Source organism: Myxocyprinus asiaticus, chromosome 10 (genome assembly GCF_019703515.2).
Source record: "Myxocyprinus asiaticus isolate MX2 ecotype Aquarium Trade chromosome 10, UBuf_Myxa_2, whole genome shotgun sequence".
Taxonomy (NCBI): Eukaryota; Metazoa; Chordata; class Actinopteri; order Cypriniformes; family Catostomidae; genus Myxocyprinus; species Myxocyprinus asiaticus.
In genome coordinates, this window is record NC_059353.1 from 19,878,340 (window position 1) to 19,940,581 (window position 62,242).

General features: G+C 38.8%; 2 protein-coding genes across 3 annotated transcripts in view; both read left to right on the forward strand.

Moving 5' to 3' along the window:
* Window positions 1-398: 398 nt before the first annotated feature.
* parp4 (poly (ADP-ribose) polymerase family, member 4) lies at window positions 399-20,759 on the forward strand. Of its 2 annotated transcripts, XM_051707962.1 has the most exons (33): window positions 399-753; window positions 937-1,132; window positions 1,447-1,555; window positions 1,816-1,894; window positions 3,445-3,543; window positions 4,304-4,462; window positions 4,712-4,849; window positions 4,964-5,122; window positions 5,895-6,046; window positions 6,156-6,287; window positions 6,395-6,493; window positions 6,648-6,831; window positions 7,081-7,231; window positions 7,464-7,606; window positions 8,280-8,411; window positions 8,533-8,619; window positions 8,776-8,940; window positions 9,052-9,095; window positions 9,189-9,267; window positions 9,397-9,534; window positions 9,617-9,824; window positions 10,019-10,089; window positions 10,401-10,588; window positions 10,708-10,807; window positions 10,915-11,085; window positions 12,229-12,309; window positions 12,403-12,483; window positions 12,593-12,688; window positions 14,540-14,668; window positions 15,664-16,800; window positions 16,902-17,004; window positions 17,405-17,537; window positions 17,623-20,759. In XM_051707962.1, the coding sequence occupies exons 1-33, from the start codon at window positions 628-630 to the stop codon at window positions 17,822-17,824; spliced, it is 5,271 nt and encodes a 1,756-aa protein (XP_051563922.1). In that variant the 5' UTR covers window positions 399-627; the 3' UTR covers window positions 17,825-20,759. The 2 variants fall into 2 exon arrangements, with proteins under 2 accessions (XP_051563922.1, XP_051563923.1); XM_051707963.1 differs by lacking the exons at window positions 399-753; window positions 1,447-1,555; window positions 1,816-1,894 and having other exon boundaries at window positions 990-1,132.
* A 36,494-nt stretch (window positions 20,760-57,253) lies between these two features.
* Window positions 57,254-62,242, forward strand: part of LOC127446777 (V-set domain-containing T-cell activation inhibitor 1-like) — a 7,891-nt gene continuing 2,902 nt past the window's right edge. The window contains exons 1-5 of the mRNA XM_051707982.1: window positions 57,254-57,388; window positions 57,516-57,580; window positions 57,716-58,075; window positions 58,958-59,215; window positions 60,100-61,869. Of these exons, the coding sequence (XP_051563942.1) occupies window positions 57,357-57,388; window positions 57,516-57,580; window positions 57,716-58,075; window positions 58,958-59,215; window positions 60,100-60,209 (825 nt within the window). The 5' untranslated portion in view covers window positions 57,254-57,356 and the 3' untranslated portion in view covers window positions 60,210-61,869. The remainder of the gene's footprint in view (window positions 57,389-57,515; window positions 57,581-57,715; window positions 58,076-58,957; window positions 59,216-60,099; window positions 61,870-62,242) is intronic.

Here is a 62,242-nt window from a genome sequence, read left to right on the forward strand (position 1 = left end):
TACTCAAACCTTTGCTTCCTCTGTTTCCTGACACAGTCAAGAAAATCTTTTAACTCCCCTAACTATTATCCCTTAGAATTATTAAGCTGTCTTTCTCTCTCTCTCTCTCTGGAAGAAAAGTAAAGGGGCAACAACTGCAAGAATATTTTGCGTTCTATAGACTATAGTGCACTGTAAATGTAAATAGCAAGGCTAATTATGAGCCCATAGTTGTTGCATATAACAAACATTGCCTACATTTTTTTTTTTTTTTTTTTTTTTTTTGAAAAGCTCGTTTTATGGAGTGACCATGTTGGTTTTTAATTATTTTACAGTACATGTTCTTTTTATTGCTGTTTCGACCACTAGATGGAACCGGTGTTGTTACTGCAGTAAAGAATTTGTGGGTGTGTCCTTACTGGTCCTTACAGTAAAGTCAGGAAGTTGTTTTATTTACTGAACTTAACCCAGTCAGATTATAAACGTCTTCTTTATATATTTTTTATTCTAAATTTAGCACCCGACTCTAACTTTATCAAGGTTTGATATATTGAAATCACCTGTTTGATATTTAAGCTAGGATTTCATCGCAGGCTTATTTTTTTTTATTATTATTTGTCCTCCGTATCTTCCATTTCTAGTGGCATTATGGCAGTTTTTGAGAACTGTACTGTAGTATTAGATGTGAAGAATTTGCCTTTTAAAGAGAAGAATAAGTTGAGGTCAGCACTTCTGGATAATGGAGGCAACATCTCCTACGTCGTCAACAAAGAGGTACGTATTCTGTTTTTATTTTGATTCTCTACAACATTTTCTCTTATATCAGCGAAGTGAAATAAAACTACGAAGAGCAGCTACATTGAGACTAAGAAAAAAATATTGTTAGCACAAATGTAGATGAGATTTACTTATATATATATATATGTTGATATATTAACAGTCCTTTATGTTCTCCAGTGTTCATTTGTAGTCACAAGCAGTTTGGATGACCTGAGCAGTAACCGACAGCGCAGCATTCAGAAGCACAACATCCCAGTGGTTGATTTGCAGTATGTGTGGAGTTGTCTGGAGAAAGGACATCTTCTGCCTTTGACAGAGCATATTTTGGCCTCACAGCTGTCAAATCCCAGCTCTGAACCCCTCCCTAATCCAGGTATTAAACCCTCAGCTCAATAACCAGTAATGTCATTGGAATTAGAGAAGAAGGGATTTAGGAAGTTCTTTCTTTCTTTGGCTAGATCGGGAGTCTCAAGTGAGACTGTAACTCAGGTTTACTCCTGTGGAAGTTTATGACTGTATTATTGTTTGCTAACAGTTGGTGTGTATTGCTCTGTATGTGTATTAACACCATTGCCTTAAAATATATAGGCCTATTTGGCATTGTATATGGATTATAAAAGTATTAACTTAGATTAAACCATGCATTCTAGTAGTGATTTTGACATAAATTTGCTTTTCACCATAAAGAGATAAAAGTGTGGACCCAGCTATCAGGGAAGTTCAAAGGTCAGCCTCAACTCAGAAACACTGAGACTGAGATTCTTGAAAAGGGTGGACCCTGTCTTGGCAAGTTCAGGTGCGCTCTGGTTTTGTCACTGTCAGTGCTTGAATAGTAAAATCACTTTATTTCCTGTCGGTCTTTAATGTATGATTTAAATGTATGTAGTTGACTATGTTCTACTGTGACAAATGTGCTATGTGAGGCAGATACATGCTTTTATCACTGTAACCACTTTTGCAGTTTATTTATTGGTCTACTTGTTTAAAAAACAATTCTACAGTACCTGTCCTATTTAGAATATTCTAATTGCGTACTTTTTCATTTACCCAAAGCAGAGTTTACAAAGGAAGTTACCATGACCTGCCTGAATTTCCCTCTCATTTTCAAGTGGCCAAGTATTCCATTTTTGACAGTGTGAGTACTTTTATTCAACATACACTTTAACGGTGTCATATTATGAGGAATCAAATTTGCCAAAATAGTGTAACTGTCAGAACCCAAAGCATCCTACCCAGTCCTACATTTGATTTTCAGAAACTTGGCCTGCCAAGTCACAGTAAGGTAATACGGAGGAGGTTTTAATAGATAATAGCACAATTACACCTAACACTAATATGTGTAAAATCTGGGAAAATCTTTTGTTGTTCTGGGCTGTTCGTAGCCATGTGTGTGTGTGTGGGGGGGGATGTAGGTTTAAGTGGTTTACGAGGACTTTTTTTTAGGTTACAAATTGGTAATTACAGGGGTATTATGCTATGAATGTGGTTTATGAGGACATTTCCAGTGTCCCCATAATTCAAATCGCTTAAAAAACATACAAAATGATGTTTTTTTGAAAATGTAAAAATGCAGAAAGTTTTTTGTGAGGGTTAGGTTTAGGGGTAGGGTTAGGGTTAGGGGATAGACTCTATAGTTCGTACAGCATAAAAATCATTATGTCTATGGAGAGTCCTCATAAGGATAGCCGCACCAACGTGTGTGTGTGTGTGTGTGTGTGTGTGTGTGTGTGTACATGTTTATACTACACTGTGGGGACCAAATGTCCCCACAAGGATAGTAAAACCTGAGATCACCTACACTTTGGGGAAATTTTAGTCTACTTGCATCTAGTTACCTTAACTTAAATAGTTAAGTTCATTCTCTATGTACACCAATCTAAGTGAACTTAATTACAAATTTTTTAATTGAGGAAAGTCAACTTATTAGGGTTTTCAGTGCAATAGCAAAAAAAAAAAAGTTTATTTCCAAGGGTCGAGAAAGTATAGGAAATTTCAAAAACTAAACAATGACTAGCTATACATATATATATATATATATATACACACAACTGATCAGCCACAACATTAAAACCACCTGCCTAATATTGTGTAGGTCCCCCTTGTGCCACCAAAACAGCACCAACCCATATCTCAGACCAGCATTCTGAGATGATATTCTTCTCACCACAATTGTACAGAGAGGTTATCTGAGTTACTGTACACTTTGTCAGTTCAAACCAGACTGGTTTGAGTATTTCTGTAACTGCTGATCTCCTGGGATTTTCATGCACAACAGTCTTTAGAATTTACTCAGAATGGTGCCAAAAACAAAAAACCTCCAGTGAGGAGCAGTTTTGTGGACGGAAATACCTTGTTGATGAGAGGTCAACAGAGAATGACCAGACAGATTTGAACTGACAAAGTCTACAGTAACTCAGATAACCACACTGTACAATTGTGGTGAGAAGAATATCATCTCAGAATGCTATTCTGAGATGCAGGTTGGCGCTGTTTTGGCGGCATGAGGGGGGATAATGTATATATATTTATATATATGTTTTATATACATATAAAACTAAATATTTAATCTTGTAAGTTGGGGGAAATTTAAACAAAAATATATGATCCCTTTAACACATCCTTAAAAACATATTCTTGTAGTCTTCACCAGTGAGTTTGAAAGTGTGTTCTCATTGTGTATTGCAGGTCAAACCCAAGACTTTGTCAGTTTTGGAGCTACAGAGTGCCAAAGGAAGTGCAGGCCAGCAGTATCGTGTATTGTGTTCCATGTTGCGTGAAGCAGAGGTTTGGCCATTTTCAACTTTGTAAAAGATTATTATGTATCGATATTATAGTGATTACCACTATAGTAATTACATTGTAATTACCTTCCATTATTATAAAACATTGGTGAATCCTTTTGCCTTATAAAACCTTATTCATCCAACAGTAAATGAACAGAAGGAAGCATAAATTGTGATGGTGGTAATGAAACCATGGCAGTTGTGTGGTCATCAAATCAAATTTATTTATAAAGCACTTTAAAACTACAGAGTATACCAAAGTGCTGTACAGTTAAAAGAATAAGATTATTTGATAGAATCCATATACATAAAACACACATTAAAAACACAATTTGGTCTGTTACATATTTCCATTATAATGTAGCAAAAGCTGCAGAAAACAAGTGTGTCTTTAGACAAGTTTTAAACACATTGACAGAGGTAGATGATCTAACGGACAATGGTAACCCATTCCACAGCCTCGGGGCAGCAAGAGAGAAAGCCTGATCCCCTTTGCACTTTAAACGTGACCGGGGGATATCATGAAGCATATGGTTATTTGATCTAAGAGACCTCTGGGTACAGTGAATACTAATAAGTTCTGAAATGTAATCGGGTGCAAGCCCATGTAGAGCTTTAAAAACATATATCGACACCTTATATTCTGTTCTATGCTTAATAGGTAGCCACTGAAGAGAAGCTAGGATTTGGGTTATATGGTCCCTCTTCCTTGTATTGATTAACATTAATTGGTGATGGTGATTCCCTCTCTCTCACAACAGACAGCAGTGGTGCAGGATAAGATTGTGTATTGTGTGACCTCTGAGGATGCTGTGGAAGCCTATCAGATGCTGATGAAGGAGATGGAGGCTCAGGGATTCAAACAGATACACACACTTCCTCCTGAGGTTGAGCACTTGGCATCCTACAGCTTGCAGCAGGTGAGAACACGGTTTACATATATACAACAATATTGCCACCAAACTGTAGTCAGTGGTCAACAATGCATCAAATATTTGTTTATATAGAGTATATATGACACCAATTGCATCAAGATTGCCCATATTCAGAAAAATGAAATGAGAAGACTAGAGTTTAGTAACTAGTTTAGTTTAAGGTTTAGATTATCATCTTATCCTTTTTAATGGTGATTTGGTGTAAATTCATTGTTCACCCTTTTTGACTGACAGCTTCTGTTGGAGGAGAAGCTGAACTGCAGCACATTATCACAGGAAGTGGGCATCTTTGTGGAGCTGGTCTGGACTGAAGCTCTTGGTTCCCTTAGCAACATCCTGACGGTCCCCATCTCCAGCATCAGCCTTAATGATGTAAGAATGAGCTTAGATAATCATACACACAACCAATCAGGTAGCTCACAGGTACTTCATATGTTTATTTGTTCTCAGTTCATTTGTGTGTTTATTGGCTCTGTGATGTTGCAGGTGAGTCGGGTGGAGGGATTGCTGCTGCAGGCACAAAAAACTCAAAAAGAGGCTGAAGTCAAGGCCCTGCTAGAGGAAGTTGACACTCTTCTACCCCTCAGAATGATCGACCCTCCTTCCAAACAGAAGCTTGTGTCTCAGAAACTAGACCTTTGTCAGGTAACACATAAAGGCAGATTTTCTGTCACACTTAGTCTCTGTACAATGACTTGACACTCAGAGATTGTCAAGGAACCTTAGAGAAAGCATGGTAGTAGTAGTTCTCAGCATGGTTTAGACCTGTGCCAGTACAGCAGATCCATAATCTTGATGATAATCCTGACTGGGTGGTGTACTCTACTAATTACAATAGTGGTGTAGTATTACTCATGGCCCAGTAAACCAAAATTTGAAGCAGTTAGTGAAATCATCTGTTTTTCTCTGTAGGAACAGTTACATTTCTATGTGATTTAATTAGCCTACAGCTTTGTAAATAAAGGTGTGCCTGCCACATTGTACCAAATCCAGGTCAGATCATAAAATACCACTGGAAAGAACTCTCCGTTTATACTGTATCTGTGTTACATCAAAGTTATCTTGAAGTTTGATTTTGAATTCCATGGTGAATGCATAGAGCTTTTTTTTTATTAAACACATGTACAATCAGATTTGATTCCATGATCTGATCCTATGTCAATAATGAGGAACAAATTGGGATTTCAAAAGGCAAAACAAGGTGTAAAAATGTACTTATATGTACAGCAAGTAAAAAGTACACATATAAAAAAAATGTGTGCTCATTCAAGCAGTTTTGGAACATTTCTTTGGGTGTACAAACACTTATAAATCATTGTAGGAACATTTTGGTAACTATTGTACATTCACATTTAAGATAATTGTATGCACTTAATAAATGAGGCCCCTGATCTTTTCACTGTTTTGTACTTTCTAGCTGATCAGAGATATTGTGAATGTGAGTGAAGCCACTCTGAGAAGCCCCTCACCCTCCTCTCTGGGAAAGTATCGTGCTTTGAGATGCAGCATTGAAGTTGTTCCATCACAAAACCCTGAGTTTCACGTTGTTTCTCAACTACTTAAGGACAGGTATAATCACATAATATTACAAGATTGTGGCCTGAAGTTCAAACCTGGTGGTTGTTTATATTTCAGAATATGTTTTTAAATAACTCTTTTAATTCTGTATCCACTAAAGGCCTGTTCAGATTCAGCAGATATTGCGCGTAAACAGAGGAGTGGAGCTTCAAATGTTTAGGGAGGAGCTAGGCAACATTAAGCCCCTCCTCCACTCTTCTAGTCCCAGAAGTTTTGTTGGAATACTGTCACGGTAAGATCATTATTTTAAACATTATTATTCATAATAATATGTAAAAAAACAAAAAACAAACAATCAGACAAATTGAATGCATGTAATGCATGTTTACGTTTATCTAGAGGTCTGCTGCTGCCCAGAGTTGGAGTCGAACAGCATGGAATTGAGAGGACAGATATTGGGAATCTTGGAGGAGGCATCTACTTCAGTGACTCTCTATCGTCAGTGGTCGTTTTTCATCAACAGCCAAGACCTTATAAGATTTTTATAGTAGTAATGAATGTGGTTTTTATGAGTTTGCATTATACTGTCATTAATATCCCATGAACAGATTTAAAAATATGACAAATTAAGATTTTGTGTTCTGAATAACAGGACTAGTGTGAAGTACTCCAAGCCTAGTGTAACAGATGGCTCTCGGCTGCTATTGGTGTGTGAGGTGGCTTTGGGCCAGTGCAAGAACCTTCTAAAAAGAGACACCACTTTGACTTCTGCCCCTGAGGGGTACAGCAGTGTACATGGAGTCCGCCGCACCCCAAAAACTCCCTCTGAATTTGAGGTTCTTTTCTTAGTTATTCTTACCACACTTAAAGCTGAAATGACCACTAGTGTCACCAAATGGAATTGCTGAAATAATGATCAAAAAATATTTTCATAGTGCCACAATGTTTACACTTCACATTTTTAGAATGGATAAGAGAATGTATTTTAACATAGAAACAATTAAATACACTGGCTTTAAACATTGTGCTTGTGTGTGTGAAATGCAATGTGACCCTGCATTTGTGTGATGGTGTGTATTTTCCAGGATGATGAGTATGTAGTATATAACCCAGACCAGATTAAATTGAAGTATGTGGTACAGTACACTCTGGAGGAGGACCAGTTAAAAGTTTTCCAGCCTCATGTTGACACCTCTTTGGAGCTCACACAGCCCACTGACACAACCTCGGACTTCTGTGAGTTTATTACTCCTAAGTGATTAGGACATGCAGAGAAAGAATAATCACTGCATCTGCAGTTCATTTGAACACACAGTATGCTGGAATTTGCTTTATTACAATCATTTTATATGTTGTAGTATCTATTAAGAATGATGATTGTGTGCTTTGATATAAAGGATGGATATGGTATCATAAGTATGCCTCAATGGTATAAGTAGTAGTATTGTGTTGACGTGTGTTTCTTTAGTGTCCAGTGATGACAGTGGGAGTTTGGAATGTACTAAGAATCCTCTAGAGGAGATGACCGCAGGGTTGCTGGACAGCAGTGGTCAGAAACTTCCCCTACAGGCTGTTCATGTAAGATGCAAGCTCATGGACCTACTGTGTCAGGTTTGTATCCATTGGCAAAACTAGTGTTGAACTGTAGTCAAATAGACAGGACAAATGGGTCAGTAACTGCTGTTTACAATGTCTACTTTTGTCTGCGCAGCTGCATAAGCTACAATTAAGTATAATGAGCACAACAGCAATAGTAACAAATGGCTCATGGAGAGGATGCAGTGCTTTATTAATTACAGCGTAAGAAAATGTCAACACTCTAGCTAAACTAAGATCCAAAAATGTATGTGAAAGCAGAAATTCACCAAAAAAATACATATAACAAACAATGTTAGACAAGAACAAGAGGCGAACAACGGAGTATAAATACTCTTGAGCAGGAGTTCCTTTTTTTGTCGGCTGAGTACATATGGCCTAAATCATTGCTTATGACCTTTTTTGTCAGCTGAACGCCTGACAAATATTTTTAAATATTTAATGACCTAAAGTATTAGCCGAACTACCCCTTGAGATTTTAAGTAATGCTAACCTTTTAATAAATATGAATTTTGTAGTGTTTTCACTTTATTTGCAAATGATTAAATTATAGTTCATTTAATCATTTCAGAAGATCATTTAAGGGAAAAGAAACAAACAAAAAGATCCCCAAATCCCTTAGAGCTGTAAATGTAGACCAGAACATTGCATTATAATTTCAATCTGACTTTTTCTCCTCTTTCACCAGGTCGTCATTTTTCAGACTTACACAAATCAGAGTGCTGTTCCTATTGAAGCAAAGTATGTCTTTCCACTGGAGGAGACGGCAGCAGTCTGTGGATTTGAAGCCTTTATCAATGGAAAGCACATCATTGGAAAGGTGCTTGTCATCATGTTCAAATTTATCAGTGCAGAAAATGTACTTGTGTTTCTCATCCCTTCCTTCCTTCCTTCATTCATTCCTCCCTTTTCGTTTTCATTTTCCTCCATCACACACACAGGTAAAGGAGAAAGAGCAGGCTCGTAAGGAATACAAACAAGCAATAGAGAAAGGCCATGGAGCCTATTTAATGGACCAGGATGCACCTGTGAGTAGTTAATTACCATTTCTTCACAGATCCTTTTATTATAGCAGACATGCCAAAGTAAATGCCTTGCTTAAGATGTCCATCGGTACACATATTTGTTAAAAATGTTTCTTTAAAATCCAGTCTACCTTAAGTACATATATTTGTGTGAGACAGGATGTATTTACTATCAGTGTGGGGAACCTTCCTCCTGGAGCCACAGTTTTGATCAAGGTGACCTTCATCACTGAGCTGGTGGTGAGAGCAGGATCTATAATCTTCTCGCTGCCTGGTAGCGTTGCGCCCTGGCAACAGAGCAATGCCATTAATCAGAGAACTCAGGTACAACACTCTCACAGCACAACTTTAATTAACTAATATTTGGGCTGCTGTTAGTTATAATGTTTTTACTGATTGTGTTCCATAAAAGAAAGAAGTTGTGTTTTATTTCAGGGAACTGTTGAGAAGGTTTGTGTGACAGAGTTTCAGTCAGAAGGGTGAGAATCTCAAATCGCTCTAGAATTCATTGTTTTGATCAAAATGTTCGATATCCTTGAAATAACTCTCTGTCTCTCTTTATCTTTCTTTAGGGAGTTTTCTCTGTGTATGTCCATTGAAATGCCTTATGAGATCATTGATTTAAGGTCTTCACACCGCATCAAAACCAAGGTTTGTATTAGTTGTTTTAATTTTATAACTACTTCCTTTACTGTTCTGGCATTCTGTGAAAAAAAAAAAACATTCAAATGTATTTGGTTAAGAATTGTATTAAAAGTATTAGTCTTTTTTCCCACTCAGATGACAGACTGTAAGGCAGTGGTCAGTACTTTGCCAGGACAGACTCTTGGATCTGAAGGGTTGCAGGTGTTCTTCAGTCTCTCTAAGATCCACATGCCCAGGATGTGGGTGGAGAATCATCCAGAGAATGATAGTCAGGTAAAGAAATAAAGAAATGATCAATCATCATCTCTAAATCACACAAAGATACATCTTTCTCTGACACTCACTGTTCCTGCAGGCCTGCATGTTGGTGTTTTATCCAGATTTTAAGTCAAGTGGGGTGTCCAGCTCTGGAGATCCGTCCAGTGTGAGTGATGTGGTAATTTTACTGGACTCGTCTGAGTCTATGCGGGGAGACGCCATGATGAATGCTCGCAGGATTGCCCTTCAAGTCCTCAGCTCTCTCAACCGCTCACACAAGATCAACATCACCTCTTTTGGCACTGGTTAGTGCTCACTGAAACAATCAACTTTTTTACGATGGCATAGATTACACTCATTTTTTTCTGTTTTCACTTCCCTATGAATCTGTGGTTTCATAATGAAGCATTATTGGTGAAGAACAACATCGTAGTTCTTCAATTCAGTATCATTTCACACTCTAAGTGCAATATCTAAATGTGTGGTTTTTTTTTTACAGATTACAAAGAAGCTTTTCCTGCACCAGTGCCCTTAATTGAGACATTTGAATCAGCCAGACAATTCATTATGGTGAGTAATGTTTAAAAATGTTTTAGATTGTTATGAGATTGTTAAAATTTTGTTATCTAAAGATTGTAGACGTCATTTTCCTGCAGCTCCAGAGTGGCTTGTCTCATGGCATTTAAAGCTCGCTGATTGGCCAAAAAAAATAATTGCCCTTTAAATGAATTACAGTGCTAACTGATAGCTCTCTCCAGGTATACTAGACTTCAAAAAACGAAAAAAAATGGCTTTGTGACATCAGTTGAGAAGGAAAGTCAGAATTCTGAATTTTTAGTTCACTTTCGTATCATTGCATTTCTTTTCTCTTTTATGAGCAGCTCTCTAGTGGTGCTGGCGGCAGTACCGAGCTGTGGAGGCCTCTCCGTAGCCTGAGTCTGCTGCCTCCTTCACAGGGTGTGAGGAATATCCTGCTGCTGTCTGATGGACATATTCAGAATCAGGATGTGACCCTACAGCTGGTCCGAGAGAACTCCTGCCACACACGCCTCTTCACCTGCGGCCTCAGGTCCGTCTTCAAAGACTTTAACACATTCACAAGCAGAACAGATGCAAACTCTATGAGGAATTATTTCTTTATCAGTTGAAATTAATATATGAAACCTAAAGTATATGTATTTATTCCAGTTTGACAGCTAATCGTCATATGCTTAGAGCTTTGGCTCAAGCAGGTGGTGGAACATATGAATTTTTCGACACGAAGATGAAACACACTTGGGCCGAGAAGGTGAGTCAGTCTTTGTTCTATCCTTGTTTTACATTTCAAAAGAGAAAGCATTAACCAAACCTTATTTTATGGGTTTTGTATTGAATAAATTCAAATGGTAATTTCAGGTGCGCGCTCAGGTTCAGCGTATGGAGTCTCCAGGCTGCAGATCAGTGGCAGTGAAATGGCAGCAGTTTAATCCCACAGCGCCCACTCCTGTTCAGGCTCCTTCACAGCTGCACGCTCTCTTCAGTGACTGTCACACACTGGTATACGGCCTTGTGCCACATTGCACTCAGGTAAACTTGCTGTACTTACTGATTAGATGGTTTGGTAATGCACAATTTCAAAAACATCACAAATGAACTTATGGTGATAAGCTTATTGTCAAGGTTGCGGTAATGGAATGATTATAATACATTAATCCGTTAAGTTTATGAAGATGCGAGGCCTGGGTAGCTCAGTGAGTAAAGATGCTGACTACCACCCCTGGAGTTCGCTAGTTCGAATCCCAGGGCGTGCTGAGTGACTCCAGCCAGGTCTCCTAAGCAACCAAATTGGCCCGGTTGCTAGGGAGGGTAGAGTTACATGGGGTAACCTCCTCGTGGTTGCTATAATGTGGTTCCCTCCCGGTGGGGAAGTGGTGAGTTGTGCGTGGATGCCACAGTGGATGGCGTGAAACCTCCACACGCGCTATGTCTCCATGGTAACACGCCCAACAAGCCACGTGATAAGATGTGTGGGTTGATGGTCTGAGACATGGAGGAACTGAGATTCGTCCACCGCCACCAGGATTGAGGTGAGTCACTATGCCACCACGAGACTTAGAGCGCATTGGGAATTGGGCATTCCAAATTGGTGCAGAGAGCATGTATATGTGATGTCCAGGGTTATTATAGTTTTAAAAATTTCACTAGTTTTTATTCATGTTATTTGTGTTTTATTTTGTTTACGTCCCTCCAACAGAATAGCGTGCCCCTAAACATGATGTATGACAAACAACTGTGGTTGGTTGTTATACATGTCAATCAGACGGACGCATCTTGTCTAATTGACTGGTTCATTTTTGACAAAGATTTTCAGTCACCTTAAGTCCAAGCACAACAGGCTGTATGAGCAGTGTTTGGCGAAAACTTCTGCACATGTAAATTGTTATTTAAGCCTACCCTTTGCTTACAGTTTCATTTGACTGTCATTAATGCTGACATTTTTTTAAAGAATATAACTTTAGGAAGAACAGGAGACATGCATAATGGATATTATTATTTTTTGGCTTTAAATCTATTTGAAAACAATTTAAATAATTTTTTGTCTATTGCAACACATATCAGCATGGCATTATCATAACAAGTTCCAGTCCAATCTTTTATCATGTTTTTCCTACATATCGTGCAGTTTTATTGTAGTTGTTGTTTTCACCAATGTGAACATCACTCCTTCAGGCCACACTGTTTGGAAATCTGAGTGGACAAGAGATCAAAACAATGGTGTCCACCACAGAACTACAAAAGACAAAAGGAACTGTGAGTATTAGCATCTTAAATACTTCATATAATCTGAAAAGTCATTAAGGGTTTATCAGACTTTTGAAGAGTTGTGTGTTTGTTCATGTGTAGTTCCTCCACAAGTTAACGGCCAGAGCGATCATCAGAGATTATGAAGATGGCATTCTTGGCATCAGTGAGGCTGAACATGAGGTACAATATTTGTTAGGAGGTTCATGAAATTTTTTTCAATTTACATATAGTACATGTTGCAAATTTGATAACAAAAGAACTTGGTTTGCTGTTTTTATCTCTCTATCAGGGAAAGAAAGCAGAGCTGAAATCCTACATCACTGACCTCAGTAAAGAGTTCTCTATCTTGTCCCAGTTTACGAGCTTTGTCGCCATTGAAGAGAGGGTAAAATACTGCTGAATTCTGTGTTTAGATCATTGATGCTAAAGCATGTAACATTTAAACATCAAATTAAAAATCTCACATTTAGTGGAAAATCCTCATACACTGCCTGGCCAAAAAAAAAGTTGCATATTCTAATATTTCGTTGGACCGCCTTTAGCTTTGATTGTGGCATGCATTCGTCGTGGCATTGTTTCGACAACCTTATGTAACGTCACAACATTTATTAATGTCCAGAGTTGCATAGATTTTTGGCCAAGATCTTGTATTGATGACCGGGGGAGTCGAACCTCTCCGTAAAGTCTTCTCCAGCACATCCCAAAGACTTTCAATGGGGTTAAGGTCAGGACTCTGTGGGGGCCAATTCATGTGTGAAAATGATTCCTCGTGCTCCCTGAACCACTCTTTTACAATTTGAGCCAGATGAATCTTGGCACTGTCATCCTGGAATATGCCCGTGCCATCAGGGAAGAAAAAATCCAGTGATGGGATAACCTGGTCATTTAGTACATTCAGGTAGTCAGCTGACTTCATTTTATTGCCGCGTGATGTTGCTGAGCCTAGACCTGGGCTGCGTTTCCAAAAAGCATCGCAAGCTTAGGTTGATCGTAAAGACCACTGACGCCAATGGTTTCTACGATCTTCTTAGGCTTACTATGCTTTTGGGAAACGCAGCCCTGACCAATTGAAGCAACCCCGGATCATAACACTTCCTCCAGAGGCTTGTACAATGGGCAATATTCATGACTGGTGCATCTCTTTATGCACTTCCCTTCTTACCATGACGTGCCCATCGCCTTGGTATAGGGTAAATCTGGACTCATCAGACCATATGCCCTTTTCCATTGCTCCACAGACCAATCTTTATGCTCCCTAGCAAATTGAAGTTTTTTCCAATTACAAGTGGCTTTCTTGTGGCCAGCTTAATAAAGTTCTCGTTGCATTGTGCGTGTGGAAATGCTCTTACTTTCACTATTAAACATAGCCGTGAGTTCTACTGTCGATTTTTTACCATGTGACTTCACCAAGCGTTTTAGAGATCTCCAATCACGATCATTCAGGATTTTTTTCCAACCACATTTCTTTCGCGAAGCTGACGGTTCACCACTATCTTTCCAGGTTTTAGTAATGCGTTGGACAGTTCTTAACCCAATTCCAGTGATTTCAGCAATCTCTTTTGTTGTTTTCCTTGCTTGATGCAGGCCAATAATTTGCCCCTTCTGAAACACAGTAACATCTTTTCCATGACCACGTAATACATCTTCCGACATGGTTGTTTAAGAAATGAGAAGCTACACACTGCATCAGTTTGGGTTAAAAGAATTGTTACCAGCTGAAACATATTAATCACTGCAATAATTATCCAATCATAGGCTATTAAGAATCTGCTTATTTAAATCTAATAATGTTTTGGCCAGGCAGTGTAATTAGGCATATTGTAAATCATTATGAGCACTTGGCATAAGGGACATCTTGTTTAGAGTGGACAGAAAAGAAGACACATGCTGGTTGTCAAGAAAGAGCAGCTGTAGCTCTGCAGTTTAAAGATAAAATGCTATCCTGTGATGTGATGCATATAGAAGAGTGGAGCTCCATTCTTGAAACTTTACAGAGGAACCGGTTTCCCAAGTGTTAACCTGCTGTAGCCTACCATATTTATACTTTATCAAAGATAGAAAAAGTGTTGGAAATAGAGATAAATTGCCCAAAATGACTATATCTGTCTTCAGCAGTGATACTATTTCACCCCCTACCCAAAAGCACATGATGACATCACAGATAGAGCATTTGCAGCTAATGTGAGCTATATATAAGTTAATCAGAACCTCATTTGACCTCATGTGCTCTGTGTAGGACCAGAATCAGCTTGACACTGGATTCACAGATATTCCTAAACTGATTGCAGAGGAGGATGTGGATATTCTGTCATATATGGGCTGGACTGAAGAGAAGCAGTTTGCACAGGATGACTTTGACAAGGAGGTAATTTCGAGAGTCGATGTTGACATTAGAGTTGACGTTGCAATCATTTGACAGAGTTTACTGAAGACAAAATTGTTTTCCATTCTCCTCAATTCCAATGGCAACAATCAGCAATACTAGGATTTAAGGGCATATGCTAAATTAGTTTACATCACTGATTTTATAACATTGTGACTGGTAAAAACAAAAGATTACAGAAACTGCTCCAAAGCTTCCACTTATTTAATCAACATATAATAATATAGTGTGATGAAGAGTGATTTGTGGAGCTAGAAAGAGTTAAAAATGTTAACAATATAAAGGAGTCAGGGGTTTTTCTATGAATGTATTCTTACAGTCACTGAACTTTATGACATAGGCACGTTCTTCTTTTTACCCACAGGACACATGCACTTGTTTCATACTGCTTGTATGAATGTACTACAAAAAGGCATAAAATGAAATTAATTTAGATTAAATTAATTATTAAACGTATTAAATTATTAAAAGAGTACAACATCAGGGCATATCTATTCTCTGGATAAACCCGGGCTAAATGAGTAAACACTGTTAATGCACTCCTGACATGGGTCAGACCCTCAGTCACTTCTCAAATATTAAATATACACATCGCTTGTGAAATAATAAATGATTTATTATTGAATAATAATATAATAAATTGTATAACATATAACAACATAACATAAAAACACATACTAGTAATTGTTAGTAAATTTGTTCAATTCATCCTGAGCTATAGAGGAAAGCATACTAAAATTAAAGGGTGGTGATCTTAAATCCACCCCTTCAATATAATTTGCTTTATTTCCACATTTTTGAACATTAAATGCTCTGTGGTCCCATGCTCTACACTACTGTACTTTTTACGTATCTGGTCTGTTGTACTCTTTAATAATCTTCATGTGTATTCCCTTATGTAATTTGCTTGCAAATTGCTTTTTTCAGTCAACTGTATATAAATGGAAAAAACGTATTTTCTTTTACTTTTTTGGTAGGAGTTATTTGCTGAATTAGAAGCTTGGTCCAATGACTCAAATTTGGGAATTCACTCTCTTCTTGATGACACTTTTCTTTTGGAATCGTCAACGGAATCATTTTCAGTATGTGCAATGCCAAGAGGGAGAAAAAAAAGGATCAGATCATCCTTAAGGATTGCATCTGCCTTTGGTGAATCAAATATGCAAAATTTAAGCTCTGTAGAAGCAGCCGAAATCCAGCCACAATCAGTGGAAACCCCCAGTAACATCCTCTATGATGCTGATTATCTTGCCAAAGAAGTTGTAGCAGCCAAACGAAGTGGTCTAAACTTCTCACTACATGCCTCGTGTGAATCAACTAGTTCTGATCATCCAGTTTCTGCAGCTTTTGAGTGTGAAAGCCCTCTATCTCCTCCCTCTCCCATCAACATTCAGAGATCGGTGATCAGAAGTTTGTCCAGGAAAAAAAAGTTTCCTTCCCCTACTGTCGGGTTTGGCTCCTCAATAGTTGCAACCTCTCATGCTCAGTCTGCTCTTCCCCTTTTGTGTGACAGTGCCTCTTTTCGCTCCATGAGTGACAGGTGTCCTCCTCCAACTCTTGCCGCCACAATGCCTATACCTCTCCCCATTGTTTGCGGATCTCCCTCTGTACCTAATGGCGAGCCTTATACCTCACTGCTTCCTCTCCCTCCTCCTCCTCCTCCTCCAGCTTTTGTATATAATGGCCCTCCACCTGGCCCTTCTCCTAGTCTTGGGATTTTTGGCCCTCACCCTCCTCCAGCCTTTGCACATGATGTCCGTCCACCTATTCTTGGGACTTGTGGTATTCCTCCTGCTCCTGTGATCTATAGCCCTCATCCTCTTTCTAAAAAAGGGTCTTTTGAAGCTCCCCCAAGAAGAGGTGACCATCCTTCTTCCAGTAACTTAACTTCTGCTATGCCCATCTCCCCAGTTGCATTGGACCTGCTTTATGATAATCCTTATGCTACGGCCAGCTCCTCATTTTCATTTGAGGCATATCGTCAGCTACGGGAAAAAAGGAAAGAGCCATGTTTCAGAATAAAATTGTCTGCAGTTCAGCCAGTGAAAACATGTGAACCATGCACACAGCTTGATACAGTGGCCTGGGAAAAGCTGTTTGAGCTTCAACATAAGGTATATAAACATCATTGAATGCACAACATAATATACAGAATATAAAGGTGTTATAATTCAAAAGAATATTAACTATTATTTTGCATTCTTGTTGGACATAGGAGGGATACTGGGAATGTACTGGGAGGCTGAGTAGTTTCCTCAGATTGGACATAGACTTTTTTGCCAATGTCTTCCTTAAGGAGAAAGGCATCTGTTCCTTGGGTAAGAAGGACTTTTTATCAATAAAATGCCTGTTGCTGGTATTTATGTGTGGTAGACTGGTTTAAAATGGTAGAAAATAGTTGATGCATAAATGCACACCACATTACCTGTATTTTTAAAGGGGCCATTCACACCGGAAAACATTTTGTGGCCATCTGCGCTATTTTTTTTATGAAAACATGTGCTAGGCTAGATGGACGTCAAAGACCGTTGCAACACGTCTTGTTTTTTCAGAATGTGAATATAGTAAAAAGTGCACTCTGCTATTGTCATGTTGACAAGCATTACAAGATTTATTTCTGTCAACTGTTCACAAGAATCAACTTTTCATCCCTACTTTTTTACAGAAATGCTTTTGTCTGTCAGAAGCAGTTAATGAATGGCATGTTTTGTATGTCAGGTGTGAAGGCTCACATTGACATTCTGAGACTGCTGGCCACTCTGTTGGTGCTGCAGCTGATTCGGGTGAAGAAGCTGGCAGAGGGAGAGCTGCTCCAGTCTCTGTTCAAGCTGAAAGAGTCCCATGGGCCCAGGTAAGAGCACAGAGCACACACGTTCTCATGCAGCAGTTAACTGCTCTTTTTGTAGATGCTTTAGTTTGTGCTCTTCTCCATATAGACCACTGCACTGGGAGTCAGTGAAGAGGGCAGTAGACTGGGCCTGCTGGGCTGACAGACAGTATCCATGTGTGTGCAGCAGGCTGGAGTTGGGCTGGGATTGGGAATCATCCACACGACTGTTACTGGGATGTGACTCACCACTTCCATACTCGCCACTTATTCCTGTTCTGGAGAGGCGTGCGGGTTTATCGATCGTGTAGAACCTGGTGCTGGGAGAGCAAGTTTATAGTTTATCTGTGTGCATGCATACCATTAATGTACGTTCGGATTATTGTAAGCACATTACAGCACGCTCTTTTCCATTTCTTTCTTTCTTTTTTAGATTATTGTGCATTCATGCCAGATAATTTGTTCTGGCATGCAGAAAACCTTTAAGTGTAAATGTATATAGTTCACACAAAAATGAAAATTCTGTCATCATAATCACTCTTATGTTGTTCCAAACCTGTATGATTTTCTTTCACAAAGGTAGATGTTAGCCAGTGTTAATATGTTAATCTCAGTTATGATTCAATTTTATTGCATCTTTTACCAAACAGTAAAAGTGAATGATGACTCAGGCTGTCATTCTGCCTAACATGATTTGTGTTCCTCCAAAGAAAGAAAATTATACAGGTTTGGAATAAAATAAGAGTGAGTGAGTGAATGATGACAGAAATTTCATTTCTGGGTGAGCTATTCCTTTAATTTATATTACTCTTCTTTATATTTGCATATTTGGTCTTGAGGTAATATAAAAGTAATGAAAACTAGTCAGATTATGCTACTTTGCTGTTTTTTAAAGTTTCATCTCCATCCCCAGTGTCGGGTAAGCTACACAAAAAAAAGTAAATTACTACAAATTATTAATTACTTCTCTAAAAATTTTAATCAGAGTACTCATTACTTCATTGAAAAATAATCACATTACTAATCACTTTACTTTTGAGTTACTTTCTAAAACACTTTTGCAGATAATTTTTAGTTTTTCTGCTCAATGAATTTTAAATAATGTCTGTATTTCTTTCTTGTTTATTGTCACACTCAAGTCATACTCTTAGCGCTACACCTTTCTCCCTTACATTTGTTTAGGAGGTGCATGCCCTTCAGCAGTCACAGAAATGCAAACAGATGGCATATTAACATAATTCATGTTTTTAATGTATTCTACATAAATATTATTGTTTTAGAAATATGTGTAACCCAAGTAATGTACTTAAGTAATGTACTAAAGTAATTAATTGAAAGTCAGTAACTGTAATCTGATTAAAAGAATGTAAATGTGTAAGGTGTTACACTACTTTTTGACCTAAAAGCAATTAGATTACAGTAATTACTTTGTAATCAGCAGGGTTGGGGAGTAACGGAATATAAGTAACAGGAATACGTATTTAAAATACAAAATATAAGTAACTGTATTCCACTATAGTTACAATTTAAATAATTAGTAATTAGAATACAGTTACATTCAAAAAGTATTTTGATTATTGAAGAGATTACTTTGCATTTTATTGTCATTTGTTTTATTTAATATTTAGTCCTTTCAGATGGAAAACATTTATACATATAAATGATGCGATTCAAAGTGCATTTGAACAGCAGTGAAACACTTTCTTATGATGTGTTACATTCATACGAGCAGACAGAGAAAGTTTGAAGTAAGTTTGGAGAAGAAGAAATAGAAATAAACCTTGTGTAAATTGTCAGCTTTACGCTAAGTTAAAATGCTATTTGTAGCCATTTTATATGCACATGTTTCCAGGCACGATCATATTTTTTTATCAAGAAAATTCACGTTGGATCATAATTTCTTTTTTTCTAGTATGACCTTTGATATTAGGGCAAAAATCATATTCTTGATCATTTTTTTATTGTTTTCCTATAAAAATATCTAAAAATCCTTAAAACAAGATCAGTTTGATTAATCTTGTTTTAGAAACAACATTGCATAAGATATTTAGGTTTTTCAGAGAATGTACAGCACTGTGCAAAAGTCTTAGGCACATAAGATGTTTCACAAAAGCATTTGTCTTAAGATTATTTATATTTTCAGCTTTAGTGTGTCAATAGGAAATATAAATGTTAGACTCCCAAACATTACTTTTGCAAATAGAATACAATAGAATAGAATAGAAGAACAGGGATCCCTGCAACAGATGACATGGCCCTCACAGAGCCCCCCACTGAACATTGAGTCAGTCTGGGATAACATGAAGAGACAGAAGTAATTGAGACAGCCTAAATAAATAAAAGAACTGTGGCGAACTCTCCAAGAAGTTTCTAACATCCTATCTGCCAACAACCAAGAAAAACTGTGTCCAGGTGTAAGTAGGAAAATTGGTGTTGTTTTGAAGGCAAAAGTTTTCACACCAAATATTGATTTAGCTCTTTTTCTGTTTACTGGACTTTGTATGATGTTAATTGATAAATGAAAACTATTTATGTCATTATTTTTTTAAGAAATCCTCACTTTGAAAGTTTTTCACAAGTGCCTAAACTTTTGTACAGTACTGTATTTTTAACGTGTATTTTGTCTTACTGTACTGGCAGAGTTTTTATAGTCAAAACAAGTGAAAAAATCTACCAGTGCTGAAGAAGTAATCCAAAGTATTTAGAATACGTTACTGACCTTGAGTAATCTAATGGAATACATTACAAATTACATTTTACAGCATGTATTCTGTAATCTGTAGTGGAATACATTTCAAAAGTAACCCTCCCAACCCTGGTAATCAGATTACACCCATTGTCTATCACGCATTGTATTGCACTCTTTGTTGTGTTTCAAGTTTGTACATGTTTGTGTAGGTAATGTGATTTCTTTTAAGTTACTTTTGGTGCAATAAACAGTCTGAACTTAAAGAGATAGTTCACCCAAAAATTTCACTTGTGCACTTGTAAATCTAGATGCAAGAGAGCAGACTGTCGGTTTTGTTCCAGCTCTTGTGATTGGTCACAACTTCGTTGGCTCCTCCAACACTGACAGTCTACTCTCTTGCATCTAGATTTACAAGTGCACAAGTGAGATTTCCTAAAGTTTTATCGCAAAAGGAGTGAAGATTTAAAGTTGCAGTTCCAGATTTGAGAGGTTGTAATTGCCGATTTGTGGTTGTACAGCGAAAATGAATTAAAGTACAAAACGAATGTGTAATACAAGTTTGTGTCTGTTGTTGTATTTATGTGAATGTCATCTTACACATTTGTTACTATTTGTTTACAACTTTTAATTCAAAACACAGGTTTTTGGTTATTGTTTGTGAGTGCAGATTGCAACATTCAACTTCAGATTTGTATTTTACAAGTATTCACATCGTTGCTTTGATTGTAAATTTCAATTTACGAGTACAAATATTATTGTACAAGTTCTCAAATTAAAATCTACAAGCTCTCGAGTTTTGTAACCGATTTACCTTCATACAAATTGACATGCTAGCAAAAAGAGGGAAGGGTGTCCAGATATTTTCAACATGACTGCTGCGCTCTGGAACAACATGATACTCACACGGAATATTGCTTACGTATTTCCACTAAAATCTCAGTGGCTATGCGAACTTCCGCTACAGCGTTCTCCGATTGCAAACTGGTAGTAGCAAGCTTTTTTTTTTGTCATATTTCAAATAACTATCAATCGCAACTTTTTTTATATATATATATATATATATATATATATATATATATATATATATATATATATATATATATATATATATATATTATAACTATAATAAGCATAACATTTTGGATATTATATTAAAATATCGTTTTAGTCATGAGTTCCAGAAGCTTTCAATACCTTCGGCGCAAAGGTGGATCTTCATCAAGGTTTAACTCTGTGCTGAGTTTTCACAATTTCCCCTTGGACAACAAAATACGAAAAAGGTGGTTTCAAAATATTCGATGTCAGGATTTTAACATCACTCCTAACACAAGAGTCTAAAGTCGTCACTTCAAGAGTGATGATCTGATTGAGCCATCCACTCCCACAGGACAACTTTTACTGAAGAAAGGAGCTGTTCTCAATCTGTTCCAGTGGAACAACTATTCCATTTCAACTCCAGGGTGCAAAGGAGAGACGTTTCCACTCCAATCGATGAAGATCCTGTGCCAATGGACTTCCAGCATCAGGAGCGTGATTATTGTTCAGCTCCCGGTCCTGCAGCAGTTGATCTCGCATTGGATCAGACTGAAGATCTCCGTGAGGAGGTGGAGCGGCTGAGGAGACAGGTGGAAAAGTGTAACGTTGTTGGCTGCTGACAATGATGACAATGATGAAGATGACATGAAGATGAAGAACCCAAGTGCAGTTTATTTACAAAGTGAGAACCAATAACCCTGACTACAAAACAAAACATGAACATGAACATGGACTAGACTAGACTAGACTTGACTTGACTTGACTTGACTATGGCTTGACTTGACTACAGCGTACCAAACACATACCATCACATTCAATACTTGACAACTAGACAATGAAAACATGAGGGCTTAAATACAAGACATGGGAGAACATAAACCAATGAACAAACAGAACAGATAACAAGATAATTAAACAATAAACCAATGAAAACATGACACATGAACATGGAGGGAAAACAGAAATCACATGACAAGGGAAATAGGGACACATGACATGAAACAGGAACTAGAATTTCAAAATAAAAGACATGAATCAACAGAATACACATGACATATCCCCCCCACTAAGGGGTGGCTCCTGACACCCCAACACATAAACAAAACACGTAAAACATGACATAAATTCAAAGTTCTGTAGGGAGCTGGGGGGGGTGTCTTGAGGCGTGGGGCGTGGCGTGGCAAGAAAGGGCGAGGGGCATGGGACCAGGGCAAAGTCCGTGGGGGGTGAAGCCATGAGAGGCTCGAGGGGCAGAGCCATGGAAGGTGGAGCCGTGAGAGGCTCGAGGGGTGGAGCCATGGAACGTGGTGCCCGGAGAGCAGCCGAAGACTCGAAGGGCCAGGGTGGAGCCGATGGCAGGGAGGACCAAGGCGGTGCTGGAGGCTCGGAGGAGCAAGGCGGAGCTGAGGGATCGGAAGACTGAGGTGGAGCCGGTGGGACTGAGGACCAAGGTGGAGCCGTAGGGAAGGAGGTCCCCGGTGAAGCTGATAGATCGGAGGGACGAGGCGCAGCCAGAGGATTGGAGAGCCAAAGCGGAGCCAGGTGACCGACAGACCAAGGAGTAGCCGGAGGGACGAGGGACCCCGGCACAGCCGACAGGCTGAGGGACCGTAGTGGAGCCGAGGGAACGCCGAGCTGAGGCAATGTCGAGGGACCGACAGGCCAAGGCGAAGTCCAGGGCTCAGAGGGTCCAGGCGGGATCGGAGGGCTGAAAGTTCCCCTTGCCTGCTCAGGAGAACTAAGGGTGGGTATAAGGGTGGGAATCATCTCCAGGTCCCACTGCTCAGGTGTGGCTGTGACATGGCATGGACCAGGCTGAGGCGTTGCGGTGACGTGGCATGGAGCAGGCTGAGGTGTTGCGGTGATGTGGCATGGAGCAGGCTGAGGCGTTGCTGTGACGTGGCATGGAGCAGGCTGAGGCGTTGCTGTGACATGGAACTCTGGCTCGGCGGCGGCCATGACGTGGAACTCTGGCTCGGCGGCAGCCATGTCATGGAACTCTGGCTCGGCGGCGGCCATGACGTGGAACTCTGGCTCGGCGGCGGCCATGACGTGGGACTCTGGCTCGGCGGCGGCCATGTCGTGGAACTCTGGCTCGGCAGCGGCCATGTCGTGGAACTCTGGCTCGGCGGCGGCCATGACGTGGAACTCTGGCTCGGCATTCGCCTCCCCCACAGTGAACGGGGAACCGATGAACCGTAGGGCGAGGTCGATATATTGAGCCAGGCTGAGGGAACTGCGACATTTAATTAATGTTTCATCGATGTTAACAATTAACAATTATCTTTGATAATTGTTGATTTAAAGGATTAAAAAAGCTAACATTGATTCTCATCAATGTTCTATTGATTTTAATAATTAATAATTGTCTTTGATAATTATTAATTACTGCTAATAACCAAACCCGCTCCTAAACGTAGCGCACTACATTTACTGGAGCCCCATATGAGGTTTTAATGAGTTAGATTCAATTAATTAATTTAAAAATTAATTAATAACTAAAGAAATAATTATTGATTATTTCTGATAGTAACACTGATCTAAACAACCAGAAAGCCCTACATCCTCACACGGTTCTACACCTGCACTGTAGAGAGCATCCTGACTGGCTGCATCTCCGCCTGGTACGGCAATAGCACCGCCCACAACCGCAAAGCACTGCAAAGTGTGGACTGCAAGACACATCATCGGAGGTGAGCTTCCCTCCCTCCAGGACATATATACCAGGCGGTGTGTGAAAAAAGCTCGGAGGATCATCAGAGACTCCAGCTACCCGAGCTGTTATTACCCATAACAATAACCCGTTATTATTTGTATATTGTGTTGTGTGTAATTATGTGTATATTAGATTTTAAATTGTGTTGTAAATCTGATGTTTATTGTAAATTGGTATATGTCTCATCACTGTCACGACTACTATGTTGCTCGGAACTGCACCCAATAATTTCACACACTATTGCACTTGTGTATATGGTTGTGTGACAATAAAAGTGATTTGATTTGGTTCTGTCTACTTGTCCTTGGAGCAAACCACCAAGACAAATTCATTATAAGCACAACCTACTTAGAATTCTGATTCTGAATGTTGTCTCAAAACAGGTCCCACATCTAATTTAGGTTTGTGACTTATAACCACTTGATGGCCTTCTGGAGACTCATAAAACCTGCATCCCACAACATGGTACGTGTGACCAGAGCAAGAGCAGCCCAAAGGACAAGTGAAGTTGGAGTAACAGTCAATGCATCGGTAAATATTTCATTATTGCATTATACATACAGTATACACTGCATTATGTGGGTGTAACGGGGTTCATTTGTGGAGACAAGGAGGAAACGGGAAACGTGACTTCAACTCAAACAGGTAATCTTTTATTTCTTTAACTCAAAAACATTAATTTAAATAGAACACAGTCAGAGCATGTGTGTGCTAGCTCTCTCTCTCCCAGTCTCTAGCGTGTTTCCTCCTTATATCGCTCTCCCCATTGCTCACTGCAATCAGAAACAAGTGTTAGACATATTGTGCTCAGGTGTGTGCACACTTACCGCTTCTCTCTCTCCGGATGAACGCTCCACCACGACCCCCATCTCCGCAGTGGGGGAATAGGGAAGGAAAGGAAATAGAATTTTACTCATTACTTTCTCTACAGAAATGCACACATAAACGCACACATTATATAAACATAATATTTTAAACTGATATTTTGACAGTGTCAGGCCCTGCAACCCATCGATGAGTTTTTCCTCTTCATGGTCCATCTCTCAGTCAGTCTAACACAGAGGGACCAGGGCCACAGTTTCAACATCCATCAGTCCACAGTGAGCTGGATTATTACAACCTGGGCTAATTTTCTCTGCACCATTCTTGGATCTGTGCACATCTGAATGTCTGAGGAGGCCGTCAAGACTCACATGCCAAAGGAGTTCCAGGACTACCCAGACACACGAGTGGTGATTGACTGCACAGAGCTGTGTTGCCAAACACCATCCTCTCTACTACTTCAAAGTGAAGTGTTCTCCTCTTACAAGTCCCATTGCACCTTCAAATGGTTAATCGGCATGTCACCACATGGAGCAGTCACTTTTGTCTCATCCCTGTATGCAGGTTCTATCAGTGACAAAGAGCTTTTGAAGCAGTCTGGGATTGTGTCTATGTTGAAACCTGGAATGGTCATTATAGATGACAAAGGTTTTCTTGTGGATGACTGTGTGCCCTGTAAAATCTACAGACCTGCTTACCTGTCGAAGAGGGAACAAATGTCTGCTGATGAGGTCAGAGAGACTCAATCCACTGATCGACTGAGGGTCCATGTTGAGGGTCTTATCTGCAGGGTGAAGCAACACAAGCTGTTTAACATGATCATCCCTCTCTCCATTACCGGGAGCATCAACCAGCTGTATACAGATGCTTGCATCCTTGTAAATTATCAGAATGGCCCCTTGGTTAATGCATGGGCAAAGGATTAAAGACAAGACAACACTCTCTGTTGGGGATGGATAAATTCTGGATATATCTGTAAAGACTTTGATATATAAATGTAAACATGTAAATATAAACAACTTTGATACAGCTGTACACGACTGTAATGTAAACAAGTAAATAAAAACTTTGATACAGCTGTACACGACTGTAATGTAAAAATGTAAATATAAACAACTTTGATACAGCTGTACATGAGTGTATTGTATACATGTAAATATAAACTTTGATACAGTGTTTCTGAACTTTTATACAATGTTAAACAAATTTTGTAATTTTCTTCACATTTCTAGGGATCTTGGCAGATAGAAATAAAAGAAAGAAATAGTCAACACTCTCCCAGATGGTTTTAAACATTCTGCTGTCTTTGTAGATGCGCTGGATCTTCATGTCATCCTGTGCATATACAACAAATCACACCACTCTAGTCCTGAGTTTAGCATCTGACCTTGAACTTGCCAGTAGTAGGCATGCTGTTGTTTCAGTTCAGGTGTGCCATTCTGTAACTTCAGGTAAGGGCAGTCAACATAACTTTTTACATTTGGGCACTTACAGCTTGGCACTCTTGTGGGGTCATAAACGATGCCATCAGGAGAGGCTCCAAGCCACGGTGCGTCTGGGTGAATTATGAATCCACAAGGGTAGAAGTTTACTTCATGCAACAGACAGTATTCCTCAACCACTGCAGACCCCATTTCAATGCCTCTCTTCATATCTGCTGTCTGGCGAGTTCCTTTTAAGATTCTTTCAGCCAGGTGTTCAGCAGAGCTCTGTCTCCGTATATGGCAACCTCTCTATATCGGAACGATGTTACTCGAGGCTTTCTGACAGAGTGCCAATCCAGTTCTATGGTGGCATGCTCCAGCGTTACTGCCAGTGACCTCATATGCAGTAATCCATGTTTGCTATGGACAAACAAGCACACAGATGGGTCAAGGCTGTAACCATCAAGTGGTAAAGCTGGCAGTGGTGGGGCATCTTGATGGGGAGTAATGTGGTGGGTTGTTCCTGCTGGCTGTTAATATGACAACACACTTCCAGCCCTAACTTTGCCAAAGGCAGAATCCACCAGTGAATCCTCTCTTGACATCCCCATTGTGATAGCTAAAGGGGCTGTAGTGCTGGCAAATTCCTTGTATACATCTGCCACTTGCAGGACTGAGAGGTCAGGCAGCTCTCTGGTAAAACCTCTATACAGGGTACTCATGAAATGAAAAGTAGTATTGATAGATAAATTGCCCATTTTTTCCTCAAAACCATTTCTCATTGCAAATTAAAATAATTGTTCACCTAAAAAAGTTCATGCCATCATTTACTCACCCTCATTCATTCTAAACCTATACTAATTTCTTCTGTGGAACACAAAATGAGATGTTAGGAAGAATGACAGGCTCAGTCACCATTCACTTTTATAACAACTTTTCCATACAACAGGCATAACTGTGACTTGAGCCAATTCATGGTCTTTCTTCCTAACATCGCATTTGAAGACAGCAGTATGGGTTTTAGTATGGGTTTAGAAGGAATGCAGGTGAGTAAATGATGACATTAATTTTTTTAGGTGAACAATTCCATATCCACTATTATCCAACAGTTTCGGTTCTCAAATTTGTTTGGCCGAGTGGCATTCCAAGAACAAGGATATACAGTCCAACAGCACAACTGTGAGTGTGATACTGCATATATACTACAGTTAAATAAACAAGAATCTTAACTTACATTTTAGACACAATTTTGACAGTATAGTATATTTTATTAAACATATAAAAGATATTTGCAGAGTAGCCTTGGTATTATGTAAACCTTATGTAAACCAAAAAAAACTCTGAAGGCTGCATGGCCTGTATGACTATGCTATGGGAAACCTTGAAGGTTGCACACATGATATTTTATCTCACCTCAGCAATATTATATATAGAATGGTACACAGGGGAGATAGCATTCCTCAATCACTAGATTAGACAATTATTAGTCAATACTACTATGTTTAAACTACTCTATTCTGATTACATGAAATGTACATGTTCTTAATAAATAGGATTAAAATGTTCTTTTTAAAAATAGACTAGTTACCAGGATTCCATCATTAAAAAGAAGCCAGAAGGTCTGTTAAATAATGGTGGCAAACAGATAAAGTGGGGATGCATGCCTATTGGCTAAGATAACAGAAATTAATGTTTATTGGCTAAAAGTTGATAACAGAAATGTATATAAATGAGAGTTTGGAACGGGATAGTCAGATGATCAGCTGGCATCTTGGCTTTGTTATTTGATTCAATAAAGTCTAAACCTTTGACATCTGGAACTCCTTGACTTTGAGGGTTTCTTGCAAAGAGGGAAAAGACTTCGATATTTCATGACAACAGTTGTGTAATTTTGCTCCACCAACGAAAATAGTTCCAAACAAAGTCAAAGCAGATTTAACCATTGCATGTCTCAAAGAAACACACAGTAGTGGCATTTCTGAATGAATAATTGATTTTGAATGAATCAGTTGAGTTATTGATTCTATATCTCACTCATAAAGACAGTCATTGGTTGCCACCGACTGGCGTAACGATGCAACTTGCACAAATACACATACTGACCGCCTGCCTGGAATGTGCAAATAAAGACAACAGGCAGAGTGATACTAACAGTCAAAAGTACCAATACTGTTGGACTGTATTCTTTAAATGCCAGTTAGGACCGGAAATAACTGTTTTATAATAACAATATCAGTAATTATTATTATTAATTTTTACAATGAATAATTCTTCCACCAAATAATACAATTCATGCCTAACTGTCGGCAGTTTGTGGTTGCTAAGCAATGTCACACTCATAGGTGTGTTTATAGCATTGATCAGTGTTATAGTCATTTTACAACAGCTTTGAACACAGCTCATCCATACACAATCTAGAGTTGGGATTATCAGTTTTATAATATTACATTAAATTTGAATTTGATTGCAATGAGCACATGAAACCATCATAGAGAACCACCATCCCACTGACAGGACCTGGGGCCGGATTAATGAAAATATTCTTAAAACATTGTGCATACCTCAGTGCCCACATGACAGAGACTTCCCCATCCCATCCCACAGTAGGATAAATTATGTATCAAGCATAAAACTAATCAGTTGACTGCTGAGAATTATTGTAAATAAATAGAAGATTACAAAAAATATATGGCTTGTCTATTATTTTCATGCAGTCTCTGGTATTTGTGTATGATTATTGACAGTTCTGTAGCTGTAATTGCATAAGAGCTGTACACCATCATCTTCACCTGCCAATAATCTGCTTTCTGCCTCTATATGATTGGAATCCACATGAGATTATTAAAGCACACTGCTATAACAACTCGATTATGATTGGAAGTAAAATATATGCACAAGATAATGTTTATTTTATGATGTTTACTGGTATTTAGATGCTAATGCTAACGGCTAATGCTATTTGTGGCTAGAGTCACAAGACATGGTCTTGGAAAATTATTCATATAACTAAGAGTTTTAAAGTTATCATCCTCAAATTTGAAATAGGCCACTCCAGTGAGCAAAGAAAATCTTTATTCAGCCTGGGTATAAAGCCTCTATTCAGCCTCTCCTACTACCAAGTATACCTCAGAGAGCTACAAAAGTAGTTCTAAAATACAGAGTATTTATTCAACACAATCATGCATATTAATTTTTCAGAAGACAAAGAATCAACTAAATGATTGGCTAAGTATAAAAAGTGATTACCACTGAACATCCTATCTCTCTTCACCTTACAAGGACAGGTTTTTATTTGGGTCTGTATTGATCATGTGTCCTTGTGTCTTCTTTCTTCTGCCCTAATCCCAATTTTAGGGCCCGCTCAATTTTCCAGACCCTTGTTGGTCCCCCTAGGGGACTCTTCCGCTTCTGCCAGAGTTAGAGGCATGCCTATTGTGAATTCAGGAGGGTTTACCCTACGGCAATGCGAGCAGTGAATCCAGGTATCCCACTCAGCTACTCGAACAGCCGTGGGAGTAGTCAGGAGGATTCTCCATGGTCCTAACCAGCGTGGGCAGTGCCAAGCTTTCCGTCTGAAGTCTTTCACTAGGACCCAGTCTCCAACCTGCAGCTAATGGATGGCACAGTCTATTGGAGATGGAAGAGCTTCCTTGACCTGTGAACGAATAGACTGGACAGTTTTGCATAGTTCAGACAAATATTTCACAATCTGATCATCTGTTTGTTGCAGGGTGCCTTCATGCTGTGGGAATCTGTACAGAAGAGTGGCAGTCATTCTCATAGGAAGACCAGTCAACACTTCCAGTGGGCTCAGACCTGTTCGTTTATTTTGACATCCCCGAATGTACGGAAGGACCAATGGCAAAGCTCGGACCCAACTCAAACTTGTGTCAGACATCACTTTAGCTAATTTATGTTTTATCGTCTGATTCAGATGTTCAACAGCACCTGCCAATTGTGGGTGATATGCACAATGTTGTTTCGAATCAAAATTTTGCTTTTCTGATAGATTTTTTACCACTGTGTTCACAAAGTTAGAACCATTATCTGAGGATAATTTTTAGGGAATTCCCCATCTAGGAATCACTTCCCTCCTCAGGTTTTTGGCCACTGTCAGTGCATCTGCATGGAAAACATTCAGGATATTTGTAAAACATGTCAATCACTACCAAGCAGTATCGATAACCTTGAGCTGGTGTTAGTTCAATAAAATCCATCATCAGATGTTCAAATGGCATCTCTGGTGTCGGGTGTGCACTCTGCAAGATGGCTGGCATTTTTCCAATATTCATCTGCATACAAATCATAAATGAAAAGCCTGGTACATACCAGTATCTTTTAATCATATCAACCATACCTCCCTTAGATACATGGTCCACACCATGCGTCAACTCTGCCATAAATGGAAAAACTGATTTAGGTAAGGCTGGTTTATGTTCAGAGTCAATCCAAGTTCCTGTGGCAGAATCCATCCTGCAGTTTGCATGCCAGATGATTAGTTCTTCCTCGGTAGCATTTTGCTGTAAAAGAGGTAAATCAGAGAGGCTAGTTAACGAGACATCCGAGAGGTCTGTCATCTGTAACTGTGGTAAATCTGTTGATTTTGCTGCGTCCAAATGGTTAATTATAACTGTTTTGTGTGCTATTGACTTTCCAGAAGTCACAAAACCATGATGTTTGTATAATATGCCACTGTCATGTTAAGTGCGGAAAGCATAATTACTGTCTATGAAGACAGTAAGGCATTTTCCTTCAACCAAAATGCACGCACGTGTGAGTGTGAACAGTTCAAGAGATGATGGCAATCTAAAACTTTCCACAACAGTATGTGAGTTGCATACAGTAACAGCAGATGAGGGAGACCCATCGGACAGCCTCAAACTAGATCCATCTTACAGTCAGCATTGATACAGTATCAGGCATGTCAGTCAGGTCAGTCCTCGGTTTCAAAACAATATCTAATACTGTTAGGCAATCATGGGGAATGCCGTCATCCGCAGATGGTAAGAGTGTAGCCAGATTTAGAGTGTTGCAATGATGTATAGTGACATTTTGCAAAGAGAAAAGAATGTTCTGATATGTTAAGAGTCTAGCATTAGACAAATGCATAGTCCGTGCCGAAGTAATAATTTTATGCACATCATGTGGGACGTAACCTTCAACAGTTGCATGGCAACCAAATCTCAGGAGGCTAATACAGCCTCTATGGTGGCTGCTAGAGAACAAACGCAAGGTGGGTGGCCATGAATAACCGGATCTAAACGTTTAGAAAAGTAAGCTAAAGGCTTCCATTTTCACCATTTAATTGTGTTAACACAGCAGACATGAGCCCATTGTTCTAGTGTACATACAATCTGAAAGGTTTACTATAGTCAGGATTTGCTAAATGGAGAAGATAGTTAAGCAATTTTGAGCCTTTCAAAGGCAGAATCGGCTTCTGGTGTCCATGAAACTAAATCATGCATTTGTAGCAAATGCATATGAGCCAAATCAGAAAGCGGTTGTGACAATTCAGCATAATCAAGTATCCAGGCTCAACAGTAATTCATCATGCCTAAAAAGGACATGACTTGTTTCTTTGTTCTCGGTTTAGGTAATGAGTAGATAGCACGAACACGGGATGGATCGTTTTGACGACCATCATGAGAAATAATATGACCCAGATAATGTCCTGATGTTCGTACCAATTGCAATTTGTCACGTGTACACTTATGGCCATTTTCAGCTAAAAAGAGTAGCAAAGCCTTTGTGTCCTGCAAGCAGGCTTCTTTACTAGTGCTTACCAAAACCAAATCATCGACATAAATCAAAAGTGCACTTCCAGTTGGAGTTTTGAAAGTTTAAAGATTGCGCAACAATTGAACCGTAAAAACATTTGGGCGTCAGTACACTCCTGTGGCATGATGTTTCACTGATATCTTTTATTTTTGAAGCAGAACGAAAACCAGCAACGGCTGTCCGAATGTACCAGAATCGAGAAAAATGCAATTGCCAAATCAATTACAGAAAAATCAGTCGAGTCTGATGGAATTGTAGAAAGAATGGTTGTAGGATTGGGTACAATTGGGGCTGAAGGGAACAAGGCTTCATTTGCCAAGCGTAAATCCTGGACCATTCTGTAATTGCCGTTATTTTTCTTCACTGCCAAAAGAGGACTAGAGACTGGGGAATGTGTACAGAAAGAAATGGCACCTTTGTCCAAAAGAGAACATTTTTCAGCTTCTTTAGAAAGCAGGTATTGAGCTCTATATGTTCTATGGTTGCATTTTGGAACCACCTGCAGGGGTTGTGCATATTTCATGCACCTGATATCGTATGAGTCTTTAGCCCACAGACCTTGGGGTATGTCGTCCAAAAACGAAAGTACATTGTTATAACTGTCTGTTACTTCTGAACTATCATCATTTTTCTCTTGTCTGGAATGAACAACATAGCCATCATAAAATTTGGAATACGAGTAACTTGAAGTGAGGGTGAAAAATACATTTCACCTTTTTTTCCAATCTCTACATGCTAAAGCCTTCTGTATTAAACTTCCCAAGTTTTTCCATTCTCCTCCCTTTTTAGCCAGAGAAATATGGGGCGTGACTTCCTTGAAAAAGTGTTGTTGTTAATTTGAAAGCTGTACAGCAATACTTAAGTATTTAACCCCCAGAAATATGTCACCTTAAATCAAACATTCACTGATAGGCCCAGGGAACCAATATTTTTCATAGGACAGGCTTTGGGCCCATTTGGGAGAAAAGACTGGTACAATGCAAGAATTCTGGTAACTCCCAATCAGTTAAATCCAATGTTGCATACAGCTGTTGATGAAGATGGGGTTCAGTTATATTCCAGGAATAAAAACAGCTGGAAATGGTCTGTAACGAGTAAAGGTCAATTTCAGGGCTTGTTATTTGCAAGCTGTGGTCCGAGCAATCAATTTGAATATTCAGTTGTCCTAACAGATCTCTGCCCATTAGATTTACTGGACATTGCTCTGACAAGAGGAACCTGTGTTTGAGTGATTTATTTCCCAATTTTGCAACTATTGGTTCAGAAAAATATTCAGTGAGTGGAAGACCAGACGCATCTATGGTTATAATCGAATCTGAGCTGGGTTTAAGAGGCAAAGAGCCCTTTGACAACACTGAACAGGTGGCACCAGTATCGACAAGAAATATCATATTTTTAGCACAAACAGAAAGCTCAATGAATGGGTCATTTTTCAAGTCATGTGTCAATTTTAGGGCTTGAAGTATATACTGACTTTCATTTTCACATTGTTTACCAGTCCACTCTCCCTCCTCATTCTGTTTTTGTTTTAGATTATTCACTGAGAATCTTGGGAGATTATTTTCCTGAACCTTTCCTGAACCACTGTTCTGTGGACAACCTTTAGCTAAATGGCCATATTGGCCACAATTAAAACATGCGCCTAGGGCGCCCTTACCTCTACCTCGGCCTCTGCCTCATCCTTGTCCCTGTCCTCCATGTCTAATGCATTACCCCTGGCTGTTAAACTGTCTCCCATGATAATAGCTCAGCTGTGCCATCTGAAGTGAATTCTGAGTCTTAGACTGTTTGTCACATGTGATGTGTTCAGCTTGTTTGGCATGGTCAATAAACTCCTGTAGATTCTTGTTCTGCCATCCTATGCAACTGCTTTTTGCCATGTAAGCGATCTTTTTGTCTAGTCCTTGTGTTATAACTTGTCTGGTGTACTGAGACCTGTCGCCTTCGTCATTCAGTCCAAAGTGATCCTTGACGGCCTGGACTACTCGATCTATGTAATCGTCCACTGTCTCTCTGGGTTTCTGTCCGCAGTTATGAATTTTGTCCCTGTCCTTTGTCACAGGAAATTCCAGTCTTATACGGACGATGAGTTAAAAAAAATGTTTTTTTTTTTTTTTTAGATTTTAGATTTTTTTATAACATTTTTTTAATTTAATTTTTTATCAGTGCTTTGTGATGGCCATTCCAATACCTTGACTTTGTTGTTCTTAAGCCATTTTGCCACAACTTTGGAGGTATGCTTGGGGTCATTGTCCATTTGGAACCAAGCTTTAACATCCTGGCTGATGTCTTAAGATGTTGCTTCAGTATCCACATAATTTTCTTTTCTCATAATGCCATCTATTTTGTGAAGTGCACCAGTACCTCCTGCAGCAAAGCACCCCCACAACATGATGCTTCACGGTTGGGATGGTGTTCTTCAGCTTGCAAGCCTCACCCTTTTTCCTCTAAACATAATGATGGTCATTATGTCCAAACAGTTCCATTTTTTTTCATCAGACCGGAGGACATTTCTCCAAAAAGTAAGATCTTTGCCCATTTGCATGTGCATTTGCAAACTGTAGTCTAGCATTTTTATGGAGGTTTTGGAGCCGTGGCTTCTTCTTTGCTGAGCAGCCTTTCAGGTTGTCTATATAGGACTCGTTTTACTGTGGATATAGATTCTTTTCAACCTATTTCCTCCAGCATCTTCACAAGGTCCTTTGCTGTTGTTCTGGGATTGTTTTGCACTTTTCGCACCAAACTACATTAATCTCTAGGAGACAGAATGCGTGTTCTTCCTGAGTGGTATGATGGCTGCGTGGTCCCATGGTGTTTATACTTGCATACTATTGTTTGTACAGATGTACCATGATGTCAAGCAAAGAGGCACTGAGTTTGAAGGTTGGCCTTAAAATACATCCACAGGTACACCTCCAATTCACTACACCTCCTATCAGAAGCTAATTGGCTAATTGTCTAAAGGCTTGACATAATTTTCTGGAATTTTCCAAGCTGCTTAAAGGCACATTTAACTTAGTGTATGTAAACTTCTGACCCACTGGAATTGTAATATAATCAATTAAAAGTGAAACAATCGGTCTTTTAAAAAATTACTTGTGTCATGCACAAAGTAGATGTGCTAAACAACTTGCCAAAACTATAGTTTCCTAATATGAAATCTGTGGAGTGGTTAAAAAATGAGTTTTAATGACTTCAACCTAAGAGTATGTAAACTTTTGACTTCAACTGTATATGCCCTTGATTAGTGGCAAGCACCATCTGCCAATGGGAATGGCGTGATTGTAAAGGGTTTCAGAGATCGTCAAACCTGGGAGGTGTTCCCATAGTGTCAGCTACTGACACAGCATTGAATTGACTGACTTGAGAGGGAACTGTGGATTATGCATAAAAACAGGAACATTACCCACATCAGAGGATTTGATGTCCGTGAGTGAACAGGTGGCACTTTGATGGCTGTAGAAGTGGTGCAAAGGACGAACTCTTCAGGGAGAAAGCCTGTTCGTGTGGAACTCGGCAGAAATATAGCTTCCTATATCTGTCATTGTATTAGCACATTAAGCTTAACATGTAATCTTTTTTAATTAAATGAAAAATAAATTTTTCATCAGGGAGACAATTTTAAAATCATTTGTCTCAAGAATCGCAATTTGTAACAGAATCTATTTTTTTCCCACCCATAACATTTGAACACATGACCTTAAGAGTTTAAGCCTGACCTTAATCGTTTTAGCAGCACATTTAAGTGCGGACTGTTTGTGAACTTTTCACAATGTGATGCAGACATTGCAATCACATTGTGATTTCACGTGTTTCATGGGTACAATTATTTGATTGTGAGTTGCATGTCAAAGCCAAGACTTTATCAGTTTTGGAGCTACAGATTGCCAAAGGAGGAGCAGGCCAGCAGTATTGTGTATTGTGTTCCATATTGTGTGAATCAGAGGTTTGGTCATTTTCAGCATTGTAAAAGAATCTTTTACATATAATAGAAATGTATATAATTGTAATAGTATATAAAATGTGTATACATTATGTATATTATATGTATACTACAACATTGTATATGTATATAGTATATAATATGCATAGTAATATAATTTTAATACAATAGTAATTACCACTATAGTAATTATATTGTAATCAGTTTCCACTCTTAAAATACTTGTGTGTGTCAGACTCCCTGTTTCCCCTTAAACCTCTGTTCTGCATTCAGTAAGGGCACTTTTAAACCTAGTTCATTTGGAGCATTTAATTCAGAACCTGGTGTGTTTTCTCCCCTAGTTCGGCTTGTATAGGCATACTGTATATGAAAACAGCAAACACACTTGTATCCGCACCAAATAATCAATGCAAAAAAATAAAAATGCAACAGTGCAACATTTTGTCCGTGTTTTGGGAAAAAAAGCTAATTAACTACACATCTGAAAATGCAATAAATGAACAGAAGCAAGCATAAATTATGATGATGGTAATGAATACAGTTGTGTGGTGATGATGATTCCCTCTCCCTCACAACAGACAGCAGTGGTGCAGGATAAGCTTGTGTATTGTGTGACCTCTGAGGATGCTGTGGAAGCCTATCCCTCTTTCCTCATTTTATACCAGCCATAATTATAATTATTATTATTCACTTTAAAACTTAAAATAATCAAATCTGTGGGTGAAAAACTGAGTTACTAAGACGTTTCCACTCAAACAGCTTAGGTGGCGATGTTATTTTATGAAGGATGTGGTGTATATTTTCCAGGATGATGAGTATGTAGTATATAACCCAGACCAGATTAAATTGAAGTATGTGGTACAGTACACTCTGGAGGAGGACCAGTTAAAAGTTTTCCAGCCTCATGTTGACACCTCTTTGGAGCTCACACAGCCCACTGACACAACCTCTGAAGTCCGTGAGTAGAACCAGTGATCAAAAGATCATTCCCATCTTTTATATTTTGAAGAATCTATTTGATAAGTTCTGTTCTGTTCTGTAAAGCTGAATACTATGATTTGCATTTGTGAAATGTATCAGTGGTTTAGTTTGGATGTGTTTCTTTAGTGTCCAGTGATGACAGTGGGAGTTTGGAGTGTACTAAGAATCCTCTAGAGGAGATGACCACAGGGTTGCTGGATAGCAGTGGTCAGAAACTTCCCTACAGGCTGTCAATGTAAGATACAAGCTCATGGACCTACTGTGTCAGGTACAGTACACTTTGACTACCAGTATAAGGTCTAGTCCACACTGCAGGTTATTCTTGCCAATAACTGCATACTTTTTTGTGTGCTGTTTAAGGGCGGGTTTATCTAAAAATGAATATACCGCAAATATAGACCTGCATGGGAAAAATTATTGATATAATGTCACGTCAGTCTCCGCAAAATTTTTTACAGAGTACACAAAAAAATAAAATAAATAGAGGGCATTGTTTTTACACTGTGACCAGAATTTCTGTCCAAAAGTAATACGATTATTTCACAGACATAACTCAGAAAATAAAATATAAAGTTCTGCACATGGTTTTCTAGTTTACTTGATACTAGGTGCCTCAAACAAAACTCTTTCAGAGATTTGGTGCCAATAACCTGGCAAACTTCAGTGATTAGTTCTTCCTCAGAAGAGTTCATTGTATCAACCCAGTTTTAGAAAGTGACAATCACATCACATCATCAAACTGACTTTTTCTCCTCTTTCACCAGGTCGTCATTTTTCAGACTTACACAAATCAGAGTGCTGTTCCTATTGAAGCAAAGTATGTCTTTCCATTGGAGGAGACGGCAGCAGTCTCTGGATTTGAAGCCTTTATCAGTGGAAAGCACATCATTGGAAAGGTACTTAGCATACAAAATTTGATAAATGCAGCTCCTGCTCTCCATATTTAACTATTATACTTGCTATCTGTGACAAATCTCTGTCTTTCTTGAAAAGGCGGAGGCAGAAGCTGGGTGAACAATCCAACATGAGTTTATATTTTCAACACTTTTCATGGTACACAAACTTTGCTTTTCAGCATAATAAATAAATGCACAAAGATTTGTTTTTCAGCAGTTACTTTAAAGATTTGCTTTTCAGCAGTCATGTTAACAGACACACAAACAGCTCCATGTGTTTCTCTTCTCCAACTGCGGCTCTGGCTCCTCTTTACCTCTCTCCCGGCTGATTGAGATAATTTCCCCCCAGGTGTCCAACCTTACCGCTAGGCCACGCCCTGCTCGCCACACTTTTCTATCACTTTTTTTCTTTCTTTCTTTTTCTTTCTTTCTTTCTTTCTTTACTTTCTACCACAGGTAAAGTAGAAAGAGCAGGCTCATAAGGAGTACAAACAAGCAATAGGGAAAGGCCATGGAGCCTACCTGATGGACCAGGATGCACCTGTGAGTAGTTAATTACCATTTCTTCACATATCTTTTTATTATAGATTGAATTATAGCACACATAAAAGTATGTACAGTATATGTAAGTAAATATGTAGCCATGTTTAAGACTATCAACTGGAACATAATTTATTTGTTGATAATTGATAATGTGGATGAAGGTTTCTTTAAAGTCCTGTCTATTGTAAATGTATATGTTTGTGTGAGACAGAATGTATTTACTATCAGTGTGGGGAACCTTCCTTCTGGAGCTACAGTTTTGATCAAGGTGACCTTCATCACTGAGCTGGTGGTGAGAGCAGGATCTATAATCTTCTCGCTGCCTGGCAGCGTTGCACCCTGGCAACAGAGCAATGCCATTAATCAGAGAACTCAGGTACAACACTCTCACAGCACAACTTTAATTAACTAATATTTGGGCTGCTGTTTGTACTTTTATTTACTAAGTGGCATTCAACTGTTCACAATGTATAGTCAGGACATTAATAACATGAAGAAATACTATTACAATTTGAAAAAATGTAACTACTTCAAAGTGTTTTCATCAAAATATCCTCCACATGCAGCAGTGACAGCTTTGCAGATCCTTGGCATTCTAGCTGTCAGTTTGTCCAGATACTCAGGTGACATTTCACCCCACGATTCCTGTAGCACTTGCCATAGATGTGGCTGTCTTGTCGGGCACTTCTCACGCACCTTACAGTCTAGCTGATCCCACAAATGCTCAATGGGTTTAAAATCCAAAACACTCTTTTCCAATGTCTGTGTTTCTTTGCCCACTCTAACCATTTCTTTTTGATTTTCTGTTTCAAAAGTGCCTTTTTTTTTTTTTTTTTTGTAATTCTTCCCATAAAGCCTGCACCCCTGAGTCTTCTCTTTACTGCTGTACATGAAACTGGTGTTGAGCGGGTAGAATTCAATGAAGCTGTCAGCTGAGGACATGTGAGGCATCAATTTCTCAAACTACAGACTCTGATGTGCTTACTCTCTTGTTTAGTTGTACATCTGGGCCTTTCACATCTCTTTCTGTCCTTGTTAGAGGCGGTTGTCCTTTGTCTTTGAAGACTGTAGTGTACACCTTTGTATGAAATCTTAAATTTTTTGCCAATTTCAAGCACTGTTTAGCCTTCATTCCTCAAAGAAATTATTGACAGATGAGTTTCTAGAGAAAGCTGTTTCTTTTTTTGCCATTTTTTATCTAATATTGACCTAAAGACATGCCAGTCTATTGCATACTGTGGCAACTCAAAAACAAACATAAAGACAATGTTAAGCTTCATTTAACGAACCAAATAGCTTTCAGCAGTGTTGGATATAATGGTTTTGGATTCTAGTACCAAATTATCAATTTAGCATGATTACTCAAGGATAAGGTGTTGGAGTGATGGCTGCTGGAAATAGGGCCTGTCGAAATTTGATAAAAAAAATTACTTTTTTTCAAATAGTGATGGTGCTGTTTTTTTACATCAGCAATGTCCTGACTATACTTTGTGATCAGCTGAATGACACTTTGGTGAATTAAAGTACCAATTTCCTTCCGAAACAGCAAAATCTGTACATTATTCCAAACTTTTGGCCGTCAGTATATATTTGACTGATTCTGTTATTTTGTAAAAGAAAGAAGTTGTGTTGTATTTCAGGGAACTGTTGAGAGGGTTTGTGTGACAGAGTTTCTCAATTGCTCAAATCGCTCTAGAATTCATTGTTTTGATCAAAATGTACGATATCCTTGAAATAACTCTCTGTCTCTCTTTATCTTTCTTTAGGGAGTTTTCTCTGTGTATGTCCATTGAAATGCCTTATGAGATCATTGATTTAAGGTCTTCACACCACATCAAAACCAAGGTTTGTATTAGTTTTTTTTAATTTCATAACTACTTCCTTTACTGTTCTAGCATTCTGTGAAAAAAAAAAAAAAAAAAAACATTCAAATGTATTTGGTTAAGAATTGTATTAAAAGTATTAGTCTTTTTTCCCACTCAGATGACAGACTGTAAGGCAGTGGTCAGTACTTTGCCAGGACAGACTCTTGGATCTGAAGGGTTGCAGGTGTTCTTCAGTCTCTCTAAGATCCACATGCCCAGGATGTGGGTGGAGAATCATCCAGAGAATGATAGTCAGGTAAAGAAATAAAGAAATGATCAATCATCATCTCTAAATCACACAAAGATACATCTTTCTCTGACACTCACTGTTCCTGCAGGCCTGCATGTTGGTGTTTTATCCAGATTTTAAGTCAAGTGGGGTGTCCAGCTCTGGAGATCCGTCCAGTGTGAGTGATGTGGTAATTTTACTGAACTCGTCTGAGTCTATGCGGGGAGACCCCATGATGAATGCTCGAAGGATTGCCCGTCAAGTCCTCAGCTCTCTCGACCGTTCACTCAAGGTCAACATAATCTCATTTGGCACTGGTTAGTGCTCACTGAAACAATACGTTATATACAGTATATACTAGTGTGGCATGGGGGGCGTGGTCATGTGAGGCTCATCACCTGGCTCATAATTATCTCTAACACCTGTCTCTCATTATAGTGATGGCGGAGGGAGATTTAAAAGGCACACCAAAGCATCAGAGGGGAAGATAGAGAGTGGCCAGAAAGCACACCAGATGAACAAAGAGAGAGAGAGAGTCCTTTCTGGCCACTCTCTCTCTCCCCCTCTGATGCTTTAGTGTGCATTTTAAATCTCCCTAATTTTACCATTTTAAAATGGTTATAGGGATAGTTCACCCACAAATAATAATTCTGGGTCAATGAATGTTGGCAGAATTTTCATTTTTGGGTGAACTATCCTTTTAAACTTTCTAAATTCTGAATTTTCAGTTCAATTGTGTATAGTTGCATTTCTTCTCTCTTTTTATGAGCAGCTTTCTAGTGGTGCTGGCGGCAGTACTGAGCTGTGGAGGCCTCTCCGTAGCCTGAGTCTGCTGCCTCCTTCACAGGGTGTGAGGAATATCCTGCTGCTGTCTGATGGACATGTTCAGAATCAGGATGTGACCCTACAGCTGGTCCGAGAGAACTCCTGCCACACACGCCTCTTCACCTGCGGCCTCAGGTCTGTCTTCACAGACTTTAACACATTCACAAACAGATGGTTTAAAGAGTTATGAACATAAGAACAAAAGGAAACTCTAAGGAATTTTTTATATCCCTTTTCCACTGAAATAAGCTATTGTTTGGCTGGTGCTTGATGGGGCCCATGTTTCCACAGTTTTGGGAGCCGAACAAAGACATAACTGACTGTAACAAAATAAGATAAGCATGCCACATTGTGGTCCATGTTTACAAGTCTTATGAGTTTTGAGAACTTATTTTAACATTCATACTAATTTGATTCAGCTTCTAAATGTCATCACAGGTTTTGATGTAATGTCCATAAGTGATTTAAATCTATAACAAATACTCTTAAAATGCATAGCAGTCAATTCACATGAATGGATAGTTCCGGTCCTGGATGCTGATTGGTAAATAGCCATGCCTCTTCAAAGAGCTAATATTTGTATCACTTCACCACACCCATAGTTGACTGTTATTCTTGTTGCGTTACGGTTTATTGTCAGGGACTATTGACCTGTTTCATGTGACGTCACTGTATGACCGTGCCACCATGTTTGTGACCAAAATTCTCTTTACCTTCAATGTGCTGCGATGTGGGATGTGGCAAAAGACGGCAAAATGTTTGTTTCTGTTTATAAATCTTAAAAAGGTGATACTGCTGTTTAATTATCTGAGCCAAAATTTAATTTTTCTTTCAATAAAGTTTTATCTTTTAAGTGACACGGCTTCATTTCGCCAAAGTCAAGCAGCGATGAATGTGGAGAGCATGGTCTTTAATAATTTATTCAGACATGTCAGTTATCTATACAAATGTCTACTATATTTATAACATAATTGAGTCGGATACAATTAAACTGGAAATGCACATAGGACAATGTTTTTCATAACACCAAGACTTTTTAAAAGGTATGTCATAACTGTAACACATTGTAATAAATACAAAGCTCTATAATGTGAATATATAGTACATATTTAATGTGTATACTGTATACTAATGTCAGTCAATAAACAACACACCACAAGATGTGAAGCACCGACTTTATTCACACCACCAGACTACAATGTAAAATACTAATATGCCTCGGTTGCTTTCTGTATATTCTTCAAAGCAGCTCTTACATTCATACAGATGGGATCATCACAGACGTTTTGTAATATTTTGACAAAATCAGAACAGAAAAAACACAAACATTTGTAACTTCTGAATGAGAGATGTTCACGGTGATGTACTGGTAGACGTGCATACTTGCGGGGTCACACATGGCCAGTGTAAGGAGACGAATCGTGGATAAAATATATAAAAATTTCTGCGAAAGTCAAATTTGGCAATATCTGTGCTGACCTCAGACCTGTATGCACCTTTCCTGGGACTTTGCATGGATCAAAAGCATTTTTTTTATGTTTTTCTTGAGATTGTTTTACAGGTGTTTTTCCATTCACCACCATTGTATTCTCCCACTAATGGTCACAGATATGATAGCTGTGGGGAAAAAGTGATGTCATTGAAACAGGTCAATATACTCACTGAGCACTTTATTAGGAACACCTGTACACCTAACAATTCATGTGATTATCTAATCAGCCAGTCGTGTGGCAGAAGTGTAATGCATCAAATCATTCAAATACGGGTCAGGAGGAAAAAATGTTATCTCAGTGATTTTGACCGTGGCAAGATTGTTGGTGCCAGACGGGCTGGTTTGAGTATTTCTTTAGCTGATGATCTCCTGGGATTTTCATGCACAACAGTCTCCAGAGTTTCCTCAGAATGGTGCCAAAATAAAAAAAAAACATCCAGTGAGCAGCAGTTCTGCAGACAGAAACGCCTTGTTGATGAGAGAGGTCAACGGAGAATGGCCAGACTGGTTCGAGCAGACAGAAATGCTATGGTAACTCAGATAACCCCTCTGTACAATTGTAGTGAGCAGAATAGTATCTCAGAATCAATAACACATCAAACCATGAGGCGGATGGGCTACAACAGCGGAAGACAACATCGGGCACTTTATTTGGACAACAATGTTCTTAATAAAGTGCTCAGTGAGTGTAGCCTTTAATGGAAGGATTACATTTAATGGTTCTTCCTAAGAAAAAATGTACATCTGTGTCCTTATTATTTTTATTTTGTGATTTTTTTTTACATAAGCAATAAGGCACTCGAGGCTGTGCAATATTGTAAATATAGTCACGACTAAAGGGTGTTCTAAGCAACCCCTTCATTCACTGTATAGAATGGCCTCTTGTATATTATTGCTTAAATAAAATCTATTTATTTTAGTTAATGGTTTAAAAAAAAAAGGGTTTCTAGAGCCACTGTACAAGGCAACATGCATAGGAATGCGATGTCCTTCAATTGAATGTGGGCTGCATCAAGTGTTTCCTTTGTAGACAACTTTGTCCATCATAATTGCAATGATAACAGAATTGTTCCAGATTTGGCACCAGCACTGCCACAGGTAACCACTCAGTGGAAAAGGGTCTTGAAGAATTTCTGTCAGTTGGAGTAAACCTAAAGTATATGTATTTATTCCAGTTTGACAGCTAATCGTCATATGCTCAGAGCTTTGGCTCAAGCAGGTACATATGAATTTTTCGACATGAAGATGAAACACACTTGGGCCGAGAAGGTGAGTCAGTCTTTGTTCTATCCTTGTTTTACATTTCAAAAGAGAAAGCATTAACCAAACCTTATTTTATGGGTTTTGTGTTGAATAAATTCAAATGGTAATTTCAGGTGCGCGCTCAGGTTCAGCGTATGGAGTCTCCAGGCTGCAGATCAGTGGCAGTGAAATGGCAGCAGTTTAATCCCACAGCACCCCCTCCTATTCAGGCTCCTTCACAGCTGCACGCTCTCTTCAGTGACTGTCACACACTGGTATACGACCTTGTGCCACATTGCACTCGGGTAAACCTGCTGTACTAACTGATCTGATGGTGTAGCAAATGAATTGTTACTTTTTGAAGTAGTTGCTAGGCCTGGGCTATATATTGAATATTCAAAATATATTCATGATTTTGCTGCAATATTACAAAATATTGCAATAATTGTAGCTTTTTATTAGATCAATAAAAAAATTATTATGAGCTTTTCATTTGCTCCATTAAGTTTCATAAACACTGTGTCATTAGACAAATTTTACAATGCTTCCTTGTCCCTCAACTTGCAAAAGCATTAAGAGGTTTCAACTTCATTATTAAAAATCAGAATCAGAATCAGCTTTATTGCCAAGAATGCTTACACATACAAGGAATTTGTCTTGGTGACAGGAGCTTCCAGTGTACAACAATACAAAAACAGCAGCAAGACATAGATAATAATAAAAAATAAAATAATTATACACATACGTACATACACACACAGACACACACATACATACATACACACATACACATACGTAGTACCTCCAGTGCAAACCTCCAGTGATGATGATGTTGCTTATGGTTGTTTTGATGGCAACTTGGATGGAGATGCTGAAGATTTTTTGTCTCTGTCAGACTATGATGGATCTATCAGTCCTTGTGTTAAATCTAAAACTGAGCTAAAATCAGTGAAAACCTACAGTGGTTTCTCCTCTGATGTTGATCAAGAACAGTGTGAAGATGAAATCTATGAGCAAATTGAGGTTGATTCTCTCCATTCAGTATCTTCTGCTTTTCAGGATGAAGCCCCTCCATCTCCTCCTGCCCCTGACTTCCCCAGTCTTCACACCATGAGTGCCACGTGCCTCTCTCCTCATGCTCGCAGAAGTGTTCCAGTGTGTCACCCGCCACTTGCCACCAAGCCTGACATCTTAGTGCCTTCTCCCTCTGCTTCTCTCATTGCTGGTTCCCTTTCTGAGTACTGTAGCCTCAGACCTGGGCCCCTCTCCATGGCTTTCAGCCCTTCTGCTCCTACCCTTGGTGCCATGATGCAAATACCTTGCACCACGAGTGCTTTCCTCTTGTCATGAGCAAGAACGTGTGCCCGCTGCCACCATGCCTGACACCTCAGTGTCTCCTCCCCCTGCTCCTCTCGTTGCTGGTTCCTCTCATCCAAAAATGAAAAGCATACTTATGTCAATCTCCACGACAGACAGCCCTGTTACTCATCTCTGAATACATTATGCTAAATTCTTGCTTGAGAAGGGTTAAGCCCCTCTCCACCCTCCTTCCATGCCTCCTCCTCCTTGTGCCCCATTTTCTCTTGCCTGTTAAACCCATAATACCTGAGTTGTCCTCTAACGGTCAATATGGAAGTCTTACTGATGCACTCCAGAAGACAGCTGAGCCTGAAAAGGACTGTGGTTTTTCATGCCTTCAGTTTTGTTTGGAGCATCTGTTCAGCAACAACAACAAAGCTTTGGGATGTCTGCCTCTACTCATGCTGACCGAAGTGATCCAATGCCACCCCCTGCCATCAGGCACCAAGCTCCTCCTCCTGCTCCTCTCCCTGGTACCATGATGACTGTACCTTGCTTCACGAGTAATAGGCCTCCCTCTCCCCCTCCCTCCATGCTTCCTCCTCCTCCTGCCCCATTTTGCTCATTGTCTGGTAAACCCATTATATCCTCTTTCGGTTAATATGGAAGTTCTACTGGTGCCCTCCATAAAACAGATGAGCCTGAAAAGGACTTTGGTTTCTCAGTCCCTCAATTCAGGCCTGAATTTGGATCATCTGTTCAGCAACAACAACAAAACTTTGGGATTTCTACCTCTACTCTCGCTGGCAAAAGTGCTCCAATGCCTCACTCTGCCACCAAGAACCATGCTCCTCCTCCTGCTCCTCCCCCTTGTGCCATTATGCCCGTGACTTGATCAATGAGTGGTAGGCCTCCGTGGGGATGGGGGTGTGGCCATGTGTCTGTTTGTGGGAGAGAGGGAGTGGTGTGGCTCGTCAAGCTGGTTGGCGTAATTTCTAATAGCTGTTTCTTATTACAGTGATAGCGGGGAGAGACGTCAAAAGCAGCCAAAACACGCCAGAGAGCTGAGAGAGTACGACACGAGAGTGCAGTGACTGGCATGCCTTATTCTGTGTTTTATTGTTTTGTTGTGAAGCTGAAGATTTCATGAAATTGATGTTAACAGAGTTTTGTTACATTGAACTGAATGAACTAAGAAAAGCATCGAGAAGGCTGCTCAAGTATACTGAAGGCAGAAAATAAAAGCCTACATAAAGCATGCCTCTGCTCCCAGTCTCCTCCTTCCATACCCAAACCTTAATGTGTCTTACAGCCTCCCTCTCCCTCTGCATCAATGCTTCCCCCTCCTCATCTCACAGTTTTAGGTTTCACTAATAAACACATAATATCACAACAATAGCAACAGCCCCCACAGCAAATACAACAACAACTACGTCAATTACACAACAGCAACAACAAAGCTTCTCTGCACTTGGTAAGTTGACTCACTTTGAGGTTTCCTTTGTGATCAATGTTCAGATGGATTAAAAACATCTGTTCATCCTATGTCTCATTTCTTTTTCAGCAAAAAGCAGTGCCTTTACTTGGTTAAGTGTTCAGAATTAATTGGGAGGATGAGTAGTTTCCTCAGCCCGGAAATAGACTTTTTTGCAATTGTCTTAAGGAGAAAGGCATCTGTTCCTTGAGTAAGAATACATTTTTTCTTTTTTTTTTTCAAATGCCTGTTGCTGGTATGGGAGGCTGGTTGAAATGGTAGAAATCGGTTAAAATTAAGAATGTAGGTCTAAAGGGGTTAGACGGAAAGGAGGAGGCGAGAACCGGCTTGACAATATAAATAATAGTTTAATAATAAACTTAAACAAAAACACACAAACAAACACATACAGGGAAGCTCTCTCGAACTGCCATCTCCGGTCGCCTCATCAGGCTGATTGGGGTCCGGGCGTGCATCATTCCGGCCCGGCCCCGCCCTCTTCCACACTACAGTAGGGCATAATGTAGTGTAATTTACAGTCTTGCACCTTACATTTTATTGCACTGTATGTAATTTGCTATTCATGTACCACTTCTTTAGCTGCTTTTCCGCCATCAGGCCAAATGATTCTGAGCATGGTGAGTAATGGTTCCAGTGGCATTTCCACTTGAACAAGGTTTGGCACACTACAACTACAAACTGTTCCCAGGTATAACCGTACTCAGGACAGAGAACCCTGCTTGTGAAATGGCTTTAGTGATAAGTGACAACACGATTGGTCACTTGCTCAGTCAGTCCATTCATACCCTGAGCCCCACAGTGGAAAAAAACCCCCGAAACTGTGCCAATGAGCCCAGATTGGTACAGAACGGCACAATTCAGCAACGGTAACCATTCAGCCAAATGGTGGAGATGGGGCTATTGTCTGTATCAATATACCATGTCAGTTGGACTTTATTGCCATTTAAACCTCATTTGTCAATTTGCACTTGTACCATAATTTTATTTAAATGCAAGATTGCTATTTTCACTTCTGGTTAAATGCTAATTCTATTTGTTGGATGATCTTATCTCATTTAAAATTATCTGTTGGTTATACTTAGTTTTTGCAAACATGCTTTTATCAGTCATAATTTAAAGGGGTCCTGAAATGCTTTTTTAATTTTTTTTTTATTATGTTCCTTGAGGTTAGCTTATAATGTTATCAAAGTTTTTTGTGCAAAAAACGGTTAAATATTTGTAAAACATGATAATGATTCATACTCATTCTGACCCTCTGTCAGAAATGTTCGGTTTTAGGCTGCTTCTCCTTTAAACCTAATACAATTATTCAAGTCAAACAAATATTTATCCATTTATGTATTGATTTGATAAGTAACAGTGTAATAATGATATGCTTGGTGTTGATGTCTTAATCAGAGGTTACTTAGTGATAGAGGTCTGCACGGGCCACGATACCGTCCGATTTTAAGCCCGAATCCAATCCAAACCCAAAATCGCTCACTGTTTTTATCATTCCTTCTCCTAGCAAGTACAGTTGCAATAGGCTGAAACAGTATTGTAACTGTAAACACACACAGTTTTAACAAGGCATGGCAGCCACTCAGTACACTAGAGCAGAAGGGGGAAAAAATTGCCTTATTGTTTATCAAGCACTGAAACTTTGCTTCATGCTTATCAATCTGAAATAATGTAACAGTCACTTCTTTGCAGCCTGAACTTGTTCAGAATGTTGAATCTTTGTGACTTGACATGCGATTTTGAAACTTGATGTTCTTTTTAACTTGGTACGGTGTCTAAAAATGCGCCAGTCACATGCTACATGTTGAAGTAACAGCGAGATGCAATGCAACAGTCAAAGACATTTGTCCAGCATGTGCTTACATAGGAAAACAATGGTAAAACAGAGCAGATGCATGCAAAAACACATTCAATGTGAATGGCCCCTAACTCATCCGTTCGAAAGAGCGTGCACGATAAACTTTGGTAGGCCTGTTTATTTTTTCATTGAATAAAAACCCAAACCTGAAGTCCAACTTAAAAAAACTGACCCGAACCCAGCCTGAAACCCGATGGGTTCTCGGCTCCTGTCGGGCCCGGGTGCCAGTAAGCAAACAATTTATTTCTAATCTTTCATTTATCGGTGTGTTTTTAATAAACAGTAAGCCATTGTTTATTGCTAAGTAGAGGTCTGCAACCTGATTACTGCATTGTTCAATACTGTTGGCACTTCCACATCTTTCAATATAAGACACATTGAAAAGCCTGCATCATATTGTGAGTGATTGACAAAAGAGAGTACAGTGTGCTGATTGAACAAGTAATCACGCATTGTAAAGATCAGGCACGTTGTTAAAAATAAACTCAAGCCATTTATTCATAACGCTGGGATCCCTCGGTGCAGTTTCTCCTCATCCAGTCACGCAACAACATCAGATACTCGACATCCTCACCTCGCAGCAGTAACTTGAGCCGCTCTCCTTAACAGTACACCCACGATGATGATGAATGTTGTGGGCCATGTACATGCAAATGACGTCATGAACACAATTTCAAAATGAAAGATTTCAGCAGGGTGGTAACTATAAAAGCTCTTTTTAGACTGAGGAGGAAGTTTTGAGTTCTGAAATGTACAGTATATTTTTATGGTAGTGTGACAAGGAGGAGGACAGGGCCAGGCCATGATTACACACACCCAGCCCCCAATCAGGCTAATCAGCTGAGGAGAGGGATAAAGGCAGCCAGATGCAGCAGGAGAGAGAGCACCACAAGCCCAGCATTGCTGGAGGCAGCCATCCAGCTGGCAGAGAAATACATGGCAGCATTTCCAGGAGGCAGCAATGCGGTGTTTTTTTTCTTCTCCCTCTCATTTACATTTATGCATTTGGCAGACACTTTTATCCAAAGTGACTTACAGTGCCCTTATTACAGGGACAATCCCCCTGGAGCAACCTGGAGTTAAGTGCCTTGCTCAAGGACACAATGGTGGTGGCTGTGAGGATTGAACCAACAACCTTTTGCTTACCAGTTCAGTGCTTTAGTCCACTACACCACCACCACTCCACACTCTCTCGAACTGATGCATCCGGCTGCCTTTATCCCTCTCCTCGGCTGATTAGCCCGATTGGGGGTCTGGCGTGTGTAGTCATTGTGCGTATTAATTGTAAAATAATATTGACATCCAATATATCATTTGAAAGATCTGGGTCTCAAGATTTGATATTTTAAAGAGATTTTGACGATCATAATGTTACAACAATAAGATTTTATTAAACGTATCGGGAGTGAAAATCAAAACACGGAAAATGAAACCAGAAGTTCTGACCTTCATTGTCAACCAGCCAAACATAGATGAGCACAATCATCCAAACTTTGGTATGCTTTTCGTTGCAAGAGTCCAATAAATAAAATCCATTAGAGATTTTAGCCCAAAAAGGTACAAATATGAAGAAATATTGATCAATCTGTCTTTGTTCAGGTTTTACTTATTCAACACAAGTTATCATTAATGTGCATTCTCTGCAAAATGTTGCACTCTGTGTAGTGTTTCAGTAGCAAAACTCCCAAACATGATATTTGGGAGGCTCTTACGAACAAAATGAGCCCTCTTCAGAATTTTCTGTGCAGTTGTGATTGGGTCGTCATTCAAAATAGCCAAACAGGACAGTCAACACGAGTGACGTAAAGATTTGCGTCATCCATATTTGTCTCTGGATGAAGCCGGCCAATGAAAGCTAGATCATTTTTGACTGGTGGGTTGTGTAGCTAATGAAAAGATGAAAACGATGATATGAGGGTTGTATATATATCCCTGATGCCGATTCGCAGAGTTTCTGAGTGGCAAACCGTATGCTTTTTGTGTGAGTTTTGCGTTTTATGTGCAGTTACAGTGTGTTACTGCCGTGCTGTCGACAAAGTTGCTCGGAGTAGTGACGAGGAATTATGACTGAAGCCGAGGAGGGTGGCAATGCATTGGGAGCAGGTATGCTCCAGGCTCTCACTGGATATATATATATATATATATATATATATATATATATATATATATATATATACACTATATTGCCAAAAGTATTCGCTCACCCATCCAAATAATTGAATTCAGATGTTCCAATCACTTCCATGGCCACAGGTGTATAAAATGAAGCACCTAGGCATGCAGACTGCTTCTACAAACATTTGTGAAAGAATGGGCCACTCTCAGGAGCTCAGTGAATTCCAGCGTGGTACTGTGATAGGATGCCACCTGTGCAACAAGTCCAGACGTGAAATTTCCTCGCTACTAAATATTCCACAGTCAACTGTCAGTGGTATTATAACAAAGTGGAAGCGACTGGGAATGACAGCAACTCAGTAGGCCATGTAAAATGACAGAGCGGGGTCAGCGGATGCTGAGGCGCATAGTGCATAGTGCATAGTGCATAGTGCCCCTACCAAGTATTGAGTACATATACAGTAAATGAACATACTTTCCAGAAGGCCAACAATTCACTAAAAATGTTTTTTTTTATTGGTCTTATGATGTATTCTAATTTTTTGAGATAGTGAATTGGTGGGTTTTTGTTAAATGTGAGCCAAAATCATCACAATTAAAAGAACCAAAGACTTAAACTACTTCAGTCTGTGTGCACTGAATTTATTTAATACACGAGTTTCACAATTTGAGTTGAATTACTGAAATAAATGAACTTTTCCACGACATTCTAATTTATTGAGATGCACCTGTATATATATATATATATATATATATATATATATATATATATATATATATATATATATATATATAAATCTTCTAAATAATATTTGCAGTCACTATTCAAAATATTTCAATAGCTCTAACTACTTATGTACTACAATGATACATTTTTACTCTTGAATAACAAATGTCTAAGTGTCTACTTTCAAACAAGCCAAAGTTTGAGTTTGTAGACCAAAGAGTGCAAGAACTGGAAGAGTGCTCATGCACAAAAAGAGGCTGGATGTTAAGAGGTTAAATAAACAAGTACATAACATAAACATTAGACTTAACGGTGCTCATGTTAATAGTGTAATTATATAGTTACAGTAAATACTGAGAAATAGTAATAAACAACATACATGTTTAAGCAAAAATAGTAAAAACAAAAACAAAAAAAACAACAGAGAATAAAGATGTTAAAAGGGATATGCATGTAAATGGATTATTTTTGCACTAATACTTTGCAGTTATACAATATAAACTTACTGTTATTGAAAATTAAAGATGTCTCACAGAGTGTGGCATTCAACTCTGGTCTGGGTAAAGATATTTACCTTATGGTGTTACTGAAACAGAATCTCAAGGATCTACACACACAGTCACAGAATTTCAATTTTTCTGCACAATGATACAGTGGCAGTTCATACTTCAACAGAAACCCTGCACTTTTTTTGCCCTTTGAAAAACACATAAAAAGTATAAAATAATTCAAATTATGGAATGATTATTTGAAGCACATGCCAAGGAAATCTTGTATTTATAATTTGCATAAAACACACAATGCTGATTTAATTTATAAAGAGGATGATCTAGATTAGAACTGAATTCAAGAGACCATATTCAGGAAGACAGTTAATCTGTGTAGGCCCATGTGTTGCATAAGAAAATTCTAAAAGTTTATTCTGAAGCCATTTTATAATGATTCTTTTTTTAGCGTGGCAGCGGGGGTGTGGTCAAGCGTCCGTCCGGAGAAAGAGAAAGCGGTAAGGGCGCTTGCACCTGAGCTAGATTGTGTCCTGTGTACCTGTCTCTAATTCCAGTGAGCACGGGGAGAGTGGCATATAAGCAGCCACGCCGCCAGCAGAGGAGAGAGAGAGTCTGGCACAAGGAAGGCCACGGTGTTTCTGAATCTGTTGCGTTTAATCTTTTGTGTTTGTGAAACTGATGTGTTAAGTAACTACATGCCTGTGAAGCTGATGTGTTTAAGTGATCATGTGCCTGTGAAGCTGATGAGTTTGTGAAGTTGTAAAGCACTGAAGTGTCTGATTAAAAGTCTTACCTGAGCCTGGAAAAACCGCTTCCCTGTGTTCTCCTTCCCTTCCGCTGTGAAGTTCTTTACATTTAGGTTTTGCTTTAATTTTTGAATCATACAATTAGCAGGCAGGCACAGTAAATGCCATCAGTCATCACACCGAAACATTATATCAGCGGATGTATGATATACCTTCACTGTAAATAGAAAACTCTGCTGTATAAAAATCTGAGAGATATTGTACACCAAGCATTTTCAACTTGTGCATTAATTTCTGGTGTACTTTTTGCTCCAAGCTCTCTCTTTTCAATAGAATTGATGTGCTGGGAACATATGTTTTTTGCTTTCTTTTGGGCTATTTTTTTCAATGTTTCATCCAAGTGTTTTTCTGTTTCCACAGACAGGAGCTCCTCATACCGCCTCTTGTAGTAGGGCTTTCTTATGCAGATCTTGCAACAATACTTGCAGTAAATATTGTCACAACATTTCTGCCAAATCTTTTCACATTTCGTAATACAGTATATGTTTGATATTATGCACCATCCTAAGAAACCAGAAGCTATGCAGATGAAGTTAGAAATGTGTCTTCTGATAAGTCATGCTGTGTACAGGTATATATAGTTATGACCAAATATTTGCTTTTTTATTTTTTATTGCATTAATAATAGGGGTCACTGGGGCAAGTCATAAGGGCTATATCTAATTAACTATAGTTTTAACAGAGTCAAAAATCCAGTTACACAAATGTGTGTTTTCTTTTGCAGTAGTTTTGTATGTTGGTTTCAAACCTAATTCAATTAAAATATATATATTTTTTGTGGATTTTATACTATCCATTACTAGTTCAATATCATAAGTTTGTAATAGCTGTACCTTTATGTATCTTAAATTATATATTCTAAAGATTCTAGTTAACAGCTAATAATCAAGATACTGTATAAACAGGAAAAATAAATTGAGAGAAAGATCTGTTAGTAGTCATTCACATTCAAGCTGTTGTCAAATTTTATCATAACATAATTATCATAATTTTGTTAAAGAATACCTGCTAGAATGCTTACCCATGAATCATTTTTATAGCCTGTAATCATGATGATTTCTTCAAGGCTTGACTGCTGTTTGCGTGGAATACCAATCAGTGTGGCATTATGTTTGGTCATTATACAGAGATACCAGTCTCCATCCAAAAGGAGAAATCCCAACCAGAACACATAAATTCCAATAAGCTGAAAGACTTGAGGACAAATACCGCAGCAACAGAGCACCCATGACTTTGTTCTAGTTTGTTTAAGTATTTTTAATATTAAGAACAATATCAATGGAATGAACGCTGGGTAAATTACCCCGAGAAAATGAAACGCTAGTGTACAGGAGCATGAAAACTCAGAATTAAAGATGTACTGGATAATGTAAATCATGACGATAGCTAGAAACACATTTTCTGCTTGCGCTATTATTACACGCAGTTTCTCTGGAATTTCTGATAACAGGTGCATGTTGAAGCTTCTTGATCAATGGAAGCTCAGACGTTTCCAAACAAATAGCTGTTCAGAATCTACTGAAATCTTAATTGTTGAGTCCTTTAGAAAGTCCAGCACCTTGACATCAATCCTGGTGTCTGCAAAAATTGTTAAACAGGTTCTTGTTTGAAGTTTTTAAACGGTATAGTTTTACCACAAAACCCATAGGTTCCCCTTTGGAAGTTCTTAAGTATGGAAGTTTATTTCATTAATGCAGCATACTTAGGTTTCAGTATGAGCATTTCAAGATCTCTGTATAGCTCAGTTTATGCAACTCCTTTTCCCTCTCATTGTCTCAGTATGTTTTTAATAGGCTATAGATTATCCCACATGTTCCAAAGATAATAACTACATAAAACCTTGATAATCGTCATGAAACAAAAACCCTCACACTTTCAGGCTCCTCGGTTTAATGGGCATTTATTTTAAAAGTGAAGTAATTGCAGGAAATTTCACCTAACATCTGTGTCCTATGACCACACTTGCCACATGTGTTTTTCGACATACATGTCTGTGCCAGCATATTATTAGCGTTCAATCTCATCAATTGCACAGAGCAGAAGTTGTCTTTCAGTTAGATCACTACAAAGAGATGATCTTAGATCCAATTCTGTCACTTGAAATTCCATAAGATGAACACAAGGTACCAATTTACCCTTAAACAATATTTTCAGTATTTAAAAATAATAGGATTATATTCAACTTGCTTTGTTTCATTAAAAAAAAAAAATAATCTTCAATTCCACTTTATTCAGTTTTCAATATATATATATATATATATATATATATATATATATATATATATATATATATATATATATAAAACTGCAATTTGTATGACATATTAAACTTCTGCATAAGGTGAAAACAGGTAAAGTGGGATACTTAATCTCTTTATGTGTAAATTATTTATAAAAATTCACCATTAGTCCAAGCTTAACAACATTATGATTTATTATTACGTAATAAGTTGCTACAGCCCATTTGGGATATTACTTTGGCAAAGCTTAATCACTTAAGTACTGAAGTAACTGTTAAGTAAAAACATCTAAGATAATGCCTATTAGATTTGACAAAAAGTGTTGAACATGAAACATTTTGCTTTTGTGTTAAAGGTGTGTTCAGTTCAGTTCTATTTCAATTCTTATAGTGTTACCTGTCATCAGGCAATTTAGCAGGTTGTTACACATACATTTTTAAAATGATAAGTTGCATGAATGTGATATTGCCCCATATGTGATTGTACCAACAGGAAAGTGTGTGGGTAGGCATCTTTCATTTTCACCAGTAGCGCAGAACAGAAGTCTTTGAGTTACATCACAAATTATTCTGACTCTCTGCTAGTTCTGTTAATATAAGCTTTCACCAGCATACACTCGCTTTATTAGGAATACTATGGCCCTAATAAAGTGCTCGACATGGTCTTCTACTGTTGTAAACCATCTGCCTCAAGGTTCGACGTGTTGTGCATTCTGAGATGATATTCTACTCACTACAATTGTACAGAGTGGTTATCTGAGTTACCATAGCCTTTCTGTCAGCTCAAACCAGTCTGGCAATTCTCTGTTGACCTCTCTCATCAACAAGGCATTTCCATCCTTGCTGGATGGAATGTCACTGGATGTTTTTGATTTTTGGCACCATTCTGAGTAAACTCTAGAGACTGTTGTGCGTGAAAATCCCAGGAGAACAGCAGTTACAGAAATAGTCAAACCAGCCCTTCTGGCACCAACAATTATGCCACGGTCAAAATCCCTGAGATCACATTTTTCCCCCATTCTGATGATTGGTTTGAACATTAACTGAAGCTCCTGACCCATATCTGAATGATTTTTTGCATTGCACTGCTGCCACATGATTGGATGATTAGATAATCGCATGAATAAGTAGGTGCACAGGTGTACCTAATAAAGTACTCAGTGAGTGTACATTTTCCCTTGCACAACATTTTACGTAAATATGCAATAATAGTCAAAAGGTTGCAAACCCATTGTTCTATAACAGTCCTGTAACATGCACTTTCTGTGTGGGAGTGTTTGAGGTGTGTTCAGTATATTACCGGAGTTGACTGTCATGAGCCAATTTATCAGGATATGATGTATACCCACAAAAAATAAAAAGTGAAGGAATTTGAACATTTTGGACAGGGTCTAGTGAGGGCAGATCAGTCCAGCTGGCTGAACCATTTAGAATTTAATAATTTAATTATATTATATTCCAAAGTGAAAGAATAGTGTTCTATATTGATGTTATTTATACAGTATCTCACAGAAGTGAGTATACCCCTCACATTTTAGTAAATATTTTATTATATCTTTTCATGTGACAACACTGAAGAAATGACACTTTGCTACAGTGTAAAGTAGTGAGCGTACAGCTTGTATAACAGTGTAAATTTGCTGTCCCCTCAAAATAACTCAACACACAGCCATTAATGTCTAAACCGCTGGCAACAAAAGGGCCTTGCTCAAGGGCCCAACAGTGGCATCTTGGTGGTGCTGGGGCTTGAACCCCTGACCTTCTGATCAGTAACCCAGAGCCTTAACCACTGAGCTACCACTGCCTCCTACAGTGTAAACCAATACTGAATAAGTTGCTAACTACTGTAAGATATACGTACAGAATATACTACTGTTACTAGGAATACACTGTGCATACATTAAAAGATGCAATAAAACAAAAATTATGAGCATTTTCTGTCATTGTTTTGCACCAGTCAAATTATGCCTTGACCAGCTACGGGCTCACTTCAACCTGTGCTGTGAAGAGGGTTGGATATATAGTTTAATTTACTGTATAGTTGGATATATACTGTAGGGGAGCAAACAGGTTACTTCAGGACTCAGTTATGTTGAATTGTGTGTTATCAGTAGTGTCCAGACACACCTCTCAAAGGCAATATTGACAGAGGGAGGATGTGCCGCTCTCGTTCAGTGGAAGTAAAGTTTGAAACCAGCTTTAGAGGATTAGAGAATACCAGCCGAGCTTATTGATTTATTGCTCTCTACAGAGATGCTGAACAGAGTGGTAGATCTCTTCATCAATGATACAGCTTAAAATAAAAACAGATTACCAGAATGACTTCAGTTGGACAAATAATCTTTGGGAGGTAATGAAAAGTGCAACTTTATCAATTAATATCTACTACAGTTTGCCATTGTTGTAAAATATGTGTCACTAACTGAATATTGTTAATAAATGTGTTGTGGGGTTTGTTTGTTTTTTCTCTTCTGTAGTATGATTTTTCTTATAGTAGTAATCTCTGGAATCATCATTTTCATATTGGCTATTGCTTTTTCGGGTTAGTAAAAATCTTTCTATTGCCTACTTTGTACATACATTGTTTAGTCAGTTAATGGATGCCTTCTAATAAGTGCAATTAGACTTTTTTGAGTGATACACTAAATGTTTTTGTGTGCGGATATGTCTTTCCTAGTGTCCCAAGGTACTGTTGAGAGCAGCAGTCCCTCTACTGTGGGTAATCTTGGACAGGATGTGATCTTGAACTGCAGGTTCCTCACCAATAGTGGAAATGGGCAATTAGATGATGTGTCAATCACTTGGCTAAAAGATGGTCTCCGTGGCGTGGTCTATGAATACAAGAAAAAAGTAGCCCAACTTCAGGGGCAGAACACACAGTTCAAAAACAGGGCTCAACTGTTTCTTGATGTCATCTCTACAGGCAATGCTTCCCTACTCCTGAGAAGTGTGAGGCTGGAGGATGACGGTGTGTATCGCTGTAGTGTCAATGCACCAAAACTCTCTGGGACTACCAGCATTAACCTCAAAGTGGCTGGTAAGTTATTGCATTTGTTTTGTTTTTTCATTTGATTAAAAACAAATTAATATGTTTCAAAATGAACACATTTTAATCAATTTTGATACATTTTTTACTTAAAATTTGAAAGAAGATTAATAAAAATAAAAAAACAGTCACTGAGCACTTTATTAGGAGCAACTGTACACCTACTTATTTATGCGATTATCTAATCAGCCAATCATGTGGCAGCAGTACAATGCCTAAAATCTCAGTGATTTCGACCGTGGCATGATTGTTGGTGACAGATGGGCTGGTTTGAGTATTTCAGTAACTTCTGATCTCCTGGAATTTTCAAGCACAACAGTCTCTAGAGTTTACTCAGAATGGTGCCAAAAACAAAAAACATCCAGTGAGTGGCAGTTCTGCAGACGGAAATGTCTTGATGATGAGAGAGGTCAACGGAGAATGGCCAGACTGGTTTGAGCTGACAGAAAGGCTACAGTAACTCAGATAATCACTCTGTACAATTGTAGTGAGCAGAATAGCATCTCAGAATGCACAACACATCGAACATTGAGGCGGATGTGCTACAACAGCTGAAGACCATGTCGGGTACTTTATTAGGACCATAGTCTTCCTAATAAAGTTCTCAGTGAGTGTATAAGCTATGCCTAGTTTTAAACATAAAACTCATCTCAAAATGTCATTTGGTGAAGCAATCAAATAATAATCTAATCTATTTAAAAACTATACATTTGTACACATATTTTTAGTACATGGTTACAGTTTTGGAACTGTGCAGATCTGGATGTCCCTTTTGACAAACTTCTTGTTGCAAGTGTCAAATAATAATTCATATATGTTATTATAAATTGATACAGAAATAAGCTGGTGTGCTGTTCTGTGTGTATTTTGCAGCTTTCTCAGCTCCCACATTTACCCAACAGAAAGAAGGGTCTCTGACTGCTGAGGCTCAAAGATGGTTTCCACGACCAAATGTTAGCTGGTTAGGTCAGAGCGGGGAGCTGTTGAACAGTAGCACCCAATTTAGCAACAACTCTGCTGGAATCACGCAAGTTGTTAGTGTCTATGAAGGCCCAGTAAAAGCTGATAACACCTACACCTGTCTTATCCAGAACAATCTAGTGAAGGCTGTCTCAGAGGCAACTGTAACAGGTAAATAAATATATGTTGACCAAAAAAAAGTGTAAAGATTACACAAATTGTCAAGGAAACCAGGACTCACTCTTAATCATAATATTTACACAGATCATTGGATTGCATATCAAATGAAGTCAATTAAAAATAATTATCTGACATGTAAGCCCAAATAGACTTGTTAAAACATTATGACACATGCATTTGGCTATGTGAGTTGCACAGCCTAAAATACTATACTTCTGTTACACTCAAAACAAAATTGGCCTAATTTTAAGATTTACGCATTTCAATTTCATGACAAAATTCCATCAAATTCCATTAAATCTTTAACAACTTTATTAATTTAATGTTGTTAAAGATTACTCAATTCAATTTTATGGAATTTTGTTATAAAATTGAAATGTGTAATCTTAAAAATAGGCAAACTGGGGCCTGGGTAGCGAGTATTGACGCTGACTATCACCCCTGGAGTCATGAGTTCAAATCCAGGGCATGCTGAGTGATTCCAGCCAGGTCTCCTAAGCAACCAAATTGGCCCGGTTGCTAGGGAGGGTAGAGTCACATGGGGTAACCTCCTCATGGTCGCTATAATGTGGTTCTCGCTCTCGGTGGGGCGTGTGGTGAGTTGTGTGTGTGGATGGATGGTGAAGCCTCCACATGCGCTATGTCTCCACGGTAACGCGCACAAAAAGCCATGTGATAAGATGCACGGATTGACAATCTCAGACGCGGAGGCAACTGAGACGAGTCACTACGCCACCCAGATTGAGATGAGTCACTACGCCACCACGAGGAGCACATTGGGAATTGGGCATTCCAAATTGGGGAGGAAAAAAAAAAGATTTTTTTTTTTGTCTTTAAAGTTAATCTTATGTTCTTTTGTGATTATTAATCCTCAGGAAATGGAGTGACAGGGAAGACATACTTCCTTTTTAATGCTGCATCTACAAACGTGTTGTCTTTAAAACTACTGTTGGCAGTCATCCTCACTCTCTCTGCATTCCAGTAGAAACAATGAACTTTTTCCAATGGTTGTAGGTTAACAGAGAAGTCAACCACCTTAAAGTTAAATTGAACATGGAACCTACTTAGATTAAATAAGTGTTTTTATTATTATTATTATTATTATTTTTATTATTATTATTAAATAATGAATTGTATGTCCCTGAAGTTTGTTTGCACTTGTGTTTTGATCTATCTAGCCAGCAGATGGGGACACCCATATTTTGCCCATGTTGTACAGGCATTTTGCTGTGTCTCGTTTGGAAGGATGCGTCCTCCGGAGGTCGCATTTCTCGGCCGCATACATCATCGAGGCTGTCTCATTTCATAAAAGCGAGTAGGACACTTTGAATGTGACCTTCTTTTACGGGAATTCGGAGGATGCGTGAGGTGTATCCTTCATGGGCACTCACAACCCACAGTTCTTTGCTTCAGCGGAAATGTCTAAAAAAAAAATAACGCCAATTTGCCCATAAATATGATGTTCAAACGCAAGTAATATTAATTCCCAAGTTGAAGTACCTCAGTAGATGGGTGCAGAGTATACAATATGTATAATTATATTAATATATAATTAAAATAAAGTATTGTAGACTAAAAGTACACCTGTTAAATCTATTTTCTTTTCTCTTTACATCATTATGACTCTCCTAAAATTTACCTCATACATTCCCTTCCAAAGGGACTTTGTTCCCTTCTCACTCAAAGCGCTCGCACTTGTTAAAGAGTAGCGTGCTGTCATAGCAACCATGTTACGTTCCGTTTCCGTTTGTCCTACGAAGGTCGTCTTGTTTAAACGAGATTTGTTTAAAGGAGGACGCTCAGTATACTTCAGCCTACGCATTCTACCTAGCATGCAGCCTTCGAAACGAAACACAGCCATAGATTTGTCTTTACACTGCTTGCTCAGATTTCAGACCATGCCTCTTAATGTGTACATGTCTCTTGATTGGTTGGTGAGACTAGATCTCAAATAACATGAGCGAAAAAGTTAACTACTCACAAACTTTGGTCTTTTGCACTTTAATTTAAATGGTAACAACTTTGTGCTTGCACTGTGATACTAAAGAATTTTAGCTATTTCATAATAGAAAGCTAGCATTTAATTTTGTAGCCTAGTTTTTTTTTTGTTTTTTTTTTGTGACGTGTCTACTATACTTGTGTCATTTGAATGTGCCCTTATTTCAGTAAAATATTCAGAGAGAAAAAAATTAACAAAAACAACTTTGATGTCACTTTGCAAAGAGCAATCGATTCATGAAAAAAAAACAAGAAGAGTTGAGTAAAAACACTTCAGACGGGGACACTGAAAAGAAATCCAGAGTGCTCTGTCATGTCTGCAATCAGATGTTTCGAGACCCTAAAATTTTCCCTTGCTTGCACACGTTTTGTGCATACTGTGTTCGTCAGCTCGAGATGTTTTCTGTACATGGAGTGAACAGGGAATGATGCAACTCTGTAACAGTCCTGTGTCCAGAGTGCGATTCAGAGGTGCATCTGCCATCTTTGGGTGTGGATGGGCTGAGCACTGACCATCTTGCGCTGGATGAGGTTTTCACGGAGACCCTGCTAATCAAAAACAGCATCTTGTGCAGCAACAGCGACGCAGGAAAGCTCTGTGAGGTGTGCTGTGTCATCCTCTGCGAGTTTTGTAGTCAGGCCCACAGGTTAGTTTATCAGCTGTTTTTGTTTATTTTTTATTATTAATCCTGTATTGTGTGTTTATCTGAAATGTTATATGATGTAATTTAGAGTTAAATGGCCTCTTAAAACTGTTAAAATGTTTTCAAACAGTTTTCCCTAAACACGCCCCTTCTTCTTCTTCTATTTTATGGCGGATCACAACTTAACAGTGCATTACCGCCACCTACTGTTAGCATGGACCAGAATACCTAAACCTCCTCTAACTTTCCTATCCCCCTGCCTCTTGACCTGTCAGAGCTAAGGCTTCAGCCAGCGCTGCGTGTACAGCTTCTCTGGTCTCAACACATAGCCCCTCAAAGTCCAGAGAAAGGGGGAAGAATGAGAAAAATATTTTTC

Bases quoted from the DNA above. Each gene is read 5' to 3' on its own strand.
- parp4 (XM_051707962.1), top strand. From the start codon at position 628: ATGGCAGTTTTTGAGAACTGTACTGTAGTATTAGATGTGAAGAATTTG. The intron at 5,123-5,894 runs GTAACACATAAA...TGTACTTTCTAG, and splicing joins AGAAACTAGACCTTTGTCAG to CTGATCAGAGATATTGTGAA. The intron at 17,005-17,404 runs GTAAGAAGGACT...TTTGTATGTCAG, and splicing joins GAAAGGCATCTGTTCCTTGG to GTGTGAAGGCTCACATTGAC.